Raw genomic sequence first — 72,089 nt, forward strand, 5'->3', positions numbered from 1 at the left:
TAAAAGTGAAGCATATTGGGAATTTGTGCCATACTTTGGGACCTAAATTTAGACAGCAAATGAACCTAACAAGATAGTGTTCAAGTTCAGAACACCCATATTTAAGTGTTTATATGTAGATTTCTGTACAAAAGCCAGTTATGTAAGTTGCCATGGAGATCTATGGAGATTTAATCTGTACAGAGAATGGATCCTAGAGAGCTATTAAGCCTAAAACCCTTAGGAATCCCACATAAGAGCAGCGCCATTTAAGAAACCCTAGAGCATCTGACACAAGATAGGGAGCAGAATCTATGTGGAATAAGCTAAGGCATTTCAAATATCATCAGGTTCCTAATGTGAGCATCAATGTTGAGCCTTTAGGCTAGGTAGTTCGTCAGAGACAGTCTTTTTCTGGAGGTGTCTGTCTCCCTCTGTCTCTATGGAGGGGAACATATGGTGGAAGGAGATAGGATGGGATGAGAAGAGGAGAGAAGAGATGGGACAGGATGGAAAAAGAAGGCAGAACAGGGCAAGGACACTTCCCAGAATATGGAGAGGAAATGTGACTAAGAATTAGGAAGGTTTTCTCAATTTTTTGAAGTGAAACACTATGATAGACTCACTGAATTTATCAAATCAGCAATGTTTAAAGCCAAAGTTTTCTTTGCACCACAGGTATAAGATATGTAATTTATTGTCACAGGAGGCAACAAGCAAAAGTAGACTGAAGAAATTCCATAAGAAATTCGCTTGAAAGTTAGTCAAATATAATGATGTAGGTAAAATGTCCAGTTGGATAAGCCACCTGTCCTACAGTGGCTAAGAGCACACTGAATTTTCATCAAAATAAAAGAGCTGTACATGGAAGGTTGTGATTTCTAGTGCTCTTCAATTGCTGCTCTTTAGAGGAACTATTTCTTGTGTGTTATACCAACCCTTAATCCAATAATGCATGTTATACTAGGCTCCCATCCCAAAGTCTGTTTTCCAGTGCCAAGGCAGGACTCCACCCTGACTTTCTGTTGAATTAATCTGGCCATGTGACATGATCATTTATTGGAGATACTCTGAAAAGACAACAAACTCCATCCCGTTATTTCTTTATCTCTTTTTTTTTTTTTTTAATTTTACTCATCACTTACACAGTTTATCTAACCTGGTTTCCTTCTCACTTTGTAGCTATTGTTAGGTTTAATTTCTACCCTGTGTTTCTGCTTTACCATATCCCTCAGCCTCTACACACACGCATACACGCATGCATGCACACACATACAGAGAGGTGCTAAGTCCTTACTTTTCCTTTCCATTTTATTTCCTCTCTGTTCTTATACCCATATCCTCCTTCCTATTCAAAAAAGCAGAAACAAATCAAGCAAACAGCAGTACCATCAAGTTGTGTGTAAAATGAACCTAAGTAACCATGTAATTATTCTCACTCTATTGCCGCTGTTCTTTATTGCTCTCACTTATTGTGTCATCTTTCATATTGTAAGACTGTAGGCTCCTTGGGGAAAGAACTGCATCATTTATTTTCTCTTTGAAGTACCTTCACCACCTCAGGCACTTTGCAAGTAACAAATAATAATAATAACCATTAATCAGGTAATGGGATCAGTAGAAAGCACCAGTCATTGGCAATTAAATCTTAGCAACAGTAGGCAGGTTTGTACTTCAGAATTTAGAGTCTTTTCTTTCTGCTTCTAATTAAGAAGCCAACTTGTTTGATCCAACATAAAAAAAAAAAAAAACCAAGACCTCTTGACCAACCTTATTTGCCTTTTATTTTTAAATTCAGACTGAAAGAATTACTGAAATCTACAATCCCCACATTTAAGTGGCCCATGAGTTAAAATATATGTTTTCTTGACCATTCCAAATAGCAAAGGTGATTAAAACTGAGGTTATTAGTTCAGCTGAGAAATTACTAAAACTGAAGGTCTACATCGTCAGAACAGGTGAAGAAATTTGATTTCATTGCTCTTGAAAGCCAAGGGGTTTTCAGTATCTAACTAGTATAATCAAGGATGACTGAGTGCAAGATGGCAGCACATTTCCATGCACCTTGTAGTAAAAGATATTTTTGTATTATGGCCTGTCTGTGCTATTGGAACCAGACAAAGGAAGGCACTTTGGTTCCTTTTTCTTCTTGAGTTCTTGCTCACAAAGGGAAAAAAAAAATTAAAAAAATGTTTTTAGTAGTATTTCTGACCGACCAGTTGCTCTAAAGATTTTTTCTTCCCTGAATGTTAATGACTAGGCATATATTATTATTTCTACTTACTATCCATTAACATCTTACACTATTTGTATCTATACCCAAAACTTTCATATAATTATTCTTTACAGCTTTAATTATAGCAAGATAACATATATGGTTGATAAAATGCCTTTAATTTCAGTTCTAAGATTTAGAAGAATTTCCAGAATAAATGGTAGGAAGATGTTTCCTTTATTGCAACAAATAAAGTGTCTTAATTGAAAGTATCGATAGAGACACATTTTAGGTACAGATCGTTATGTAATTCTAGTGAAAACATCACTTTAACCACCAAACACTTCCTGTTTTCCCCAACATATATTTTTTTCCCCTCCACAGTTCTATCATTCTTTCTTACATAATCTAAACGCTCGTTCTGCTTAATTGATTATTTTCTTTCCCCTGAACCTTCCATTAATATTTTAACCCTAAATATTTGTGCATATTGATATTTCTAACACTAAATAAATAAAATACTGAAATACTTACATGCCCCTACATTTTCTATATAATTTCATATCTACTTTTTAGCTCTAAATAAAGAACATCCTCCATCTTTACCTGGTTTTACATGTAAGCTTATAAAAGGCATATGCACTTAGCTTTGATATATATATATAAATATATATAAAATTTATATGTGTTTATATCTTTATGTATAATATAACAATATTATATATATAATAATTTATATAAACAATTTGGAGTTTACATATGTATACATATATATATATACACATGTGTGTGTATATATATATACATATGCATTATATACATATATATACATGTGCATATATATACATATATACACATATAAACTGCTTATATAAATTATTTCTGAAAACTACTTTGTCTAAAATGCCAAGGTTTACAGAAGATAAGTAAAAAGAATAAAACAAAAAAAAAAAAAAACAAATGAGAGAGGTGGGAAGGATGATGATAAATAAAATTGATTTTACATGTGTTAGATTGGGAACTGGCTGAATAACAGAGATCAGAGGATTGTCAGCAGCAGCACATAGTCGAGTTAGAGGCTTGTAGCAGTGTTCCCCAGACGTCAACACTGGGTCCTTTTTTTTTCTGACATATTCATCAATGACCTGGATGAAGGGACAGAGCACACCCTCCTTAAGTTTGCTGATGATTCAAAGTTAGGAGTGGCTGATATACTATAAAGCTGTGGTACCATTCAGCAAGACTTGCACAGGTTAGAAAGCTGGGCAGAAGGGAAACTAATGAAGTTCACCAAGGGCAAGTGTATGATCCTACACCTTGAGAAGAAAATCCCACGTGCCAGTATAGGTTAGAGGCTGACCTACTGCAAAGCAGGTCTGCAGAGAAGGACCTGAGAGTGCCAGCAGATAAGAAGTTCACCATGAGCCAGTAAAGTGTGCCCTTGTAGCCAAGAAGGACAATGCTATCTTGGGATGCATTAAGAAGATCATGACCAGCAGGTTGAGGGAGATTCTCCTCCCCCTTTACTCTGTCCTAGTGAAACCATATCTGGTACTGTGTCCAGATTTGGGGTCCCCAGTTCAAAAGAGGCAAGGAACTTACAAGAGAGAGTCAAATGGAAGCCTGGGGAGAGGATTAGGGAACAGATGTGTCTCTCTTATGAGGCCTGGGGCTGTTTAGCTTGCAGAAGAGAAGACTAAATGCTTATACATACTTAAAAAGCTGGGGAGAACAGTATGGGACCAGAGTCTTTTCAGTAGTACCCAGCAACAGGACAAGGACAGTGGGCACAAATTGGAACAATGGAAGTTCTGCCTAAACATATGCAGAAACTTCTTTCATTTCAAGCTGACAAAACACTGGAACAGGCTGCCCAAAGTGGTTGTGGAGTCTCATTGTCTGGAGATATGTGGTGGTAGGGCCAAACAGGCCCAGCACAAACACAGCCAGACCCTGATGTGTCTACATATGGTCCTCCTCTCCCCACTCCTTCCTGCAGAAATCAGAGTAATGCAGGAAGAGGAACAAAGGGGCAGGACCTAACATGTCTGGTAAACATGTTTCCTTTTGGGGTAAGAGCACATGTACTGGCCACTGCTTCTCCCTGACCAGGTCTGTGTTTCTGCCTTTTATGGCCACAGCCTGGCAGAACCCCTTTTCATTGAATAACTATTTTCTGGCCTCAGTTGCCCTATTGGCCCAACTGAATCTTGGGTAAAATGTACGTATAGGCCGATTTCTAGTTGCCTTTGCCTTGCCTTTGCTTGTCTTGTTGGACCTGCCTTGCTTGAAGCTGCCTTGCCTCAAGTTGCCTTCTCTTGAGTTGTGCAGCCCAGAGCCTGGGATAAAGCCACAAGCCTACTCACTGCAAGCTAGAGAAGCCATGAGCTTAGGAGCCAGAGCCAAGCCTTGCTTCTCCTTGCAACTAGAATTTTGTCATGCCTCAGTTTACCCAACAAGAGCCTGCCTAAAGAAGCGTCGTAAACAGCCAGCCATCCTGCTGGAGCCAGACCAGCCCCGAGACCGCTTGGCATTCCTGCTGGCAAACAGCCGTGCCTGGAGCACGAGAGTACCCCGAAAGCCTCAATAGTTAATACATAGCAGGGTGGAATCAGCTGCGAGTAATTAATTCATTGCCTCTTTGGCTTAACAGTTCTTGTCGAGTCTCCCTCCCTGCGGTCGAGCACCATTTTGCGATGGGGAATTCCCTGTTATTCCTACCGGTTTGCTTAAAATTGTTAAAATTGTTGTATTTGCCTAAATATTGTATATTCCCACTGTAAATATATATTCTAACTGTACATCGAACCTATTTTATATGTTTTGGCAATTTTTCATATTAATGAAAAGTTATTAATATTTTAATTAATATCCATATTTGCCATATCTTAATTATAAATTGAATAGATTCCTTAACAAGATACTCAAAACCCACCTGGATATGATCCTATACAACCTGCTTTAGGAAAATCTGTTTTAAAATGGACTAGATGATTTCCAGAGGCCCCTTCCAATTCCCTACCATTCTGTCATATGTAAGAATTTCCATAGAGATACAGATATCTCATATGCTCTACTTTTCCTATTTCTATTAATATTATTTTTTTACAGTGACTAACAACAGTATAAATAAGATAGTCCAATTAATACTAACCATATGGATTATGAACACTTTAGGACAGAAATTCTTTATTTATATGGTGGGACACATGACATAGCTCTGGTGATTTGACACTGAACTCTGATGTGGTTGGCTTAGTTTCTGTGCTTCATATTCCACATGCTTCCCCAGGTATTCTTTTCCACAGCATGTAACTTGGAGCAAGATGCTGTTTTCCATGTCTTTAAAAATTTACCAACAGAGCTGCCAGAAGCTGTGGTTAGAGTATGTGATACTTTAATTAATACAGGATGGGTAAGAGTCCTCTCAGAGTTTTTACAAGGCCTTAAAATCACAGTTTGTACATGGGGATCCTGGAGATATCTGCTTTGTCACCATATGACACATGCTTTTGTGCCATTCAATTTAGTTGATGCTATCTGTAAAGCTGGCTGGATTAACATGCTTCCATTCTGCCCCATTAGAATGCTTTGTACTGAGTGAAATGACTCTATATTCCCATGTTTGAATTCATAATCACTAGAAGAATTTCTCTCATCCATTCACCACAAAATATGTATTAAGTGTGGGAGTAGTAGTGGTGTGGGTTTTGGCTGATTTCCCCAAAGGCAGCATGCGGTTCATGAATAAGAAGTTACTCCTATACTACCTGATAACAGCAGGACTGGATATAGACTTATGGAAAGAAGCAAATGGGCAAGGGTTATACAGCAGCATAGCTTTTCCCCTATTATTTGAGAAGGATCACACTTTTACCAGTTGGTGCTTATGCAAAAAATGATGGAAAGTAAAAGCTCAGTTAAAGCTCAGTTAATCCATTTCTAGCACCATAACCATGAATTACATTGTATTTCATACTGTTGCAATTGATATTTGCTGGTTTTCTTTTCTACTCCTGGACTCTAAGTAAATTATATGATCCATCCAGTGGTGCTTTTGGCCCTCAGTTGCCAAATACCGCATCCATCACATTACCATTACGGTGTTGGGCATGTGCTGTAACTCTTCCATGATCAAGAGTGATAACTAATAGTGTTCACGCCTACTTGTTGTGGTATACAGTTGCCCCTTTCTCTGTTAACCCCCATCTCAGACTAAACCATGACATTATTTAAAGACAAGGAAGGCCTTCTCTGAGCTGCATAAATGTTAGTGTTTTATTTTGTTATGCTGCTTGATCTTGATATATTACAGGGCTTCAATAGCATTTGATTTACATTACAACAAGGTTAACATTAAGTGATGATGTCGCAGACACTAGTTTCACATGCAATGCACTGCAGCACTGCACCCTTTGGTTTTGACAGATTTTTGTGCTATGCTACTCAATGACTGGGCACATATTGAGCAAAATCACTGAGCCACATTTTATAAATACATAGCTGATGATTACATTTCCTTACACAGCCTGATCTGTAGTCTCATGCCCTGCAGTTCACTATCTTTAACCAGCATGTGTCTCTGATAATTGATTTTCTTCTGGCATCATCTCTGGAGCTACTGTTGAGTGAGACTGTGTTTCAGGCTGTTCTTGTCCTTTCATGTGGGAGGAGGTACTGTGATTTCAGCCACAACCCTAGCAGTTAGTTTCTGAGCTGCCCAAATTCTTGCTTCTTCCTATAGTCTTCAAACAAGAACTACGTTCCAAGTTTGTGACTGGCAATTAGTTCACTATGTGTTGTGTTGCATGGGACAGTGCTACCATAAATCTTATGCACAAACCTGTATGAGGAGGATAAGGTCACTTTTAGTGAGACTTTCTTTGATCATACTACTCTATCAAGGGAAGAAGCAGCGACTGTAGGGAGGAAAAGGGAGGTGAGGAAATGGACAATGGATCATAAGTTGTCAGAAAAGGGATTTAAGCACTTGTCTCTTCTTCTGGTTAGCAAACTCATGGTTAAAAGGAGTGTACTCTGGCCAATTCTTGAAGAAGATGATTTCCCCTGCCTGGCTCCATAATGGAGTGCTATCTTCAAAAATGTTTCCTGCCTCTTTATTTGAAAACATTGAAATTTATGGATTCTGGCACTGGACAGTATACATATTTGTTCACTGGAGTAACATTTGTCCTGCCAACCCTGTAACTACCATTATTCCTTCAAGATTTCATTTGAGTATTTTCTTCTCCATGACTGTCTCTGTTGGCCTAAGTGGTTATTCCCAGCATGCATTTATTAGATGATGTCTTCAACCAAATACCAGGGAGTGACACATATCTCACAGTATCTTTGGCACACTCATCAGTGCAAGACCATGACACATATCAGAGGAAATACATGGAGTAATTTTCCTTTCCTCTTACTTCTTGTGTCAAGCTGCTGCCCTTAGGCTGACAAAACTTCCATATGACCCTGTAGCTCATCTGATAGGTCTTAGAATATTAGCTAGTGTAAGGTAACCTTAAAAATAACTTTACACAGATACAGACATTAGCTTAGCAAGGCATAATAAAAATGCTAGAAAATATAAGAACAGACTGCCTTTAGTTACGGTCAAGTAACTGGGACAGGTTAGTAGAGTCACAAATGAGAAATAAGCCAGACAGAGATCAACAGACCAGTTGAGTTATACATGAGACAGATTATTTATTTTTTTTAATAGAATAACATGACTGAGCAATTGATGCTTGCTATACACAAATTAGAAAACCTTTGTATTAATAATATCAAATTATTTCACATAGACTAATAAGAATTTATATTAACAATAAAATCATAATTGAGAGTTTTGCAAGAAGATTTTGTTCCATGTTGCAGAACTTGTATTTATGCCAAAATTCCATGAGAACACTGATGGAATACAGCTTTTAAAGTCTGGGAAATTAGGCAAGATTTTATCCCTAGTATGCTGGTCACATTAAGGTGATCTTCACAATAAAATATAAAGATTTTTGTATAAACATCTGGACATGTTTTTTTCTTATAAGGTATTCTGCAATCACAGATTTAGTAAATTGTTATATATATATACATATATATATTTTCATATATATAATAATATATAATGAAACTCACTATGTCATCTCTAACAACTTTGGTATTTTTATATTAATTCTTCCTTCGGATTTTAAGGTAAAGACTTATGGGGGGGGGTGGTGGTTGTTAACATTTATTATTTTTCCAGTCCGTTTGTCATACATAGGCTCCTTAAATTCCCTAGACTCCCAGCTTGCATCTGAGTGTCAGTACTATCCAATATTTCTTGGTCATTTTGCTTGTTTTTCAGTGATAAACTCAGTGACTACTCATCAGTTACTGATAGATCTGGCATCAGAAGGTAGAGATTTACCTGAGTAATATCTTCACCTTGACATTTAATTTCTCCCTCAAAGAACCATTTTGAGCAAAATATTAATTTTCCAATTGCCCTGAGTGTTCAGTCACAGAGATGTGACATCTGGGTTTTGCTTGGGGTTCATTTTCAGTTTGCACTCACTTGTTCCTTTTTTGGTCCTACAGTATATTCTTTTCTGCTTTTACTATCATTTTAAAAAATCTACATCTGCTTCCTATGCTCACATGGTTGCCCCTATTCTGCAGATAACAAGGAATCTCTATATTTTTCCTCCTACAAAAGCATCTAATACAATTTTACTCTACACATAGTTAGGAACTCCTATAATTGATTTCCATATGCCTACAATCAAGCTTTTAGTAGGCTGTGCTATAGGATTTTTAGAGTCAGCTCAACATTTTTTCTTTCATCTGAGACATTGGCATGTATGGCTTGAGTGAGTGTCAGGCGCAATTCTTATCGCAGTGCATGAGACTGTGAATCCAGTCATACTGCTAACATTAAGTGCCTCTAACACTAAATAAGAGATCAAAATAAACTGATCCCAGGTCCTGGAGAAATATTGCATTGCCCGTTCTATGTCCTTGTTAAGACCAGCCCTTTTAATGCAGATTTGTCTAAGAGCATCTATGTGGAGCTCAAAGCACACAGAGGGAATAATCTATCCACTTGCTCCCTTGCTCTCATTCACTTAGCAGTGTTAACATGCTGTTTAAGGCTCCCTTTCCTACTGTAGCCAAGAGGGAAGCACACTACTGAGAACATCTTTCCTGCTCCGCTTGCTGGTCCTCTCCAAAGGCTGTCAGCCCATTCTGGGAAAACTTCCAACACCTGTGTTTGAGAAGAGATCTGTGGAAGTCAAGTGCTGAGTCAGTTTGGACTCTACACATGCTATGTAGATTTCTACTCCTAAAGGCACAATTTCCTCAGAAATACCAGATGATAAGTTCTGAAGGTTCATACCCTTAATTTTCTGTCTTTTGAGATCTGATGCTTCTTTGAAATTTTTTTCTTATAAATTTCTTTGTACTCAGAAAGATACAATACCGGCTTCTGTTTTATTTTGATCTGGTCTGTTTTAATTTCCAACCATGTTTCAGTTTAGTTTAAAGTGCCTCCTGTATGTTTTAAATTTGTTTACATCCTTGTATACACGTAAGAGAGGTATGAAAATTACTTATGCGATTTCTTTAATTTATTCATAGAAATAAAATTCTACAATGATCCATACATTTTCCTGAATATTTTACAGTATGTTTACATTCATTTTTCTGTGTATTTGTAAATTCTTTCCCCCTTTTGTGGCCTTATATTTTTATTTTTTAAGAAAAGGTTTACTTTTTTTTTTTTTTTTTTACTATACTCTGCATGTTGGAAAATTGTATTAAAAATAATTTATAATTCCTCTTAAATTTTATTGTTAGTGGTGAAACAACGCTTAACATTTGCTAAAAATTTTAACCTACCAGTGTTGCAGTTGAGGGGAGGCTTATCTATTAATTACCCTCACAGCAATAATTAATAAAATGATATGGCAACAGGTATTAATAATAATAATAACCCTTTATTATGAAATATGCCAAAACTCATTAAAGGATCATTTGTACGGTTGGAAGTTATATTTACAGAGGGAATTATGCAATCTCAGTCAGGGAAAATACAAAACTCTTCTATGCAAATTAGGAGGCAACAACTTGGAAACAGAAGGTCCCTGAGAGCAGTTAGCACTCAATTACAGCGGGGAGGAGACTTGATAAGAACCGTTAAACCCAAAGGGCAGTGAATTAGTTACTCACAGATATTTTCACCCATATAAGGGATGCTGTGACTGCATTGGTTTTAGGGTGCTCTCGTAGGCGCAGCACAGCTGATTGCCAGCAAGAAAGGTTTACTGCACGGTCCCAGGCTGGTCTGGCTTCAGCAGACAGCGGGCTGTAAATGACGCTCGGCAGCAGGCACTTGCGTAGTTCCTTTGTGGGTAAACTGAAGCACAGCACGATTCTGGTGGCAAGGGAAGCAGGTTCATCCACTCTGGCTGTCTAGGTACTGACTTCTCCAGCTTGCACGTGTGTGGCTCATGGCTTTATCCCAGGCTCTGGACCAGACACTCGAGGCAGGGCAGGACTTGGAGCAAGGCTTCAACAAGCATGAGCAAGGCAAGGCTAGGCTACCCAGCCACTTATATATATACAAAATGACAGAGGTCACTTGGTCCAATGAGGCACTGAAGCTAACGTGTAGCTGCCCAATGGAAAGCATTCTGCCAGGCTATGGCCATAAAGGCAGAAGCAAGGACCTTGTATCTGGGGGAGCTTACGTGCTCTGACCCCAGATAGGCATCTTGTTTAAAAGATGCATGAGTCTTGTCCCCTTTGTTCCTTTTCCCACCTTGCCCTGTTTTGTGGCAGGAAGGAGGGGAGAAAAAGGGACCTGTCTGGATTTGTACTGAGCCATCTGTCATGGCCTTACCACCACAACCTGAAAAAAATGACATCCAGTGATTAAAATATTCAGATGTCCATAACATGTCATCATTCTCAGTTGAAAAGCTCATACAAAAACCTCATGTTACCCTTAACTTAGTCTGTACTAGTGAAAATATATATATTTTGAATATCTTGTGAATAAAATTAAAATAGCTTAATATGTCTTGTGATAGATGTGAATTTTGTTGTACAAAGGAGTTGGCTGCTACCTTTTTTTGACAAAGCAAAGGCACAGCAAAGATGCAGGGTTTTGTTTGGTTGGTTTGTTTGTTTTGGTTTGTATTTGTGTGTGTGTGCTGGAAAAGAACTTTATAGATCATCAAGCCCTATGTCCAACCATTATCTAATTTTACCAAGTTTGGTGCTAAACCATGTCCCTTAGCAGCCACATTTATACTATCCATGCATCTTTTAAACACCTCCTGGGATGGGGATTCAACCATCTCCCTGGGAGGATTATTCCAGCATTTGACAACCCATTCAGTGAAGAAGCTTCTTCTAATATCCAATCTCATCCTTCCCTGGTTCAATTTGAGGCCATTTCCTCTCATCCTATCACTTGTTACTAGGGAGAAAAGACCAACCTCCACCTTGCTACAATCTCCTTTCAGTTAGTTGCAGAGTGATAAGATTTTTTCTTAGCCTCCTTTTCTGCAGACTAAACTACCTTCAGTCTTCAGAAGTTCCTTCAGTCACTCTTGTTCTCCATATCTTTCACTAGCTTTGTTGCCCTCCTCTGGATCCAGTTCAGCACCTCAACATCATTTTTTGTAGTGAGCCACCCAAAACTGAACACAGTACTGAAAATGTGGCTTCACTACTACCGAGTACAGGGGGATCAATCATTTCTCTGCTTCTGCTGGCCACACTATTTCTGATACAGGCCAGGTAGCTACTGGCCTTCTTAGCCACCTAGATATACTGCTGGCTCACAGTCAGCTGGCTGATGATCAACACCACCAGGTTTTTCTCTGCTGGGCAGTCAAAATCACTCTATTTAGCCAGGCTGGGCTTCTCCACTTGACTCACCTTTCAGAACATGGATATGGCCTGATCTTGCATCTTTAAGATCATCCTTTTAAAGACTTCCTTGGCCATTCAGGACAGCCTCCCAAGGGACTTTGTCAGTCAATCTCTGAAACAGGCCAAAGTCTACCCGTTGGAAGACCAAGTTCTGCTGACCTCCTTCTTTACTCTTCAAACAACCAAGAACACTATCATTTTATGATCACCATGCCCAAGACAGCCTCCTGGATGTACTCAGGTGCTTTTGTGGCTACTGACCCATAAATAAGCATTGACTCTTTGCTGCTGTGTGGGTGTCAATTCCATACCTGTCCTGGAAGAGGCATTAATGAAACAGGTAAACCTGTTTGTCCACTGCCCTTTCTTCTCCCTCCCTGTTGCAGGGTCCAGGTTGAGGTCGAGGAGCCAATAGGCAGACGCCGTTGAGGCTGCCTGGGCGGGGTGGAAGCTGGACCCCGTGCCTCACGTTTCACACAGACAACTGCACGTGTCAGGGGCTAGTCGAGAAGGTGTGTACAGTGTGCCCACCATACAGCACTTTGAACTGATTGGTGATATTTGAAAAGGTAATCTGCCATTGGGCCGTTCAGTTTTCAAATGGGGAATTTATGGGGGATGATTCGAAAGCTCACACCCTGTTCGATAACGGGATTTGAGACTGCGACAAGCACCCACTTCGTGCCTGCCCTCAGGACAATTACCTGCTATTGTCCCAGTGGCAGCGTGTTCAGTCCCAGGTCACAACACAGCAGCGTGCTCTCTCTCTCTCCCTCACTTCATCCAATTTGGCATTTGTTTTTGGATTATCCCTGCCCTTTGGACTACAAGTTGCAGCTCTGTGCATCTCTTCATTTGGCAAAGTTTGGGTGACTAGAAGCTCAGTGGTTTGTGAATAACTAAAGCTAGTTTACTTGGTTATTTCTAAAGTTCACAGACTGTTTATCTGTGGCTTAACTCCACAGTGAGGCCGGGAGGGTCTGTCCTGCCTCCCGAGGTGGTATAGCTCTTTATTTTCATGTTATAAGAGTTTCCAGTTTGTTCCTCTGTATTCCAAGATTCTGATTCTTCTAGACTGTTATTCCAATGTTCATTAACGTCCTATCGTGTGTAATCAACCTATCATCACCCGGGCAAATGAACCTGGATCAAATTAGCTTAGAAAAATATTTTTTTATATCTAATAAATCATATTCATATTTTATCAGATTTCTGGCTTATAAATTTGGTCATAAATCATATCAATACCTTCACTGATACACTGACCAAAAGAACGCTCTATTACCCCATCCTTCAAACATTGTGGTGCTGCCTCTGGGCTTATTTTTAACAAGCCTGGTTTTGTGCCCTTCATCACTCAAATATAGTTTAAAGTTCTTTCAATGAACTGTGCAAGTTCCTGTGTTAGAATCCTTTTCCTCCTTTGAAATAGGTGTACCCTGTATGTTGCCAGTAGGCCCGATTTTGTGTAAATCAACACATGATTAAAGAGCTCAAAAGTGACACTAGGCTTGGAGCCAGGCATTGATCTGCTGACTTTTCCTGTTTACTCCCTCATCACTCCCCAGAACTGGAGACATAGAGAAGAATACTGCTTGTGCTTCCAATCCCTTAACCAGTTGTCCCAAGGCCCTGAAGTCTCTCTTCATTGCCTTTGGATTTGTTGTCACTACTTCGTTGCTGCCTACCTGAAAAAGATCAGTTGTGGATAGTAATCCAAGGGCCATACTAGGGAAGAAAGTTTTTGTGGGGACAGAGGCTTAAGTTTTATTAAACCTTTATATAATTGGATGATGTAATAGAAACACTTTTAAATATCCTCTTGTTCTGGTTTGTTTTTGCACCACATGGTAGACAGAGGCCAATGGGATGAGATTTAACATGGCTAGGTGTAGGGTTCTATACTTTGACCACAACAACCCCAAGAAGTGCTACAGGCTGGGGACAGAGTGGCTGGAGAGCAGCCAGACAGAGAGGGACCTAGGGGTGCTGGTTGATAGTAGGCTGAACACCAGCTAACAGTGTGCCCAGGTGGCCAGGAGAGCCAATGGCATCCTGGCCTGGATCAGGATTAGTGTGGCCAGCAGGACAAGGGAGGTTATTCTTCCCCTGTACTCAGCACTGGTCAGGCCACACCTTGAGTACTGTGTCCAGTTCTGGGCTCTTCAATTCAAGAGAGATGTTGAGGTACTGGAACGTGTCCAGAGAAGGGCAACGAAGCTGATGAAGGGTCTGGAACACAAGCCCTATGAGGAGCAGCTGAGGGAGCTGGGGCTGTTTATCCTGGAGAAGAGGAGGCTCAGGGGTGACCTCATTGCTGTCTACAACTACCTGAAGGGAGGTTGTAGCCGGGTGGGTGTTGGTCTCTTCTCCCACGTAACCAGCAACAGAATGAGGGGGCATAGTCTCAAGTTGTTCCAGGGGAGGCATAGGCTGGATATTAGGAGGAAGTTCTTCACAGAGAGGGTGATTGCCCACAGGAATGGGCTGTCCAGGGAGGTGGTGGAGTTGCCGTCCCTGGAGATGTTCAAGAGCAGATTGGATGAGGCACTTTGTGCCATGGTCTAGTTGATTGGATAGGGCTGGGTGATGGGTTGGGCTGGATGATCTTGGAGGTCTCTTCCAACCTGGTTGATTCTATGAATCTATGATTACAATTTTAAATTTATCCCAAGGAGTAAATAACCACTCTGCACAGATTTTGGAAGTTAAATGAAATTATTATTTACAAAAGTAGTCTAAATACAAAAAGTAAGAAGCATATACATACATACACATACAACTCAACAATAGCCCAGCTACACCTCGGTACACAGTAGCCCAGACCCTACTGTACAAACCAGCCCTGTACAGCACAGCTAAAGGCCACATTGCCTTACCTCCCCCCACTGCAATAACCCTAACAATGGACGGTGTGAGAGAAGTAAAGGCAAAGTTCAGAAAGAACAAAGAGGGAAAACAGGAGAGAAAGGAACACATTGTAACTCCCAATATATTACATTTGCAGGTGAATGGGATGGGATAAACATGGTTTTTTGTAGTATCTTGTCCAACCCCTCTGGGGATTGTCCAGACTCCTATATTCTGGAATTCTCTGGAAAACTGATTACTTATATAATATTCAAACCACAACATCTCTTAAATTAACAGTTTCAGTAGTCATGGTTCCTTTAGGGAAATTTAAAAATCATGTGTACAGTATGTTTCTGAAATACGGTTTTATCCAGTGTAAATAGTAACAGTGATGATCAAAAAGACCTGAATTTTTTTTTCGCCAGCATCTAATAGATTTCCAGTTTAAGTATTATTTTATTTTCATATAAATTGCCCAATACTAAGGTTTTTTTATCATAAAATCAATATGATATTTTTTAGATTTGATTTTATTAGTCTACAATGTTACTTGAGTGTTTCAGCTCTATTTAACAATCAACCATTTAGCACTTTAATTTGAAATCAATCATTAAAGATTCATTTTGTCTCACTACAACTATTTGTAAACATTATCCTCACTTTTCTTATGTCTTCATTAGTACTCTGTCATCTTCACATTACTGTGTAACGTATTAGAGTCACTCTAAAAAATCAGCAGCAGACCTTTTATTAGACTCCCACTGATAAAGTGAACCATCGGGTAACAACTGAGGTAACTGATCACACTAAAATGAATCATTGATAAAAAATTACATGGAATGAGGAGACACAAACACTGTGAACTACTTCTTTTCCTTCCCTGCAACCAGGAGTAAATGGTCTGCACTCAATCATGTAAATGAAACAAATTATCATTTGATATAATCACTGGCAAATCAATAACATTTGCTAGTAAATAGATACAGGCAAATTTTGTAAAGAGTTTTTTGCTGATATCCTGTTTCAGAGTATTTGTTATGTAGTCTAGTTAAAGGAAAAGTATCTTTCTTGTTTCTCTTATACAGTATCTAGTTTAACAAAGCTCTGGCAGCTACCATTATTCAGATCAGTTGTCCCATGTGCAGTGGACCAAAGAAGTCTGGATCCTTTGAGGATCTGCATCTTGTCTTGCTAAAGATTTTTATTCCACTACTGACAGGTGTTTTGCTAGTTCCCCCAAAAGAGAAGTTATTCTTCTTACCTGCACCAAACCCACATATTTTCCTTTCCATTTCATGGCTCTGGCATCCCTTACAATAACTCCATCTCCTTTCATACAACTGCTTGTAAATTTGCAAACAATATCCTTAGTTTCTTTTTGTGTCTGTCATATCTACTTAAGAGCTAGAGCTGCTGCAGCTGGCTAGCAAATAGCACAGCTGGTCAATTCTTTGCTGTTCTTGGGGAAGACATTAATAGATTCTCTATACCTTATCCATCTCCCAGTTTTTCTCAAAATTCATCAAAACATAATCTCTACTCCTTTGTAAAATCCAGTTGGAAAATATAATCTCTCCTCCTTTGTAAAATTCAGTTGGAACTGCCCAATTGCATCACAGGTTTTTACAAGTGAGAGGGTATAGAAAAACTAATTATACTATTTTTCTTAGGAAAACAGTTTAAGAATAAATATTCCTAATCTATCTGTTTACCAGCATCATTGTTCACATAAACAGTTTATTTTTTGTGCAACAAAATGGAATTGACCATGTGCCTTGTTCCACAGGAGATTAAGTTTAAACCCTCAGTGAAACTGTTTGGGGTGTTATATGTTTAAAATAGAGCACACCTGAGCCATGAGATGAAAGCCTATGGTATAGACATTGGCACCACTTGAGCACAAACCAAGCATTTTTTGTAATGCTTTTATTTTATCCGGAAGAAAACCTGTATGTGTACTCTAATGTGACATGATCCTACATGCAGGAAAAGTAATGATATACACAAATTCCTCTCTGTTACATTCCAGAATAAAGAAACCTAAGATCATAGGCTGCAAATGAGGTACCACAGCCCCAGGGGCAGGTTTTCAGTCAGGACTATCTGGAGATTATGATATCTGATACAAAAATCCTTCTTTCCAAAGTATATAATACAGGATAGTACATGAATCTTCCCTGTTCTTCACCTCATATTAATATTCTCTTCTCTCATACTACAAGTCTCTAAACAAAACACATCACATTCTGTATTTTTCCTACTTACTTTACACCTTAATTAAAAAAAAAAATCAACAACAAAACAATTCTCTTAAATTCTGTAGATCCAACCATACAGAGTTATCATAGCTTGGAAAAGGATTATTTTGGAAATGATTACCTACATGGTATAATAAATGCAAAACATTTCGTAATAGTTAGACAGCTGGAGGGAAATCCTGATTCTGTAGAAGCTAATGAGTGCTTTTCCACAGGCTTCAACGAGGGCTAAATTTTACCCCCAGTGTGCTGTGCTTTTTGCTTATCACACTCTCTATAACCCTTCCGTTGTGACCTGGCTCCCTTTTCCTTTTTTGTCTTCTCCTGTTTCTTATATTTTGATCTGATTAAAGGGCTGCTATCAGAGAAGGGATGTTTTGACAGCATATTGCCTCAATCTGTTATTTCAGGGATTATATAAATCTGCAATACTCATATTTGTGAAGATTGATTTGATGATTGTCCAATATGATAATTTATTTAATATTTTTAAATTGTATTTAATCTAGGCAAAATGAAAGATGATATCCTGAACAAAACAATGCTGACTGTTATAGGATGACACTGGAGTTTATGTAAGTGAAAGAAGAAAAAGGTATAGTTGCTGATTGCTTTATGCCTTATGACCTTCTCATATATTCCTTACATTGTTCTCTTTCATGTGGAAACTCCCATGGATTTATAACTCACTGTAAGCATTTCATCATTTAAACGAACAGACAAGGACTGAACTGTAGCCTGTGATCCACAGCACATTGCATGGACAATGTAACAGCTAAGACTCCCCATGTGCAGCATGAGCTGATTTAGTCTTAATTCTGTCTTCTTTTTTTTTGGCATCAGAGGTGATAGTATCTGGTACAATGGAGAATGCTTTCAAGTAAGCAGCCCTCTCTAACAATGTCCTCTGATCACAGAATCATAGACTGTTTTGGGCTGGAAGGGACCTTTAAAGGTCATGTAGTCCAGCCCCAGATGCATGCAGAGTTCTGCCTCACACTGTGATAAAGGCTGCGTAGATGGAGACTGCAGTCTCTAGTTGCAGAATAGCACCAGGGCCCCCATTTCTCTGTAATCAAAATGCTGAGTGGAGCTGCATTGGTAAATTGCAAACTGGGCTAATTAAATTGTACTGTGTCACAGAGGTGCCCACAAAACAGACAGCAATGTCTACCTAAAATGGATATTTATTGTAACCAAAGTTACTTGGAACTCCTTCCAGCAAAATTCAATTAGAAGTTCAGATGCCAGTCAGGAATGTACTACTACACAACTAATTCTTAATCTTTAAGGAATCACTTTTCTAGAGAGATGAAGCAAACTGTGTTTACACTCACTCATAAAGGGGAAAACCTCCCGCTCAATGCTACCCAAAAAAGTCACTCATCCAAAGAAGGGAAGCGGATTACTCAAGGATATATCCAGAAGAAAATATACTCTCAAAAAAAGGAGGAGTGAGGACTCACTCAATCCATGGATGTATGCTTAGAGGGTGTCCTGGTGCAAGAAGAGGGTTCAGGATTGAAAAGCCCACTTACTCCAAAAGAGTCAGCTCAGAACTTTCCCTTTGCAGGGCTCCATTTATACCCTAGTCAAGTATGAACTGTGATCATCTTAATTAGTTGGGGACTAGCCCAGAGCAAAGGCAGACTAAGGTCCTGGACCTTGACACACTATTTAATAGCTGTGAGGCATCTGGCTGATCTTTAGCAGGTCTCTGGCAAGCCCTGGCCTTTGTCATGAGTCTGTCAGGTCAGGATTTTGTCTGTCAGGGCAGCTGCATCTGTCACATACTGGGACACAACTGCACAGCAATGAACTACTGACATTGGTAAGACCTATGATCTTGTTGTCAACTATTTGCTAGAACCTTTCTACTATCTAGTGGAGTTGGGAAGGTCAAAGGAGTAAAAACCTCATATATTTTCCATAGAATAATATTCTTGTCCTTTCCTGGCTACCTAAGTAATGGAGAAAAGTTTCTTGTTCTCCCTTATGTGTGGCCTACATACAGTACAATATTGGTTAAAAAGTGCATTGAGGTTTGCTCTTCAAAATAACTTAAAAGTATAATTTAGCATGGGTAATGCAAAAAATTCTACAACTTTTCCAACACCTGGAGGCATGAGGATAAATCATGTTGGGGACTAAAATCTTTCCTGCTGCCTTTGTATTCCTGTAAAACTAGCAACATCCTTCTCCTGCTTTCCACCACAAAAATAACGAAATCTCAAAAAAACCCAACCATATTCTGGTATTATCAGGATAACAAAGAACTGTGATTAACTGAGGCCATTTAACAATGAAGCAAAACAAACCCAAACATTTTTGATAGAAAGAAAGTGTTATCAAAGTTACCACCGCTATTGTATAGACTAAGCCAACAACACTGAATTGAAATGCCTACAACTGAGTCACCTGTACCATGAGATCCTCGCTTTTCAATTCTTCCATTCTCCAGACATAGGATATGCGGAAATGTTTGGGTTGATATTTCTTTTATGTGACACTTCCTTTGTAAGTAGGTGCTTTTTATTTGTTTATTTATTTTTCCCAGAACAACAAATTTTGAATTATGTTTCTCTGTCTCATCCAACTTTCAGCCAAAGTAAATTTGTTTATGGATAACCTGTGTCTACAACAGAGCCAGGGAACTTTAACTGCAACTGTGAACTGATCACCAAGTATAATGACAGCATTTATAGCCTGACCCATCTTACTTAAATTAAAAATAGAAGGTATATAATACTATTAGAATATTTTGATGAATAACTTCTGCATAATGTTTTATTCAGTGTATTTCAGATGGGCATAACATTCCTACACCTAAATGATACATTACTGTTAGCATATTCATTACTGTATTCAGCTCCCTTAATTTGCTCTGTGATAAAAGTTCTTTAATTGCTCTCTACACTGGAATAAGAGAAGTTTTAACACAATGATTCTATAAACCATCACATTTCCTGTGTCTGTGAAACTACATGACTTCTGTTCAGACTGTTGTTTCTTCTATATTCCAGCCTCAGTTATCTAGTATTGCTACTTGTTGAAGACCATTAGTGTATATATTTATCTTTCACTGCCCTAGACTTTCGTTTTGTCTTAATTAGCCAAATGTAAGTTAGTAATGGAGTATTTAACCAATATTTTGGTGTTTCTTCTTGTTTTACACTCATCAAGAATTTCAGAATGAGATTTTAGTGTTCTTATGTGCTCACAGTTTTTACATTGTACTAAAAGTAATAAAAGTCTTCCCACTCTATTTGTTCAATTGCAGTAGATAATATGCAATTTCTGAGCATAAACATTTCATGGATTCAAATACTTTACCAAATAAAATATATTTCTACTATCTATCACAATAAAGTTGTCAAAAGGAATACACACCCGAAATCCAAATTGCTATCCATTACCATAAATAATATATCATCATTTTCCTTTGTGGTTAATAATAGAAGCTAAGTATGTAATTGTAAGATTAATGCTAAATCATGGATAGTAAAATTGCCATTTACAGTAATAATTAGCTCCCATCATGACATTACAAGAAACTAAAAAGTAATTGAATGGGGTTATTAGAGCATATTAATATTAATTTTAATTTATTGATTAAGGAAAAGCAGTATAATCCTTGATGGTTTTGCTATTCAGTTGACTACTTCATATAATAAACTCAAACAAGGTGATCTTTTTTTATCTCATTCATGTGCAAGATCTACAGCATTTCTATAGACTGCTATGATTGTTTTTCCATGACAATTTACTTAATGCAAGAATATTGTATGATGTTCCATTCCTAAAGAAAGTACATTCACAAAATATTTCTTTTTATTCCTGTAGAGCTGCATAAATTGTAGACCTATCTTAACTAGAAATGGCAGGGATATATTCTTCACCAGACCGAAACATGAAATTTTAGAGTAGCCTTAAACAACATTCTTGTTAGCTTAACCTCACTATGGGAAAATAATGTAACAAATCAGTAAAGCAGACATGTTGCAGCACAAGAAACACTCAGAAATGCATCCATGATCAATAGCAAGAGGAATGTCCTAAATGATGATTCAAATTAATCAGCTTGCAGAAAAGGATTAAACAGGTGTCACACTTATCTCTCTGCTCCAGATATTAATTGCTTGACTAATTATAATGTCCTAAATTCTTGATCCATAAACAGTCTTTTGTATTTAGTGGAATGCCATCATATATGCTGATTTGTACCATGTTGTCTCTAATTTTAAAAATATTATCACTGCGTTTCAGACACACAAAGGATTCTGTGAATTCTTGGGACAAACAAATAAAGTAAGAAGATGGGAAGTAGAAACATTTTACATCAGAACATTTGAAATTATACTATAATCAGTAAACCTCTTTCTATTATTTATTTAGTATTGCTGGCCAGCACATTACTGAGAACAGAACAAGTGAGTTAACCTCTGAGGAGAGGAAGACAGCATTTGTCTAAGTTTGATTCACAGAAATGCTTCATTTGCTTACAGAAGATAGAGCGAGAAAGGATGCTAGTGAAGTAGGAAAACAGGTGAGAGTTTGTCTTTTAGCTAATGGCAATTATTCCAATTTCTTTATGAAGGTTGATTGAATGGGTTGGGTAGTAGTTGCCACACAGGACAGAACCTCTGTGACCAGCAGACTACAAGCTGAAAAAAAATGATGGGATTTTTTTTTTTGAGAAAGGGAAGAAAAATCTGGATGGTAATAAGAGGATGGAACAACAGAGAGTGAAAAAAGCAAAGGGAACACCAAGATGAAAGAAGAAGGAGGGAAAGGGATATTTCAAGCAATAGAACAGAGACCATGGAGACCGTGGAGACCATGGAATAGATTTCTCTTGATGGGAACTGCACAGAAAACACATACAAGAGCATGTTTTGTTCTGATTTGTTTTTTTGTTTTGCTTTGTTTTGCTTTGTTTTGCTTTGCTTTGCTTTGTTTTGCTTTGGTTTTGTTCTGTTTTTCCTGAAAGAAACTGCAGACTGTGGGAACAGATCATGCCAGAGAAGAAAAGTAGAAGGAAGAAGAAGCAACAGAGAAACTTCTATGCATAACCATAAACTCCTATCATCCACCTTGTGCCACATGGGGGGTGGCGAAGTAGAGAAGGTGGGAATGAGAAGGTGGGAGTTGTCAAGAGGAAACGGGTGACGAAAAGTATTGCTTTACAGGCTCACAGGATGTTAGGGGTTGGAAGGGACGTCCGAAGATCATCAAGTCCAACCCCCCTGCTAGAGCAGGACCATAGAATCCAGCACAGGTTGCACCTGATGGCTGACAGAGCCCTTTCCATACAGGATCTCAGACTGCCTCAGGCCCTTTGTGTAACCTGTGAAGGACCAAAAAGTGTCAGTGCTTCTAACCTACAAGCCTGGTGAGTTAATGCCAAACCAAAAGCACACAACACAGAAAAGCCAAGCATGGGACCATGACAGACAAATGTTTGTTCTTTCTTATGAGGCTCACAGGCAGGAGTCCTGTTGAGACACAAAGAACACTGCCTGCTGTGGCACTCCTTTCCAAGACTATCACCTAAAGACACTTAGGTATTACAGATGATCTGGTATCAGGGCTAGGGAGCATCAGTGCCAGTTTTGTATCACAAAACCTTAATTTAATTGAACTCAAAATAAATTAACATAATTTTCCCCAAGTTGAGTGTGTTTTGCCTGGAACAGTAACTGGTGAGTGATCTAACTTTTTTTTATCTTGAACCACAAGCTTTTCATTCTATTTTCCTTCCCTAGCATATTAAGGAGTGAGAAAGTAGCTGGGTGGGAGTACATTCTGTAGACAGAGCTAACATATCGCAAAGCTTCACCTACAATTATGGAACAGAGGTCTACAAAATAAATACAATTTGTTTCTCCTTTTGCAAAATATTAGTTATTTATAACATTGCAAACTAAAATATAATAGTTTTCTTCTCATTTTTTTAAGTCAGTGTGTGTGTGCACATGTGTCTGAGCCCAAACACACACCAAAAGCGTTAAGTAAAAACATAGTGAATTCATTTGCAATTTCAGAAACTGCTTATTCTTCCTACAGAATAATAGATGAAATACCAGGAAAAGTACAACTGGCAAAAATTAAACCGAATCATTACTATATTCTATTATTACTTTCATATTCCAGGGAATCTGAAATTTGTAACCGAAGGGTGAGCATGAGATTCATATTTAGTAAAGAGCTGTTGACTTTAACAGTAAAGAAATTAACTGAAGAACTGTGCCATTGTGTACAGTACGAACCTCAATTCAGTCTAACATAGGTAAATCCTCTCGGGAAAGGTTATGTTCTACCCCAGGTAATGTCAAATGAAAATAGCTTTCTATTTCTGCTTAAGAAGATTTGATAATGAAACCACTGAGGAGCCTATGTCCACAACAGAGAAGAGAACATGACTTGCAGTGTTACAGAGTGACATACTCTGGTGTAGTCCAGAATTTCTTTTGGGTGTTCTTGAACATGGAGTTCATATGTAAAAGTGACAATTCACATAACAGTAGTTCAGGTAAACATGCAAGGCTAAAAGGTTTAGTTTACAGTATATCTTTAATTCTCCTGTAACAATGCAGATGAGAAATGTTGAGCTCCATCTCAACAGAGCAAAAAATTTCTGTTGATCTGCATGACATATTTAATAATAGCAACAATGGTATAATTACTATTTTTGCCAGCAGGCTTCAACTTTATAGCACATCACATTATAACAAGATTTTGTGTCTTCTTTTGAGAATAAAATTTGTGTCTCAGGCTGTTTTTATAGAAAGATAAGTAGACATGAAAGAAATTAGAAGTCATATTACAACTATGTTTATGTTACTGCTTGCCATACAACTTCACTGTTGTACAGGTCAGGTCTGTTTCACCTCTCTTCATTTTCCATAGGAAGCCTAATATAAATAAATCTTGTTACAAACAATTTTGTGCTTTTAGCACCAAGTAAACATATCTGACTACTAAACACTTTTTGTTGAAGTGCTGGAGATTTTTTTCCACACTAATGCAATCGAGTAGGTGTTGAATTTCACCAGAGATTTCTTCTTTTACTGTAGCTGAACATGATGAGACAGTGATGCTAAGAGCATAATTGGTGTCCACGGCAAAACACGTACATTACATTGTATGCTTCATATGAACAAATGATCTAAGTACTAGCAAAGAACTATGAAGTTTAGTTTCTGATTTTGGAGGCTGTTGTACAAGAGTAACTTCAATGAGCATGTGTCCTTACAGAGCAGGCCTGTGTTAATAGCTAACACCCTGTCATGTATTTGAGTAATATCTTTTTACCACGAAAATTAAGTTCAGGTAATACTCTTCCATGAATTTGTACAATATAATGTCTTCTACTAATTAGTATCCTAAGTAGTTCATCTGTGTTATCACTAAATCCTGCACAAAGAAAAAAATGGGAAATCGTAATGTATTGGCCTGTAATTTCATCATTAATTCTTGCATGCTATAGAGTCAATGACATTCATAAAGTACATTAACCTTTGCAATAAAGTGAATTGTCAAGGCAGTAACAGCTGAAACATATGTATCACCTCTACCTGGAAAGGTATAGAAAATGTTTTCTCCTTCTGAGCTCAAATAATGTAGCAAAACATTTCAGTCATAAATAACAGAGTGTGTTTGTCCTGCCGTGTCAGTCATATGCAGATAAATCTTAAGCACTGACACCTACATTCAAAATTAAATTCGTGCACCCTTTGAACAAGGAAGAAAACTAATAAGTGCTGGAATAACCACAGAAAGAAACTGTCTCATCAGCAGCTAGTTCCATGTGTTAAAGTTATAAAGACAGATGGTAACAGATTTACTATAAAAATTACTACAGAGCCACTTCTACTGTCTTTTTGGCTGCTAAAGTTTTTTTTGAGTATAAGCAGAAACCATCATTTGGAAGAAAATAGGATTATTTATAGGCAGTAGTGAGTATTATTTTATCATGGAAAAAAATTTTTTTGGTCAATACTGGTTAAGGAGATAACTTTTAATTAAGAAACAAGCATGTTGATAATGGGGAAAAGTTAAATAAATTAATTACTGTCAACTTCTTGTGGCAGTTATCCTCTACAGAATCTGGAATCAAAGAGAAGAAAATATCTTCAAAACATTCTTAATAGAGTTAGGAGAAAACATTTAAAGAAAACAGAAAAAAAAAAATGATTGAATCTTCTAGGTCTGATACAGCAAGGTAGCAATCTTTTCTCCATAGCAATCCCCCTGTCTCAAAGAATAACAATTATCTGACCTAGCTATACGTTAGTCTGATATTTATCTTCTAGAAAGGTGAGGCAATCATGGAAAGAAAGAGAACTTAAATTTATTGTTGAGTAGCCTTCCTGGATGGGAGAAAAAGAGTTGACGCTTAAATAAGCTAGGTTGTTTTCTTCTGTTAGGGATGTGATAACTCTATCTTCCCTTGCAGAGGCAATGGTCATGGCATAATGTTGCCACTCCTACTCTTTTGCAAAGAGAAAAAAATAGGTAATATTTTGTTTTATATTTTTAGTGCAGCAAACCCCAACTCTTACAGAGTCTCCAGGATTTAAAATCTTACCTAAGACCACTGGATCTTGTTAAACAACCATAGCAAATGTTTTTTAAAATTGTCTTAAACACCAGTATTTGAATGGCTTAACACAGAAGAAAGACTTTGTCAAAGACTCTTGAAATTCAGTATTTAGAGAAGTGAAAGTGAATGAGTGTTCACTCTATTACAGAGCTCTAGATTTTCAAAATAATGTCTATGTCATGGGTTTGTCTGATACCAGTTATAACAAAACCAACCAACCAACCAAACAAAAAAAAAAAAAAAACACACAAAACCCCACACAAATTAAACAGTAGAAGTTAATTAAGCTTTATCTTCATTGTTTATTTTCCTCTATTTGAACTATCACCTGAACTTATACATAAAATAGTGAATTATTTATTGAATATTTTCATCAGGTTATGGGTTGAAGATACCAGAAATATTGTAAAATTCTTTAAATAGGTCACATCCTACAGTAGGAAATCTTCAGCCCTGAGTAATAAAAATTATGGAAAGGTACATTTACTATCTGACTGGAAAGCAATGATTCTCATCTAACTCTAAAATATGGATAAGGAAACCATTTACTCATCAAACAATTAAAATATTGCAAAGTCGTTCCAGTAGATTCTTCAATGACAAAATGAATAAGGTCTGTGCAATCACTCTCAGTTTCCTTGGATATTATTATTATGTTAGCTAAGATTGCCATTTGGTGGCCTTTTGCCTTGTTCAGAGATGCATATTTTACCCCAGTGAGCAAATAGCATAGCACGAACAGACAAAAGAGGAAGATGAGAGAGCACTTTCCCATCAATTCCAGCCCCTTCTTTCTTTTTAGTTTTCAGAATGTTAGTTGACCAAATCACCTTACCCTTTTGTTTGGACAAAAGTTTTGTGTTAGCTTTCATCTTCAGCAGTATTTATCTAATGATGGTGAACACAAAATAAAGTTTTTGTGGACTGTTAAACAAAAATAGAGTCATCATCACCTTTCATCTACATCCAAAAAATTTCACAGAGTAAAAACAGTTTTTGCCTTATAATTTTCTGTTCCGTTGCTTTACATCTCCTTTTTACTTATGGCTGATTCACCTTTCTGTGTCTAGAATATACTAAAGTGAGAAACAGTTGCTCATATGCAGTACTTTAATACTAGCAAGAATTGTATTTGTTTTTATTTTAAATGCACTATCATCTTAAGAGACTCCATTATTTACTTTTGAATAAATGACCTGAAATACAAAAGTTCACACTCTGGAAAATTTTGTGGAAGGCAAAATTATTTTTTTTTTTAAAGGCTGCATTAAAATCAACCAACCAACCAAACCAAAAAAAAAAACAACCCAAACAAACAAACAAAAAAATCTAAACAAGCAACTACAAACAACCAAAACCACAACCCAAACAAACAAACCAAAACAAAAACTCCAACAAATCTACCACAAACAACCAAATAAACCCCAAACCCAAAACCCAACCAACCAAAAACCCCAAAAAACCACCCACCAACCAACCAAAAGAAAACAAAACCAAAACCAAACAAGCACTCAAACAAACAACAACAAAACCCCCCAGTAACACTATATGAATCCTGGGCAGAAAAAGAAATGTATCTATTATATAAACAAAAGATACATCAGCAAAGTGAAAAGCAGTAACCACGAGGAATCCCAAGTTCCAAAAACCTAAGGAAGGAAAAAAAAACTTTTTTTTTTTTTTTTTTTTTTGCATTGCCTCTCCTTTATCTTTGTGGGTTTTTTTGTTTTGTTTTTTGTTTTTTTTTTTTTTTTTTTCCAGATATCCTCAGCAACTAGTGGCAGAAAATAAGACAAATAGGATGAAGAGAAGAAGGAAATCAGAAAGTGATTCAGCATCCTCTTTCTCATCACTTGTTTCCAGAATTGTTAAATATTCATGTCTTATACTTTGTACCACTACCACCTGTAGTGCTAACATAACAAACAAGTGACTCCCTTTTTGATACAGTACTTAGAATAGAAACAAGGAAATACTGATTTTTCAACTCTGAAACCACAACTGGTTTCAGAATTAAGTAGGGCTGAAAACACAGCACATGTTATGTGTGAAAGATGAAATATGTAGTGAGAGAAATAACTGAGAAGAACACATTACATTTTGTGCATAACTTGTAGGTAGTTTTTCCACATTTGAGATCAAAATTTGGCTGTACTAGTCTAAGAATCTCTTCTATCCTTTCTCTAAGAATTTTAGCCTTTGGATTTAGTGTCATTGGTTGCAGCAGTACATGAACCACTGTAGGTGTTTTTTATCTTTTCACCACAGCCAGTATCAAAGCTTTGAGTGGATGGAATATTCCACTAACTACAGAGTATTCCCCTCAGAAGATATTCTCCATGTTCATTCAAAGGTTACCCCTTAGTTTGTGACGTTATCAACTTCTAAAGAAATAAAATGTTTCAAATTTACTTCCAACAAACTGTGGGTGAAACCAGTATACATCTGTACATCAGTATTCATCATAAAGAGGTATGAAAATAAAAGTTTCCAAGTTCACTTCCTTAACAGTATCTTGTGACAGTAAATCCAATTATTTAATTGAGAAATGATCAAACAAAATAGTTAGATATAATTATTAAATGTGTTGTAGTTATATTTAATGGAACATTTTAGTACTGTTACACAGTATGTGTCTTTCAAATTAAGAAAATTTTTGAAAGACACCTAAAACTTCATCTAAAAATAATTTTTCTTGCTTGTATGCAACAGGCATCCTGAATTGATATGCGAATCCTGCTTGATATCAAAATTCTTCAACAGATCTTTTAGTCCCCCAAATGAAGTCTGTTACAGTTCAATGAAGTGAAGCCTAAAGTATACACAAAATACAGCTATCCAAACAGTATCAAAAACCGTGTAAAGTCATGTGACTTCTTATCACCAAACCACTACATAAAATTTATAAAATGAGTGAGAAGTATTATGAGTCTTCTTCACATCACTGATCTCATAAATATTTTTGAGGAGACTTTCCTTCATCCATGTTTTAATAAGTTTACCTTTCTTCACATCCTTATTTATATCTACTTAGCTGTACTTTCTGAATTGGGGAAAGCTGGGATATAGATTCAGTTAGGGAAGAATACACACATTTGGTTTCATTCTGAATATTCCATGAAATTAAAGATTAAAATCAAAGTAAGAACATTTCACTTCAGCTAAGGTATCTAATTCTTTCTCAGTGTAGACATTTTATTTTTGTTATGCTTTATGGAGAATAATCTATCTGACAAGCATTTTGAAAATAAAAACCAAGACATACTGCTCAAGATGCATCAAAACCCACTCACATGCAGTCAGTGATGGAGGTTTCCACCTTCCTTGTCTTGTATGGTTTTTTTTCTGAAAGGAAAACACAATCAACAGCATTTTACAAAGCTTTTCTGCTTGAATGCCTGAGTCCATTGAGGCTTGCTAATCAGTTCTCTCTGTTGTAATTTGTAAAGTCTGGTCTCCCTTTTATTTTTCGTATATTTTTTCAGGTATTTAAAAATAAAATTACAAGATACAGTAGGTGCAGTTTAATTCTCTGTACATAACTTTAAAGTGCAATAGTTTATCCTTTTTAGTATGCATCTGCTTCTCCAATGGAGCAACCATCCCTACGCAGGAGCATCAGACACCCTAAGAGGTCCTTCACTAACTCTTGTTTAAGCAAGTAAATCAAACTCTTGGTATTGGAATCTGAAACTGAACCCAGTTTTGTCTAAGATATATATACAAAGACCCAAATTTCAGGTTCCTAACCCTGAAGACATGGTGCTGAAATAAACACTAAAATTCCCTACCAAGACATCTTTAATTTCTTTGAAACAATAAACCTCCTAAAAATTCATTTGACCTAAGCACTTCTCTTCAGTGCTTTTCCTTGGCAAGGACACCAATATTTTCAGGGACTTTCTGTATTGTTTTTATTCACTTTGGCGATGTCCAACATATTATTGATTGCATACTGAGCTAATGTTTCCAGATAACTGTCCATGTTGACCCCAAGGTTTCTTTTCTAGGTCATGGTTCCAATTCAGAATTCAGATATGGTTTAGAATTTTTTTTCTCTGGATACACCATCTTACATTCATAAAGTTTAGATTGGATTTTAGGAAAAATTTCTTCACTGAAAAAGTGGTGAGGCATTGGAATATTTTGCCCAGGAAGGTGGCAGAGTTGCCCTCCCTGAAGGTGTTCAAGAAACATGTAGATGTGGCACTTCAGGATGTAATTTAGTGGTTGTTACATCTGGACTCGATGTTCTTAAAGGTCTTTTCCTATCTTAATGATTCTGTGATTTCATGAAAACTAGGAGATTTCATGGCAGATTTCTACTTCAAATCCTTGCTGAAAATACTGAAGCTAGTCTTCATACTGATCTATAGGGAGCCTACTGGTGTTTCTTTTCCACTCAGAAATGGAACTTGCTTTCCTTCCTTTACCCTCATTTCTAACCAGAATAAGTCTTCCAAGAACACCTTACTTTCTTTACTGAATTTGATCCAGAGACTTGTCAAGGACTTTTTCAAACTCCAAACATACTATGTTCATCCTCTCTCTCTTCTTCACTTCAAAACTTATTCAAACACCATCAGGGTTTTGTGGTTTTGTTTTTGTTGTTTTTTTTTTTTTTTTTAAGGAGGGAGATCTCCTCTAACAGAATCTATTCTAATCCTTTCCTAACAGACTACGATTGTCCAAGTTTTCATTATTTCAGTGGTTTTTTTCTTTTGTTACTAACTCTACTAGATAGATACTCAGGAAAGAAGCCAGGCTTACTTGTCTGTGGTTCTTAGGATTCCCCTGAGAGTCCTTCCCATACCTGAGAGTTACATTAGTGAATTGTCAGTCTTCTGGCACAGCTGGAGTTTGTTACGAAAGATTTCACACCTTGGCCTCTCCTTCTACAACTTCACATTTGGCTTCCTTTAGAAATTTGTGGTAAGTGCCAGGCAGTCCTAGTGACATATAAACATCACTTACAGAACTTACTTGAAAAGACCCCTCTAAAAATTTATTTAGTGCTTCTGATTTTTTTATTCCAAAGAAAGTATCAAGTGTCAAAATATCCCAACACCTAGCTGTTTGCCTGATTTTTATTTTAAATACTCCCTTATTACCTTTAGATTTTTAGTCCCAGAAACTTTGTTCTATTTTGATTAGGGTGCATCTTGATCTTCCTGTTGAGGTTCTTTTGTTCCCTTTCTTCTCTCCAGTACAATCTTATTCATGCATTGAGACATTGGATTCCTAACTGCTTTGTAAACCCAGCACATGGGACTAGAATTATTTCACAGAACCCTATGGTGAAGCTCCAGGAACTTAATCTTCTGGACTGCAGTCTAAATTTAGCTTCTAGAATGCTTTTTCCTACATTCTCCTATATTATTAAGGATATAGACCATAAACATTTTACCACCAGCTGTTTTTCTGAACATCTTGTGAATCACTTTTGTACTTAGCAGGCAACTTATCATCCAGTTTTCTCAGATGTCACAAATCTATCTGTCTATATCCTACAATCAAATCTCCCACTACCACCACCCACTTGAAATAATCTTCTGATGTGAGAACATTATTCCTGTGATCAAAAAAGCAAAAACAGTCCTAAGCGTGGAGACCAGAATATTTATGTAATCAGTCATAATAATCTAAGAGAATTTCTCAGCATTAGTTTTCTGATCAGGGACACTTTCATGCAAAATGGCACAACATCTAGCTTTAAGAATAGGTACATAAGGATAGGTAGTGCATTAAGAAACCACATTTTGAACATATACATTTATTAAGAAGAGAATGCAGATCAAAGTCTCATTGTGTCAGATTTAAAGAGATCTACATCTCAGGTATTGTCCTTGGTTTAAACTGTAATTAAGAATTTATGCAAAACATGAAGTTTGTTTTGCAGTTCTAGTGGAGAGGGGGGTGTATGCATCTATATCTAGAACATTAAATGTTAACAAATGTTTAAATTTAAAGAAGTGAAAAAATATTTTGATATATATGGGAACCCATACAGGTTTGTCTGGGCTGGAATATAGAATGGCTAATGTATAAAGCATGCCTCACAAGCATGGTCATTGGAAGTGAAAATTTCATGATAATATCTGTGCAAGAGTAAGCACATGTGACAATAAATTAAATTTATCTTCCTACTTCCATCTCCATGACCATTAAAGCTGTATTCATCAAGTCTAGAATATATACTAATTGTGTATATGTATATGGATAAAAGTAATTGGAACTGTTCAAGATTGCTCTTCTACTCAAATATATGCACATTACATTTTTATTTCTGTATAAGTTGTTCATATATTTCAGAATGTGAGCTATTCACAGGTAATTCTTTACTAAAATGAAAGACAAATTCATCAAATATGTTCCTGTCCCTGTGAACAATCCCCTGACTTTTAGACAGATGCAGCCACTTTTACTTTGTACCACATTTTTCTCTGTTGGTGTAGCTAACTAAAAGGAAAGTTGTAGTAATGTCCATGAACTTCTCTTAAAGTTGCTTAATATAAAAGTAGTGGTAGCTAAGTCTCACAGCTCAGTCTGCACCTTTTACAGATGTTAATGTATTTTCATCTAACACAAATTAGAAATGCACTAAGTAAAGGAGATTTATCTCTGCAATACTTAATGAAACTGAGCTGAAGAAGACAAAAAAAAAAAAAAAAAACAAACCAAGCCAAACCAAAACAAACAAAACAACAAAAACCCTGCTGCACATCCATTTTTTTGCTGCCCAGAGTGCTGTTCACCCTTGGCAGACCACCACATTTACCACATGTATGATTGATGTGGTATCATGAATCACCTTTATCTGGGAATAAAGGTTATGAAGATCAGGGTGCAATGAGACTTTCACAACACTTCAATATGCTTTTATTATTACTAACTGTAATGCAACCATCTACCTTTTATGAATATTAACATAGCAATTATATATACAAATTTTTACCTGTTCTTTTACTGTCACAGCAAATTGCATTTAGTCAAGCTTGGCTAATAACAGAGTTAAAACCAATTTTAGGAATCAAACTGCAATACATGGAAAAAGCAACAGCAAATAATATCACAAAGCAAGATCATATGTAATAATAATATATTATTCTGCAATAATGCAGACCTCTTGTACATGTTCCAGAGGCAGAGGCAGAAAACAAGCAAAGAACCAGTGATGTACTAGAGGGGAAAAATAATATCTCATGACAATTTATTTGACAATCAATAGAGAGTGTAGACCTTAACCTTCTTTAACAGCTAATGAAATATTAGTTTAAAGGCAGTAGTTCATTCAGTGGAGGTTCAGTGGACAAAAGAATTCATGAAAATTTACACAAGTTGGGTGTTTGTGAGATGAATTGCTGCCTTGGAAGTTATATGTCATAGATTAAAAAACAAACAAACAAAAAACTGCATACCACCAAACAAAAAGAAGTGATTAGTAGGGAAAATATTCTATTTATAACCCTGGATATTGTAAAAATTTCATATGGATATATATTGAGTAGTACTAGGAAAAACATTTCTTTTAACTGTGTGAAATTGTTCAATTGTACTTTGTTTGCCTTCTTTTTTTTTTAAGTTTGAAATTCATTATATTCTCTGTCTACGGATTTGATGAAATATTTCAGTTATGGATTTAATTTTCATGTATATTCTGCATCTCCTTGGAAGTACAGAAGGGCACACAAGTAGGGGTTAATTATATTAATTTCCCTTCAAGATTTTTTTAAAGTAGCAAGATTGCCGTAAGATGCCGTGGGTGTTAATGTGAATCTGACCTAATGCACTGACCTTTGAAACTGACTAAAAGCTGTCCACACTGAGATTGATAGATCCTGCTGGGAAGACTATGTGGACTATAAACAACAACATGCAGAAAGAATCTAATTTTCAGAAAAGGGTATGAAAACATATGAGATTTCAGAGATTTCAGAAATAATATATTTTTCTATTTGCTTTTAGCTGCTCTTCACCAGATTTTAGGCTTACAAGACTGATGTCATGTGCTTACATGAACATACATTCTGTGGGGTTGTCTCTGACTGTACCATGTAAATTTCATAGAATCATAGAATCAGTCAGGGTTGGTAGGGACCACAAGGATCTTCTAGTCCCAACCCCCCTCACATGGGCAGGGACACCTCACACTAGATCAGGCTGGCCAGAGCCTCATCCAGCCTGGCCTTAAACACCTCCAGGGATGGGGCCTCAACCACCTCCCTGGACAACCCATTCCAGGCTCTCACCACTCTCATGGGGAAGAACTTCTTCCTCACTTCCAGTGTGAATCTCCCCACTTCCAGCTTTATTCCATTCCCCCTAGTCCTATCACTGCCTGATATCCTAAAAAGTCCCTCCCCAGCTTTCTTGTAGGCCCCCTTCAGATATTGAAAGGCCACAAGAAGGTCACCTCGGAGCCTTCTCTTCTCCAGACTGAACAGCCCCAACTCTTTCAGTCTCATCTCTAATTGTAAACTAGATCTGAGAATTTCTGTGACCCTCTCCTTCTTGTGAGTGGTTTAGCACTGGAGAACCTGCACTTGGTCTTGTTGAACCTCAAGAGGTTGGCTTGTGCTCACCTCTCCAGCCTGTCAAGGTCCCTCTGGATGGCATCCCTTCCCTCCAGCGTGTCTGCTGCACCACACAGCTTGGTGTCATCAGCAAACTTGCTGAGGGTGCACTCAATGCCACTGTTCTTGTCACCAAAAAAGATGTCGAACAAGACTGGTCCCAGGACTGACCCCTGAAGGACTCTGCTTGTCACTGGCCTCCACTGGGACATGGAGCCATTGACAGCCACTTTTTGGGTGTGGCCATCAAGCCAGTTCTTTATCCATCTTGTGGTCCACCTATCAAACCCATGTGTCACCAGTTTGGAGACCAGGATGTGGTGTGGGACAGTGTCGAAGGCTTTGCTCAGGTCCTGGTAAATGACATCAGTTGCTCTCCCCTCATCTATTAATGTTGTGACCTTGTCATAGAAGGCCACCAGGTTTTTCAGGCAGGATTTGCCCTTGCTGAAGCCATGCTGACTGTACCCAATCACCTCTTCACTATTCTTCTGTCTCAGTAGTGCCTCCAGGAGGATCTGCTCCATGATCTTACAAGGCACAGAGGTGAGACTGACTGGCCTGTAGTTCCCTGGTTCTTCCTTCTTACCCTTTTTGAAAATGGGAGTAATGTTGCCCCTTTTCCAGTTTTGTCACTGAATTCCAAATTTGTCATTGAATGTTTGGTGAACGAGCTTGTGCATTCTCTGACACACAAGAGGATATCTGGGAATCAGATGAAAGCTCGGTCTGGAAGTGCTGTTGTCTCTGCTGGCCCTCATCCAGCAACACTGTCTTTCCTGGCAGTTTAACTTCAAGAACTACGCTACCATAACAAGTGACTGTGTTTATATTGTTTAGAACAGGGACTGCTGACAGAGTAATACAGTTTTTGAATCTTTTTTTATTACTTTAAAATTGAGTGCAAGGCAGATTGTGAATGAGGCATGTTTTATATTACAAACATCACTTTTCCTCTTTCAATGTTATATATGCAGTGCCAAGAAACAAATTAAATAATGTTAGAGGCCAGCATATATCCTTTTTAAAAAAATTCTTCCCTCACCTAAGATATATTCATATGGAAAAAAAATTATATCTTCATAAAGCAGGAGGATTATTTTGCAGGATATATGGAACATAATAGGAGAAGAAGTCCATATATGTTCTGAAAATAATATAAAATCATTCTTTTTCTTGTTTTATTTTTGATGGATAAAGTGGAGTCTTAAATGCACATTATCCAATTGGTTATTTGATCCCATTAATTTGATCCACACTATCTTTACATTGTAGGTATATATATATTTTTTTTTAATTAATCTGATTTTTAAATAGACAAAAAACTCTCAAAAATTAGTGCTGTTAGTGGAATTTGGGCTAAACAAGAAAGACATTTCATAATCAGGGATTTAATGTGATTTCTGTGAAAATCTGTTCATCACAGCAGGGTGTTTTTCTGTAATACCAAAAAGAGGAAAGAAGGAGCTAGGGGATGTTTTACAGTTTTCTCGTGTTGCGAGTGATGGGTTGAAACATACAGGCTATTTAGATCAAAGTAAATTTTCATTTCTGTGTGTGTGCTTTACAATGATGTCAGAAATCACCATAGTAACTTGGATAATCAATGTTTATATTTTAGTGTGATTAGGTACTTTCTATATTTATAAAAAAATAATTATTATGATGAACTGAACAGTGTCAGTGAACTGTTTATACCCATGCTCACAGAAATAAGATGCAAAGAAGCTTTTGTAGTAATAGCTAATAACATTAGTGAGAGGAGCTATGCTGTGTTCTAGAAAGCCAGTAATTTGTATCTAAATACCTGTATTCCACTGAGAAGTTCATTGAACACATCACAGAAACAAATGAAATTAGGGTTTCTATCCTGAAGAATTTTATAAAGTAAAGCCTGAATTTGTTTCATTTGAATTTGTATTTAGGACCTGTGAGGCTGTTGTTTGTCCTCACAATTAGTGGGAACCTCAGGTGTCAGTTCTTCTCTAGAAGGTCAGTATGACCTCATAGCTGAAGTGCATTTTGCTTCTAAATTTAATGCCTCAGATCTCTAAAGTTTGGTGGGATGATGGATCTGGACCTTGCATTTTGCAGTTGGGATTCTCAGTACTGTAATGACACTGTGCAGGATCAGACTGTCAGCTTTACCCTATTGTGAAGTCAGTGGAGCTCCATATGGTTATAACAGTTTGCCCACAGGCTGCCTATTTAAAACTGGGGTCTGAATGTTATCCTATCTCAAACCAGTGGGGCTCTGTGTTGGTTCATTAGCTCACTACTTGCTGCCAATTTGAAGATTGGGGCTTTAATTGGAACTTATTTACAAGCTAATTTGCTGCTGGAACTATTATTATTGTTATTTTTTATATTGGTTGGGGGATCTTAGGGAGAATTTTGATAAATAACACCAGAGATCTAAAGACAAGACTGTGATGAAAAAAGACAGCCAATCTTTTCTTGTAACAATCCTTCTCATATATACACCCTGTCTTCTTTATCTACCTTCTCATTTGTTTATAGATGAAGATGGAGCAAAAATTTACCAGGACAGCTACAAACAATAAAAGCAGATGTTGTAATTCAAGCTATAGTAGCTTATTTTCCTTATACTACTTCAGCCATTAACTGGGTTTTGTTTGTTTGTGTTTGTTTGTTTTTTGGTTTTTGTTTTGTTTTTTTTATTCATGAGGTTCAGTATCTCACCAGCATCAGACATATTGAAACCAGTCATTGAAGTAATTGCCATCAAGGAGCTTCTGTGTACTTGGCCAGTATCAAAGGCTGTCAGTCTGAGTCATTTTCAACTCTTGTTCTGACTCATGCTGCTACCAATACAAGACGGAGTGAAGAAGCCTCAAGCTTTTCAAGGGTACATCGAGGAAGAGATTTATGAAAGGGAAGTATTTCCACCCTGACACTGAAAAAGAAGCAAAGTGGAGTGATTTTGATAATCTGGTAAAGCCCTGTTGTTTGAAGAGGACTGTTCAGGGATCTGACTTAAGCAGAAACTGTAAGAGCTGTAAAGACTTAAAAGGACAACACCACTAAAGTTTGTTGTTCTTGCCACCTTTGTTATCTGTAAGCAACCAGGAATGCAACAGCTATGAAGCCAAAAGGTAAATGATATTTCTATCATACCTAGAAGGAAAACTAAACTGAATTTTTCCCTTCTTCATTTTATGTATGATTTTCATTGAATTAGTTAAATTAAATGAAGGCATGTTCCTGCTAGATTGCGGCAGAGCTCAAGAATCACTGAGAAAAAAACGCTGCAACTACAGTTAAAGTGTTATATATTCACATGCTTGTTTGACTTCTCATCAAATGACTTATTTTTTTTTAGTTTAGTGATATTGTTGCAAGACAGGTGGAGGACTTTTTATTCCCCTCCTCCTCAGGCCATAGATAACCTAAACAACAAAGTTCTTCCTAGAAAGAAAAGAGAAAGTCAGTTTGGGATTAGATGCTCTCAGAATGAGAATAATATTGAAGTTTGGCATTTACATTGTTTACAAGAGCTTCACAGCCTGTCTGGCTATAAGAAAGACAAGTTTCACAAAACGATCATATGCTTCAGATTTCTTGTGTTCCAGAGAAGGACTGTGCCTAGTTTCTTTGGCTGTAACCTTTCCAGAAACACATTTATTAGTGTTTATTTATTATTTTAATTAATTATTGTTCAAATAATTAATTATTGGTTATTTAATAATTATTATTTTTATTTAAATACATTTATTATTAATTAAATGCAAATTAAATATTTTCTAATTGACAACTATACTAAATTAATTTGAAAATATAATAATGCTATTTATATAATCTGCAACAACGAACAACAAGAACCAAATAAATATGTAACAGCATTGACACCAAGTATGAGGAAATTGTAGAGGGGCACCAAAAGGCATGCAAAATTGATGTTCTGTTTATTCCTTCATCTGTGCTGATTTTAGCTGCACACACTTTTTTACCTTGACCTGGATTGCCTCTCGTGTTCAGGTTTTGTTCTGGCTTTGTGATTTTCTAACCAGATTAGTGTAGCCTACAATGAGTTTTAATCAATACCAAACAGCTGCACTCCCTAATGAACTGTTTATCAGGTAGAGATAACAGGATCCAAAAAAAAAAGAAAAATATGGGAAAATCAATCCTATTGTTGTGCTTCCTATTATTATACCTTTCTGGACACATCATCATAAAAGAGGAAAAGGCTTATTGTAATCTCTTTTACATTTTCACAATAGTGCCTAGGAGAATCTGTCCCCATGCTTAGGTACTGCATTTATGATTTTGTAAAGCTAGTTAATAGGCTAGGCATCTTTCCCTCAAAAATCACAAATAGGACCAGATTAATTAAGTGTTCTGAGCCAACAAGCCAAGGCTGGTGAGTTCTAGCTGAACTTAATAAGATGAATTGGATTAGAAGCACTGACAAATCTGATAACATCATTCTCTCATATCTACCTACACAAATATAAACCACTTGCAGACCTATTTTCAAGTCCAGTGACTGAGGCTGGATCTGCAGGTACATTTTGGGGAACTTCATCCAACATGCGTACCCTTCTATATGGATTTCTGAATATTCATCATGGGATCCTCTGTTTTGAAATTGATCTCTGTGTGGTGTTTGGCAGTGTTTGACAGATGTATCACAGTCTGCTAACTCAATTGATTACTTTGATTATTTTATTAGACCCACTATATTGCTGTTATTTTTCAACTGTCACAATTCTTTCCAAGATGGTGACTTACAAACTTTCCTTTTGAAGTATGAAGCTGAAATTCTAATTGTTATTTAGAGGATTTTTTCTTAACACTTTTCCTATTTGAATTATTAATATTTTACATGTTAAATGTTTTTTGCAAGTAACAACAAAGCAGCAATATTAGTTTCCACAGTTAACATCTTTGCAGTTATTTTTGACAGCAGTGATACTGCATACATGCAGGAGACAACAAACAAGACGCTTAAAATACTTGCCAAATCAAGATATTTTGCAGCAGATAATTCAGGTTAACATGCATACATGAAATATGTCTCCTGATTATGTAGCAGCTGAGAAATAAACAACAGGGAATTGATAAGGGGTGGGGGATTCTACTGGAATTTGTATACAGGCTGCTGTGTTACACCACGGTCCCTTTCTATCAGGTGGCATAGACCTTTGACTAGGCTATGGGGTGACAAAAATTTACTGTCTGATATATAGCAGAGATATAAAAATTTTATTTTTCCATGTAGGCTAACTTGATTCCTATATATTTGCTCTCAGTTGATCATTCCAGCTCCCCTTTCAGTGGGGGGGGAACTTCTTTTTTCCATGTGATAAGTATGTCAATGCGGATGAAAGAATTTTAGAAAAACATCTAATCCAAATGTAGAACTTCTCTTCTAGGGTTGTGTTGTTGTAGACCTTCACTGAAATCACTGGTCCCAATTCCCTTTTCACTGAGAATTAATGAGTGACACACAATCATGACCTTAGTCTGTAAATTTAACCAAAATGTGCCCCTGTGACTGTATAAACTGTTTGGTCTGTCTCTTAACTTCTAATGTGACGTCCTGGTACCCATCTCTCTTCCAATAATCTGCTGTCTGTTGGCTATTTTTCACATGCCTCTCCAGAAAAAAATGACAGTGAAACAAAACTATTAAAAGCTATAGGAAAACAAGAACACTTCAGATTGTTTTTCTGTCCTTCTCAACTAGTTAACAGTTCCTCCATTACTACCATGTGAGTTTATGTCAAAAAAGAAAAAAAAAAAATGGTCAGCCAAAGCTAAATATTGTTCCTCATCTGGTCAGCAAGTATAAAATTTATGTACATCATTTCTTAACCAGCATCACAATATATGTGAAGTGTTTTTATATTACAGAGATAAGTATCCTACCTCAGATAGTTCAGAGAATAAACTGAAAGGCAATTAAAAAACCCCATGACAGTACAAAGGGTTGGCAAAGAACAATACAGTCTTGCTAGTGTATGATGAAAGCTTTCTACATGTCTGCTTATATATGAACAAATCACTGTATGTAAATTAAATGTATAGATAATGTAAAATGTTCATCAGACCATGAAAACTCATTCTTACACAGTAACAGTCACCAGCAATGCTACCACAAAAGCTCTGCCTATTCTGCTTTTAAAACACAGAGGGAATAAAAGTAAGTAATGATTTGTTGAAAAATGGTTTTGCCTTTTCTCAGCTTCTAAAGCTAATCAGAAGTATATAAACCTCAAAAACTTAATTTTAAAGCTTGTTTCTCTGAACTTTTCTGGCAAGTCTTGACTGAAGTACCGTGGATGCACATGCATATATTGTTCTATGTACCTGACTAAATAAAACATAACATATGCATAATGATTCAGGGTGCAAGATGGTCACCAGAAGCTTCCTAAATATTGCATATTGTGAAATGCAAGTAGTAATACTAGTAGCAATACATGTACCATGACTATTGGCAACACATTTTAATTTTATTAAAACATGTTATGTAGTGCAAATCACATGAAGTATAGTAAAAATTATAGATGTTATAGATGTCTGTTGGTCACTAGTCAATATTCTAGTCAATGTAGGTGTCAATATTCTCTGAGTCAATACTTGCTTCACTTTTGAGCATTTGACTCCATGGGATAAGAAAGGAAGGGAGGGGAAACAAAGCTTCCCAAAAATTTAGCATAGAATGGTTTGATTTTGAAGGGACCTTTAAAGACATCTCATCCACAGATGGGGACATCTTCCAGAAGATCAAGTTGTGCAAAGTCCCATTCAGTCTGACTTTGAACACTTCCAGGGATGGAAGTGGATATCTACAACTTCTCTGGGCAACCTGTTAGACCTCCTCATCAGCTGTAGTGTAAAAACTTTCTTCCTTATACCCAATCTAAATCTACCCTATTTAAGTGTAAAACCACTGCCCCTTGTCCTGCCACTACAGACCCCCTTAAAAAGTCTTTCTCTACCTGTCTTACAAGCCTCCTTTATATATTGAAAAGCTGCAATAAGATCTCTTTGGAGCCTTCTGTTTTCCAGGCTGAAAAAACCCATCTTAGAATTTTTCTTCACAGGAAAGTTGTTCCAGCCCTCTGACCTATTCATGGAGCTCCTATGGACTTGCTCTAAAGGGTCCAAGTTTTTCTTGTGCTGGGACACCCAGAAATGCATGCAATTCTCCAGGTAGGTTCTCATGAGAGCAGAGTAAAGGGGGAGAATCATCTTCGTTGACCTGCTGGAGGTGCTTCTTTTGATGCAGCAGCCCAGGACACAGCAACCACACACGGCCAATTCACAACCAGTCTTTAAGGAACCAGTATCCCTGAGTCCTTCTCTATAGGACTGTTCTTAATCAGTCTCTTGCTTTTTACTAATATTGGTGATTGCCCTGACCCAGGTACATGACTTTGCACTTGGCTCTGTTAAACTTCACTTTGTTCACACAGGCTCACTCCTCCAGCATGTCTGAATGGCATTCCTTCCCTCTAAAATGTCAGATGTACCACTCAGCTTGGTGTCACCTGCAAACTTGCTGAATCACACAAATATCATTAACGAATATATTAATATCATTAATGAATATATTAAAGACTATTGGTCCCAATATGAACCCTGGAAGGACACCACTCATTACTTGTTTCCACTTGAATATTCAGCCATTGAGTGGTACATTAAACTGAAATTTAGTTACAACATACATTCAGTCATTTTCAGTTGCTATCAATTTTTGGTTTTCTTGGCATTATCAGTTAAAGCAAAGAGTTGTTACTACTTCAAGAGTTTTCAAAGATACAGAGGAAATGTCACAGAATTGCAAAGAATGACTATTATTTGTACAGTCATCCAGACCAGTGTTTAGAAACACCTGGGAACATTTGCATAGAAAAAGAACCAACCAAACAGGAAAACCCCTCAGAATCCGCATTTTTTATCTACATCACTAGTGATATACAAGGATATTTTTCAAACAAAATTGCCTTTCAAAAAAAATTGTCATAAATATACTGAACTAGACCTAGAATGTGTTCTGAAGGAAGGTGCAATAATATTCTGCTTTGGAAAACATTCAACTATTTGATATTGCACCAAAAAATCTCATAGAGATCCAAAAAACGTAACCATATGAACTATAAAAAAAAAAAAAAAAATCTTCCTTAAACAGTTCCATCATGCAAAAACATCACTGAGATTTTCATCAAACTGAGTAGGATTCTTGATTTTACATTCTCAGGAAGAAAAGACTTGTCTGATTAATGTCTAGAAGGGAACTTAAGCCATTACATCTGTGACCCAGGTCATGATTATTCTTAATAATCACAATTAATTTCTACAGAGCAGCTTGTCTACTGGAACAACAGCTGTTTCTCTAACTAACTATCTACATTTTGGCAAGCAAGTGCAAACAGAACTGACTAATTTTTACGTTGCATTTCATTTGAGTTACAGCAAGAAAATTAGGAGCAAAGTCAACCCTAATAAGCAGATTTGTGTTGTTTTCCTCTGTAGACAGATCTTTTACTTGGATTTATGGCTTTGTCTTCTCATTGAAGACCTTTCCATTTATGAATAATAACTTGGGCCAAATAATCCTCCCAAAGTCAAGAGAGTTTTCTCCTCATCTTCAGTGGGAATACTTTCAAACTATTAATGGCAGTGAAGATTTTGTGGCAGGTGTTGTTTTGTTTATTGTTGTGGGTTTGTTTTTGGTTTTGTTTTTTTTTTTTAAATAAGAACAGTTTCTTCCTGTTTGGCTAGATCTTGCTAAATGAGTTCAGTAATTAATTAGCAAACAAAATCCTGTTGGAATTCTTAAAACAAATTTAAATGCCTGAAGATTACACATCTCTGAGTCGATTACTATGAGCTCTCTTCCTTAACCAATAGAGAGTAATAGAAATTTTCAGGTAGAGTGCACATCAGCAGCAGTGAATATATATACATTGATATTAACTCTGCCATGCTATTTCTATCCACTGACTACAGTGGGTACTGTACAGGGGCCTAATATGACTAGCACAAATATAATTAGTAAGTTAAGTGAGATGAATCCCATCCTCAATGTTATAGACATCCTTCATTAGAAAATTAAGTCAAACAACATCATTGAATATGAAATGGACAAGGAAATTAATTGATGTTCATTTTACCTTCTTTCCAATTCTGTATAAAATGGGCACTATTTTATTTTCTTGACTTACACTATGTTCACTAAATGCCATTGTGTCATTCTTGTTTCCAGTATGTGGGTGGAATGGACTGGAGATACCTCAAAATGCAATGTCTGATTCTCCTAGGACTTATTTACAGCTAAGAAACACAGATAGTTGCCATCAAAGAATAATTCAACGGAATTATTTCAATTCTACAAAGGAAATGCAGAGGGCCTATCTCTTTGAAACCCCATTTAGAAAAATAAACCTCAGGGCAGTCATTCTAGTAGGATAAGGAGTGCATTATCAAATATTATTGAGGGGTATTATAACTCTATTATAACTGAAGAATGGATTTTTTTCCACCTTGAATATACATTTTCTGTCTATTGCTGAAAATTTGTGGTGAGAATTTTCTACCTTATTATCCAATCTCACCAAGGCTGGATCCTTTGTTATAGACTCCAGCACCACTGCAATCACTAATCTTCAATACAAACAGTCCAAAGAGTCAAAGCTCTTTTTTGGGCTTTGTGTAGTGTAATTGTATATATAACTGGGTAGGGAAAAAAGCAAAACCAAAACACTAATAAAATAAATACACAGATTAATAGATAAACCAATTAATTGGCAAATACACTAAAAAGAGACTTCATTCAGTCAACTTGACATTTTAAAGTCTTAAATTAGAATTAAAAAATAGAAGTTAACAGAAAAATATATGTTGCTAGATGTTCTTTTCCTCTGCTTTCATTCAGCCAAGTATGAGTGATTCCTGCGTCTAAGTATCCCAGATCCTTATTTCAGATCTGAATGTATTTCCGGTTTCCCTTTGTTGCTTTCTTTAGTACACGTAGATTATTACAGTTGGATTGCTAATTTTCCAATGTATTTTTCATGACACATCTGATAATTGGTTAGATGTGCAGTCAACAATCAAGATAAAGACAACCCTCTAACAAAGCTAAGCAGAGATATCTGTTCTACTGACCAAACATCCTGGGAGTGCTGTGAGCTTGGAAACAGTACCCTGCAGCGCTCCTTGTAGTTTCAACATCTTTGAGTACAAAGCACACATTGTTTACACATCCAAAGTTTTTGTTCATTCCCTGTTCTTGTCAGATTTTGTCAGTTTTCCAAATATTTCTTCAGTGTTTCTACCTGTTGCTTTTGAACTGCTGGCAATAAGAAAGATTTTGGTTTTATATCGAAACACACCTTTCTCAGATTTCTTCACCTTCCTCCATTATACATAGGGTTTTCCAAATACAAGAATGGCTGGTTTTCCTCCTGTTTTGTAGGGTTCAATCAAAAATAATTTGTTGGTGGTTGTTCATACTAAATATAGACTAACCGCCCTATAATACACCTGAGACATTTCATCCTCTACATAATTCATTTATGAAACATAGAAAGCTCTAACTACTTTTCTCCTTGTCTTAGTAGTGAATTCCATATCCTAAAAACACTGTTTCAGTCTTGCTTTATGAAACGACCAATACCAACCTTTCTACCCAAAAATAAATTCTCCCCACACCATGACTGAGTGCTACTTGCTCCTGGACCTTCTCTTTCCACGTTATTTCCACCTAGTTTGCATAGAATCATTGTATTTTGCCTAAAGACTGTACATTCCTATTGTAAATATATATTCCAAGCTTACAACAATCCTATTTAATGAGTTTTGGCATTTTTTTCATATTAATAAAGGGTTGCTAGTATTTTCATTAATATCAGTTTGCCATATTGTTTGTTGGTTAAGTGCAACCATGTCTACTACTGACAGATCAGACGATATTTTTGCAGCAATCATAGATGCATGTGTATGATTGCTAACTATCTTTATCCTCAAGTTTATTTACAAGGAACATGCACAATTTCCAATGCTGAAGTCATCAAGAGTCATGTCTTATTCTTAGGCTTTTGATGTGTGAATAATTTTTTCTTCTTACTGAAATAATTTCTATACCTTTATATTACTGTTACTATAAACTGTAAGCTTGGCTCCCTTTAAAGACAAAAACTGGTCTGCTTTATTTTTCTCCCATGAGTATTAATGTGAAGCACAATTTAAATCTCTTGAATGTAACCCTGTTGGCCGATAGAGGATTGCCATTGCTAGTAACAGGCCATAGATCTTTTGCTAAACTACAACAGACTTTAAGTCAAGTACTGTCCTGTTTTTCCTATGTTTGTCTTGACTGTACTGGAGTTTTATTTTACCTTGTTTAGTTTTAACAAGAATTGTTTAACGAGCAGATGACATTTAAGTTTGTAAAAGGATTGACCAAACCTGAAGGCCAAATCCTTCAAAATGATATCTTTAGTTCTAAATTAATTATCCTATGATTTAAACTTGTGAGCATTAATGATCACAACCTATGTGATCTGCAGATTTCTGCTGAGAGTCCTTCCAGAACACATGCCTTTCTCCCTTGTCCCATAAAGAATTTAATTTACCAGTAGAGTATGCCAAGGTTCAGGAAATGTGAGTGTAACTTACTTCTCTGACTTGAACAGATTGAACTCTACTCTTAAATAATTTTGTACTTACATATAATTAATACAGCTATCCTAGAAGTTCATTAATGAAAGAAAAAAAATTAGATATTTTTTGTGGGAATTATGACTTACTTATGTTTTAATTATTAATTTCCAAATGTATCTGTGCACATTCTACAATAAATTTAACAAATCAATTTCAAACACTATAGAGGGTGAAAGGAGAGAGGGAAAAAAAGACAAATTCATTTTGTAGACATAAAAATTCAAGTATGTGTAACGAGTAAGCAATTGACATAATCCTGACTTTTTAGGTTTACAGCTTCTGAGGCCTCTAGCCAAAGGACTGAAAAAATCACAATTCCAAATGATATCATTAGGAAATGAAGGGATATCACCATATAATAGCCCATTCTAAGGGATTAGGACTCTTTCATTCCTTGAGATGAACAAGCAATCATTTCCTGTGGTGTAGAGCTGTCTTTAATGTTCATAATGTAGGGAGGGATTCTAGTCTTCACTAAAATATCAAAATTTGCCAGCAGATTACTTGCTGTTCTGAAGCTATATCTGCTTCAGAAAATCAATCAATCAAACAAACAAACAAGCAATCTCCACATTTGTCTTTTATGAAGTGTAATACAGCAATCATGCAAACTGACAACTCAACAAGGGCCACTGTACTAATGCTTGATAGGCAGATGGCAAAACATTGTATTTTTGAAGGAAGGTGACACCAGCTGAGAGTCAAAGTGAAAAGTGAAAAGTATTGACAGCTGAAAGCAGGTGCTATGACAACCACGTATGTGTTGTTTCATTTGCTAAAGCAAACAATAACAGTAAAAACAAAAGAAGTGGAAAGAAAAAAAAAGAGATAAAAGTATCCTGTGGGAAGAAATATGGACATGTACTGCTTTTGTATAATAACAGTAGTGACCTGCAAACTAGGTCAGGGTCTAACAAATGTTAAAACAGTGGAGAACAATAGGAAGAAAATAACATTTGGATGTTCCAGAACAAACAACAAACAGCTGATAAAGCAATTCAAGCAACCTCATCACCAGCACTCTTTAGACTTGACCTTAGAAACAGATCCATTGGCCCCTTATGCCCTCATCTTCTTGTTTATCTCCTGTGACAGTTTGGAAATCAAAAATGAGCCTTTACCTTGAATCCCTTTACTAAACGCTCTTTTATCCTGCTTGTGTCAAAACACTTTATTGCATTTTATTTTTTTATTTCCTTGTCATAGGTTCTTCTCTGTCCAGTCAGTGGTGATCAAATGGAAATTTTGTACAAAGATTAGTTCTCAACATGGAGCCAAAGATCTGAAGGAGGCAATGCTGCATGTAGCTGTATTTCTTCAGAAGATAAGATAACGCACAAAATATTCTGGAACAGCACATTCTGGTTGGGTGTTACAGAGTCTGTTGATGCTAGAACAGCTCTATGAAAGGAATGAGTAGTGAATATACATCTTAAAAAATGAAATAATGTAGACATCTCCATACAAGCAAATTGTCTAGATAGGATTTATAGGGAAATAAGTACATCTAGAGCATAATCCATCTGTCATACATTGTGCTTTCCTCTCGCAACAGCACTTCATTCGTACATTAAAGGAGTCAACCTACATAGCTGGGCTGTACCTCTGTGCACAATACTGCGTTCACAACTGCATATCATTCTGCCATCTAAGTGACAAAACCAAAGAATAACCTTTGCTTAAGCTTTCCTGCAAATAGAATTAACTGATCCAGCTTTATTTAATACCATGAATAATGCCTGCCTCCTTTTGTTCCACTCTAAATCAGCAGCACTTTGTTGAAATGCAAAAGCTTTCAGGCTTTTAAAGCAAAAGCAAAGAAGCAAACAAACAAACAAAAAAAAAAAAAAACCAGAAAAAAAACCCCAAACCCACAGAAAATTCACCCTTATGTTCTGAAGCTCAGTGATACCTCTTGGACTTGGTAACAGAAAAAATATCACTGTGGGGAAACATTTCTTTTCCATACATTACAAATGTTTTGAAAGAGTTAAGAGTTATCTTCGAAATCCATCAAGGAGATATCAGCTCTTCTGTTCTATACAGCAGCTTTTCATATCACTTTCTCCTTTGATAAACTTCTCTTGTTAACTTTGGCAGTTCACAGTGCTTTACAAAGAACAATATACTTTCTATAAAGCACCCAGTGGCCTTAATATAGATGTTGTGCTATCAGATTCACTGATAAAGATGAGAAGATAAACATTGATGTATGTTCTTTAAAGTAAGTAAAATATCTCAATGTATTACATAACTGTGGTTCAGTCTTGCCAAGTTGGTTTTCTGTAACTAGCACTGCTTAAGCACTTTAAGTTGTATTTCCATGGTAAGAGTCCCAAGTTGAGAGTGGAATCAGCTTGCACCAATCAGATACATGTATCAGTCAATTATCTGAAAGTCATTGATTATGTTGATGGATTTAGTTTATCACAAACAGAATTTTAAAAAAAGTTAAGGAAGAGATGAAGAAAAGAACAAGAGCACTTTTTTTTTTTTTTTTACTTGCATACTCCTGTTCATTGCTGTGGTTTGGGTTTGTTTGTTGGGGTTTTGTTTGTGTTTCTTTTTCTTTTGATTTTCCTTTCTCTGTTGTTCCCTTGTTATATCTTTACAGACAGTGGATCCATAGTCATTCTGCTTTTATTTATGAAGTTACTGATCACCAGCTGTTGTGTAGGAAATCCCTGTGTATATACTGCAAACCTGTAACACATGAAATCTAATTCGGGTTGTTGTGGCGTGTAACCAAAGGAGTCTAAGTGACATGAAACTATGTTACAATTTTTAAGGACTAAAAATATTCACAGAAAAAAGAACTTGGCTTATGCCATCTTTGGTAACTTGTTTACCTGTGGTAGCTTGACAATGTGCCTGACCTCCACCACTGCCTTATTCTGAATTTTTTGAGTTAACTTCCTTAATATTTACCTCTTTGCAAAAGTTACACTTAGACTATTAGTAAACTGTAATCATTAGTACTTGATTTAGCAGCTTTCCCTCCCAAAGCTGTAGGTTATTTCTGTATGCCCTTGCTGGAACCGAAACTGTGCATTTCTTCCCACTTTTTTGTTTCCTTTGGTGTTCTTTGAAATTGCTGATGTGTGTCCATTGTTCGTTAATGCAGAATGTGCATTTTATTTCCTATCTCCCACTTTTCATCCGTCCTTGCCAACTACATTACTTTCCTTTCTTTCCACACTTGAACTATAATTTCAAGTAATTCACTAGCATTCTTTTCATTATGGAGCAGAATAATCATCAGGCATCTAATTATTTTCGGGGGCAAACACAAAACTTTTGACTTTGGTAACATTATGACATGCAGTATATATCTTATATGTAGTGACATCTGTGCTATATGCTTTTATTTATTTTTAATTTTCCTGGTCCAAATTTGCTGTTCTTCCTCCTCCTAAACACACTATAAGCCCTTATGTTGAACACATGAGTAAAGAGATAATTAAATGAGAGTTTTGAATGGTTTGTGATATTAATACCTCATTCACAAGTCACTACTTTCCCAGTGGAGCCTAAGTGCTTCTACAGTTCTCTAGTGTAAAGCATGTTAGATCAGATAAATTATTTTAATTTGTACTAAAATGGCTCATAGAACTCATTTATTCAGATATCACAATTATCTGGGAGAGTGGTGACTTTCAGTCAGCATAAGTGGGATTCAGCTTTATAAGTCACTCAAAGTGAATGGGAAGATCATTTCTTGCCACATCTAACTAGTCAAAAAGAAATGGTGATGTTGATACTGCTAGATGTCATTGCATGAAATTTTGTGACAGACACACAACAAGAAAACATCAAGTTTGTGTTAAAGTCACAAAGTAAACTAGAACAGGCCTCCATTTTATCACGATTCATGAGTATTCTCACCTAAGGAGGAATTATCAGCTCCATTGATAATACTCCTCAGTCTGGCTTCTTCCTAGAGATTACCACAAAAGTATTTCAGAAAGAAACATAGAGTGGCAGCTGAATGACAAGGGACTGAGTCCTGATTGAAAGACACTGAAAAGGATTTTTTATATTGCTTTTGTTTCAGGAGTTGACGAAAACATGATATCTGTCTATTATCTTGAGGTCGGGAAGGATAGCAAGAGAAAAGCTGCTTCATTGAAACATCTTGTTCTAGGACAAACAATAGATTGTTTTCTCTTTAGCTTCCTGGCTCCAATACTAAGAAAAAGAACTATGATTTTCCACTGTGGAGATCCCAAATTAAAACCATACTGGACCAAAAATCTTTTCCAGCATTCTCACCCATCACCCGAGTTCAGGCTGTTCAAGTGCCAATTTTTCATGCTTGTAAGATGCTACGTACTGTGAGAAACTGGTATTTTGTTGAATACCTAGAAAGTCATAATAGCATCACTGTAGTATAAATCATGCTGATGACACAAAGCAGGACAAAGCAGCTCAGCATTATCAATCATTGTAAAAGAAAATCTGACAAACATAGCCATTTATTTATTTATTTATACTCCATCAGACACATGATCAGGCTTTGTGCTTTGGTGGAGCTTTCAAAAAAGCCTGTCACTGATTTTTAGCTCCAGATTGCCACTGAAAATAAAATTGTGGATGTTTGACTTCCTCTGTGCCACTGAAATTTTCCTCTAAGAAGTTCTAATACTTCTTTGTTATCCTTCTTAATCCAGTGAAAAACGTAAAACTCACCCTCAGATACTCCTTTTTGTTTGTACTACTGTAGAAGTGGGAGAATGTTACAAAGCATTTGCATAAATATTGATTCCTGTTCTTAAATAGTTCACTTCAACTACTTGCATGCCCTCTTTGTGCTTGATTCCTGTCAATATTGGAGTGATCAAGCTTTACTAGTAATGAAACTCATGAATGGTACCTTCAGCTTGAATGATCATTTGCCAAAGGAAAAAAACTGAGATGCATAACCAATCAACAGTGTGAATTTCAAGTATCTTAGTAAATATTATTCTTCATAAATATATCCCATCATGCAATTTAATTCAAAATCAAATTTAGGTCTGTATTGAGGAGTAAGGCAAAACTGTATGTTGACTGTAAACAAAAGTTAAGTGGAGATCAAGCAAAGACAGCACTCTAAAAGATATAATGTAGATGTTAAAAGGTATTTGATTATTTAAAGACGCAGATCAAGTTTAGGATTTACATTAGCAGAAGTGATTATTTGTGTTGCTTTTACAGGAGGTTTAGACAACAGATCAGTTTACAAATTTTTAAAATTCTGCTTAGCATGTTTCTTCATCTTTATACACCCAATATCAATCTCAGAATAATTTCTCATCAAAGGAGGGATGGCCAACATCAAAGGGAAATTTACTCTGTCTCTTTAAGGCATCAAGGTCAGATTTGATGAATCTTCCTCTTGCTGCACTGACTACATGTCATGACTGGAGTAGACATGTCAAGGCAAAAATTACATTTTACAAATACTCTCTTATTTATTTTGGTAAAATCATAAGATAAGTAGGCTTAAATAATACAAAACTTCACGGCTCTACTAGTTATAGATGAAAATGCAAATATAAGTTTTCATAGTAAAAATTCTGGATTTTTTCTTGAGCTAAACCCAAACAGTAACTTAAGCAGAGGAAACTGTAAAGCATATTTTCTCATTTATATATGAAGACCAAGATAATGCAAATACTGATATTTGGGCATATCCTTATGCTATTGCAGATTTTCCAGAAAGATCCTTATTCAAAATCTTCACATTGGCAAAAGTCCCCAAAACAATACCGTAACCTATAATGCTCAGGATGAAAACCTGGATGCATTGAAATCAATGGTAAAGGTTTTATTGATTTCCAAGGAGCTCAATGCAATTATAAGCATAAATCAATGAAGAATATATTCTTAAAAGTTTTTTTAATATGTAAAATGAGTAAGGGATACACACGTATTTTCTTTCTATTTATACATTAATTATTATATGTCCTCCTCTGACCTCAAATTTGATCTCCTGAGCAGTTCTAATTATTCAGAGCAGACTTACTGTAGAAATGGCTTACATATATGTCATACTGCCCTAAAATGCAGATTTAAAGCCTATACTGTATTTATTATTCTAATTCACTTTGAAATCTGTGGTGAAGGTGCCCCATGCCTTTCAAACTGAGTTTGCATAGATAGTTTAGCATGGATTACAGTGGCCCACAAACATTATCTCTGAAGCACCTTTAACAAGAATCAAGAATCAAGAATCAAGAAGGTTGGAAGAGACCTCAAGGATCATCGAGTCCAACCTGTCACCCTACACCTCATGCCTATCTAAACCATGGCACCAAGTGCCACGTCCAATCCCCTCTTGAACACCTCCAGGGATGGTGACTCCACCACCTCCCTGGGCAGCACATTCCAATGGCCAACCACTCTCTCTGTGAAGAACTATCTCCTCACCTCCAGCCTAAACCTCCCCTGGCGCAGCTTGAGACTGTGTCCTCTTGTTCTGGTGCTGGTTGTCTGGGAGAAGAGACCAAACCCCTCCTGGCTACAACCTCCCTTCAGGTAGTTGTAGACAGCAATGAGGTCTCCCCTGAGCCTTCTCTTCTCCAGGCTAAACAGTCCCAGCTCCCTCAGCCTCTCCTCATAGGGCTTGTGCTCAAGGCCTCTCACCAGCCTCTTTGCCCTTCTCTGGACATGCTCCAGCAATTCAACATCTTTCCTAAACTGAGGGGCCCAGAACTGGACACAGTACTCAAGGTGTGGCCTAACCAGTGCTGTGTACAGGGGTACAATGACCTCCTTGCTCCTGCTGGCCAAACTATGCCTGATGCAGGCCAGGATGCCATTGGCTCTCTTGGCCACCTGGGCACACTGCTGGCTCATGTTCAGGTGGCTGTCAACCAGTACCCCCAGGTCCCTTTCCACCTGGCTGCTCTCCAGCCACTCTGACCCCAGCCTGTAGCTCTGCATGGGGTTGTTGTGGCCAAAGTGCAGCACCCGGCACTTGGACTTGTTGAATGCCATCCTGTTGGACTCTGCCCATCTGTCCAGCCTGTCAAGGTCCCTCTGCAGAGCCCTTCTACCTTCTAACAGATCAACACCTGCTCCCAGCTTGGTGTCATCTGCAAATTTACTGATGATGGACTCAATCCCCTCATCCAGATCATCAATAAAGATATTGAACAGGATGGGGCCCAGCACTGATCCCTGGGGGACACCACTAGTGACAAATAGTACCCTAAGAAAGTGTGTAGTACACACACTATGAAATACATGTGTCATGGGTTCAGTTGGACCTGCTGCTGTTATTCATACCATACTGCAGTCATTAAAAAAATGAAGGTGCTAGCTGGAGCAAAGTATTACGGGGTTTGAAGTTTTGGTTGTAACAAGGGAGGTACTCTGTTCCGGTTGCTGCTTTTGGGTTCCAGGTTTGTTTCTTTTTTGGGTGTTTTCTCTTCTGCTGGGATGGTGGTGGGACAAGAAGGGGTGGGGCAGTAATTTTCTGGTTTGGGCTTTTGGCTTGCTTGCTGCTGCTTGCTGCTGCTTTCCACCATGCTTTTTTTTTTTTTTTTTTTTTTTTTTTCCCTGCAAATAGGGCTAAGGCAATTATGCATTTTGTACTGTGATTATCTGATTTTGCTCAGTAAATTCTATTCCTATCTCCTTTTTTTTTTTTTTTTTGTCTCAATCCCAAATTTTTGTGTGTTACTTTTCCCTCCCTTCTGTGTTGGGAAAATAGACAGGTTATTCCACTGGCTCAGTTTAACCCATTTTGTTCTGATTTAAACCACTGCAACATGAAGAAAAAATGATAAGATTGTGACTGCTTCTTTTTTGAACTCTGAGCTTTAGTATTTCTGGGCTTGAGTTTTTTTAATGTCTTTGGTTGTTGTAACCATGCTTTCAGAAACAAAAATTACATAACAATTGTCCTGGCAATGTCTTTCCATGAAATGGATAGCTTTTACCAGAATTAACCTTTTCTAGATTGAGTGTTTTAATTTTTTTGTTGTTGTTGCCAAACAGGCTATTTTCTTCTGAAAAAAGAAAAGAAAAGAAAACAACAAAACAACAAACTACCCACCACTCTCCACCATCAGTGACACAATAAAGCAAAACAGATGTTTCATTCAGTATTCTTGTATGTTTAACACCACTATCGATAGCAAGACAGAGTTGGATGGAACATGTTCTAAAAATGCAGAGTTTTTTTGATACCTGTTAGAGTAAACTACTGTAGTCATCTTGAAAAATGAATATGCTTCTCCAATGTATGCAAAGTACTATTACATCTATGTTTCTGGCTAAAATAATGCAATATAATGAAGTTCAGGTTTTCTGTACATTCAATACTTAAGAGTGAAAAGAGTAGAATTCAGTAATTATTCCTCCCCAGCAATCATTTTAAACCACATAATTTTAAAATTAAATTTAAGAGAAATATAAATGTGTTTAAATATGCAACTGAATAATTAGATAAGACAAAAAAACACTAATGCTGCTCCATAGTGGCAGTTCTGGCTATATTATAGTAATTTGTTGTCCCAGGTTACTGCAAATTGATTTTTAAAAAATTAATTTATTAGACTTTTTTCCTAAGTGAGTCATTAAATGGTGGTTTTGAAGTTGTTTTGTTTCCTTAAATACATTTCAATATCAATATCATAGACATTTTTCATATATAAGAACTCACAAAACCTTATCTGCTGGTTTGATATATGATCTTCGTGGAGCCATTTATGTACTTCACTCCAGATGTCTTCTTTGGACTTCTAGGGGATTCACTTTGTTAATGAACATTAATACAGTTTATGTAATCATAGAATTGTTTCATTTGGAAAAGGTCACTAAAATTATCAAGTCCAACTTTTGACTTAATACTGCCATGACTATTAAACTGTGTCCCAAAGTACCATGCCTACATGTTTTTTGGACACCTTCAGGGATGGTGACTCCACTGCCTCCCTGGGTAAGCTATTCCAATGCCTGACCACTCTTTCTGCAAAGAAATTTTTACTAGTATCCAGTCTAAACCTCAACTGGGTGTAACTTGATGCCATTTGCCCTCTTTCTATAAATAAATACTAGCAAAAGGAGACCAACACCTCCCTCACTACAACCTCCTTTCAGGTAGTTGTAGAGAACAATGAGGTTTGCCCTCAACCTCCTTTTCTCCAAACAATTACAGTTCCCACAGCCTCTCCTCATAAGACTTGTTCTACAGATCCTTCACTAGCTCCTTTACTCTTCTCTGGACACACTCCAGCAACTCAATATCCTTGTCATATTCATTGGCCTAAAACTCAACACAGTATTCAAGGTGCAGTCTCACCAGTGCTGAATGCAGGGGCACGATCACTTCCCTGGTTTTATGTCCACACTATTCCTGATACAGGCCAGGATGCTGTTGGCTTTCTTGGCCACCTGAGCACACTGCTGGCTCATGTTCAGCCAGGTGTCAACCAGTGCACCCACTTCCTTTACTGCTGGGCAGCATTCCAACCATAGACCCTGGATTCCACTGTTTGCAGATTGTCTCTTAAGTAGCAAGAAGAACATCAGATATTATGAGAGAATTAACAAGTAGTTAAAAAAGAAAGCATTGTTTAGAAGTTCTTTTACTCATGCATATGTTACATAGCTATTAAAAATCCATATCCTTTATATGTACATATATGTGAAAGCATTTGAAAATAAGAAAAATATCTTTAAATTAAAATGGTAAATATCAGAAAAGTCAGACAGGAACTGCAAACAAAATATGTTCAGAAAAATAAGAAGGCAAATGTAAGAAGAGTTCTTTATAGAACACATATACATTTGAGCTAGGGTCCTGCAAAATACTTTGCATACATGTATTTTCAAGTCAATTTATCTTTCAGTCTCTATCTTCTAAGCTGAAAGTGAAGTAAAACTATAACCTTTATCTTGGATTCCTAATGTCTTGTCATACATTACAATATGGGACAGGTATTTCTTTTTAATTTCTGTATATGTATATGAGTGTGTTTTTGGGCTCATGTAGATGAATAAATTAATAGAATTCCTCACTTTAAAATGAACCAAATGTATTATTTTCATTATTAAATGTACCTTTCCTTAAATTACAATCAGCCCTGCAAAAATTCATTAGTTTGCCATAAATATTATTTATATCAATTTGTAACTGAAAACATACATGTAATGAATACAATTAAAATACAATAAAAGGAGTTATAAAGAATCTTAATGATGTACCTAACACAGCTTTCTGTTGCCTATTACAACTACTGTCAAACATTTACCTCCTCAGAAAATAGAATGATTTTACTAAAAGAAAAAAATTATAACAGAAAAATGGACCACTTACTCATCAGGAATACAGAGATTAAGGATTCTGGAGTGAAAAATTACAGAAGAAATGCAGGCAAGGTTGATGGGCTTCAGGAGTTGTCAAAGGCAGGAAAACCACTTAAGGGCATGGCTTCTGCAAGGCTGCACTGAAGATCACATTGTCATTGTCATCTCATCAGTGAGGTGATTACAGAGTGTGTTTCTGAAGAAGGAATCTGGAAGCCAAATTTCCACCATGGTTTACTATTCCTGTACATAAGCTTTTTAGTTGTATTGGATTTGTGTGGTAAGATTTTGGGATCTGGGAGGGAGATAAAGGGCTGACTTCTGTGAGAAGATGCTAGAAGCTTCCCTTATGTTCGATAGAGCAAATAAACAGCTGGCTGCAAGGTGAACTTGCCGCTAGCCAAGGTCAAGCCCATCAGCAACAGTGGTAATGCCTCTGGCATAGCATACTTGAGAAAAGATTCATAAGATATGACTCTTCCAGTTCTACATCCAACTTTGAAGTATTGCTGAGACACAAGATTTCTCTGTTCTTTACATGAACTCTGTCCTGTTTTGGGAAATAATGTTGGGATACTTTATGTCTCAGATACACATTAAGTTTGTTTCTGTATATAGCAGAGTGACATGATGGTCAGAGACCTGCCACTGGGACCATCTGAGAGAAAATCATTCTGCTTATGGTTTTGGATATTTCTATATATATATATATATATATATTTAATCTGGTTATACAAAGTGTCCTCCATAAGAGAATAAACACATATCCTGAGTATTTTGTTGTAAGCCTCCAAATATGAATTGTTAATAAGATGATGATAGGCTGAATGTGTTGAAAATATGAACCTGAGGGAGCTGAGATTGTTCAAACTGGAGAAGATAAAGTTCTGGGGAAACCTGATAGATAGATAGATAGATAGATAGATAGATAGATAGATAGATAGATAGATAGATAGATAGATAGATAGAAAGATAGAAAGATAGATAGATAGATAGATAGATAGATAGATAGATAGATAGATAGATAGATAGATAGAGATATACTGAGGATACATTATTTATATTCTGGTTTTCTGACATAGTAAGAAGTTCCTCTAGAATCTCCCACTTTCAAAGTGCTTCCTAATTCTCCTTCTATCTATCCATATCTTATACGTTTCTCATGATGTATCTGTAGATTGTCTTGTACTATATAATTTCTGTATGCTCTAGAAAAAACATCATTGCAACTTTTAAAAATGTCTACATTAGATTCTCAAGTGGAACTGACCAAATTGTATTTGTTACTTTTGACAATTGTGGATTTTCAGTGGCAAACAAGTAGCATTAAAGGTATGTGAGCTTTGATCTCCTTTTCAAAACTATTGCATTGCTTTAAAGATACAGAAGTTATTTTGTTTTCTCACAGCCTAGTCAGTAAGTGTTGTGATGTCCAGACCTAACTTTTCAATAAGAAATGCTTCCTTTTCTCATGCAAATTTTATATCATCAGCATTATTCCTACCTTCTAGATACCTCACCATTCTGAACAATGCAAATAGCAGCACAGATACCTGAAACTGGCTGTCACCTTTCATTGATGAAATAACAGTTTAGTCTTATAATTTATATTCTCTCTCTTAACCATTATTTGACGCATGAGAGGATTTTTCCTTCTATTTTGAGACAGCTTAATTTCTTTAAAAGCCTGTTATAAAAGATCTCTTGAAAGCTTTTGAAAATCTAAGTACACTAAATCCACATGAACAACCTCCTCATGATTCTTGAGTACATTAAAATAATTCCAATAAATTTGTGAACCATAATTGCCTTCTGAAAGACAGCTTTGTTGTTCACTCCTCCTCATGCTCATACTTCCTTTTATTTTGTATTTCTGTATTAATTTTATTACTAACTGTAACTTCTACATACTTGACATGTATTGAAATTAAATGGACTGACCTGAAATTTACTAGACTTTCTTTGTTGGTTTTTTTTTTAGATTTTTTTTTAATTTTTATTTTTTTTAACCAGTTATGGAACAGGCATTTAGGGGTTATATATTTCAGTTTCTTTAGAATTCAGGGACAAGCAACTGCTTTCCTAATGTCATTAAAACTGCAGTACAGATAATGACTGTGTAAGAGTCAATGACAGGTGTTGCTTTCAGAGAGGTGATTCTCTGATCTCCCCAAACTGCAGAAACCTTTTTCCTCATTACAATGTTTTTTATCTATCTGTTTGAGAATTCTCACAATGGAGCTGGCTTTATTCATTAACTCATTAGTCTCATTCATTCAAAGTGAAAGGCATCTGGAATAAATCCAGTTGTAACAGGCTCCACCCTCAAGAAACAGAAAGACTTTGATAATGCAGATGATACCAAGTTATGTGGGAGTGTTGAGAGTAGGAAAGCTCTACAGAGATTTAAATTGGATCAATGGGCAGAGGTCAATAGTATGTGCTTCAACAAGGCCAAGTGCCAGGTCCTGCACTTGGGCCACAAAAGCTCCACAAAACACTACGTGATTTGGGAAGTGTGGCTGGAAAGTTGTCAGGCAGAAAGGAACATTTGGGTTATAAGAAACAAGTAGCTGAATATGAGCCAGAAGAGTGGCAAGGAAAGCCAATGGCATCCTGGCTTGTATCAGAAATAATGTGACCAGCAGGAGTTGGGAAGTGATTGTTCCACTGTACTCAGCATTTGTGAGGCCACACCTCAAGTACTGTGTTCGGTTTGGGGCACCTCAATACAAGAAAGGCATTGAGGCACTGAAGTGGGTACGAAGAAGAGCAATTAAGTTGGTGAAGCTTCCTACAGAGTAAGTTTTATGAAGAGTGGTCAAGGGAACTGGGATTGTTTAGTTTGCCCTCTTCAACTACCTTAAAGGACAATATAGAGAGGTGGGTGCCTGGTCTCTTCTCACAAGTAATTAGTGATAGAACAAGAGGGAATGGCCTCAGGATGCACCAGGGTAGGTTTAGGATAGACATTAAAAAAAAAAAAGAAATCACTGAAAGAGTAGTCAAGCATTGGAGCAGGCTGCAGAGGGTAGTGGTTGAGTCACCATCCCTGGATATGTTTAAAGGTCATTCAGATGTGGTGCTCAGCAATATGGTGTAGTGGTGAACTTGGTAGAGTAGAGTTAATGCTGGGACCAGACAATTTCAGGGGTCTTTTCCAAACTGAATCATTCTATGACTCTGTGATTAAATAAGCATGAAATATTGAGTTAATTGTAAAGGAGAAATTATGGTTTTGCACAAATTCATTATCTTGAGAAAATCAGAACATTAGACAACGATCAAACAATCAGTGTACACTTACAAATAGTTCTTGCCAATAAAATTTTCCAGTGTTTCTCACTAGCTTGCCAACACCAGTAAAACTGACTTCTAAGTCAGGCAGTCAGATAGGCTAAGCTTGAGAAGCCCATAGAAATAGTTACAAATATTATTCCATTGCTGATGTTCCCAGAACTTGTACTCCTAAAACACAGGAACAGTTAGGTCCCAGCTGTTAGGATTGTAAGGACTGCCATGTCTATGTTTACAAGGCTAAAACCAAATAGCCTGACAGAGAAATGTGGATTTAACATTTTTTTTTTCTTTCAGTTCCTAATGAGAGAAAAAGTACTTATCAAACTATTGAATTTTTCTACCAACCTTTTCTTTGTTTTGTTTTGTTTTTCATTGTAGGAGCCTTTTAAATAAAGTTACGTCAGAATGACATTTCTAGTCATACACTTGCATCTTTTTTTCTTGTAGAAACAAATTTCTATATCTCTGTGACAGACAATGAGGGACAATGTAAATTTGAAGAAATGATAAAAAATAATTGTAAGAGGCATATATTACCAGAATAATGCCTAAATCTGGAAGATTTTTAATATATCTGCTTGTTTTCACTGTAATCTCCACAGACTCCATAGATCTCCACAGGCATGTCTCAGTTCTTTTCCTCCCAGGTGTCCTTAGAGAGTTCATGTGAGCCTTTAAAATAAATGTTCATAAGGGGAATTGTGTAATACGGTACTTACTTTTTTTTTTCAATCTTTCAATATCTCAAAGGAAAACTAAATTAATCTCTTTTGCCTATCTGCAGCAATGTTTTGAGAATATCTTGGCAGTAGTCTACAAATGTGCAGTTGTAAAAATGAATTACCATAATATCAGCAGGTAGGAAAGAAACTGAGAAGTACTAAGCCACATTAAAATACTGTAGAGATTCATATTTTCCTCAACCTTTTTACTTTTTGTTTAGTTTACAGATTTCTCTACTGCAGCAGAACATCTACATATCTACAATCAAACATTTAAATAAAAAAGCAAACAGTCTATATTTTACAGCCTTTATGATATGCTGACAGTAATGTGGCCTGTGATGCTGAATATCCTCCAAATTGTTTCATTTAGTTTTTGCTTGGGAGTTTTGCTGCCTTCATTCCTGAAGGAATCCCTCTATGTCAGTTGGACCTTCCTACTCTCTTAACTTTTTGCTAACTGGTACTTGAGATGGAAGATAACAGAAGCTAAAGAGCCCTTGAGAAAAAATCGTGGCATTGGACTTCTCAAACATTTTACTATCTGTTACATGCATTATGACTGTTTTCAGGTTGAAGAATCAAACACTTATTTTTCTGTGTTCCACTACAGTCATCTCTCTCTTCCTTTACATTGAAGAAAATTAGAAAGCCTATTTGGAAGACAGGTACTACATAAGATTAATGACTATCCTACACTTCTTGCACAAGACGGACTTTAAGTCTCTCCAACTATTTATTGGTGATATTCTGCATTAAAATGGCTATTTCAGGATAGGTTTAACTTTTACAATATTACCCTGTCAAACTCTTTTGAGGCCTTCACTTAACTGCCACTTAAAAGCAGTGTAGTGAATTTTTTTCATTTTCTTTTCCACCTTTCTGCATCAACTAAAAATATGACATTTTAAAATCCTTTTGTTATGTTATAGTGAATGATCAGAGCAGATAAACAGTCACTGAGTGTCCAGTTCTCAAGTAAATCAGAAAGAGGGATAGGTTGAGTGACTGTATTTTCTAAGTAAGACTAAGTAAATGTCTAGAAAAGTAAATATGAGTCATCAGCCCTAAGGGCTTGATAAAACAAGTAAAAGCATCACATAACCTTTTTTGTAGACTGATCAAGCTCTGCCTTAAAAAAAATAGGTATTGCCTTCTCCTGTTTTTGTTTCTTTTTCAAAAACTTGCATCAGTGATCTGTAAAGCCCTTTAAATTTACATCCTGCATTGTGGACTCTTTATGGTCAGTTGTTGTGCCAGAGTGCCTATAACTTTTACCTGTAATAGGTCATACATAAATATTGCATAGGATCAGATCCAGGACTACCCTGAAGTGTTCTGTATATAGCTTCAATGGAGCTTTGAATACAGATATTTTCAACAGAATCCTCTTTTACTTCTCACTTTCCTCATTTTTAGCAATTTCATAGTCCCAGCACCAATTCTTTCTTCCCTAAACTCACATAAAATTTCATGTGTGAAATCACAATGTTTTTTCCCATAATTCTGAGTAGGTAAGACCCACTGCATTCTTATTCCTCAGAAAATGTTATCAGTAAAATCTACAAGTTTGGTAAACTTAGATTGGATTCTTGCTTTTGAATTAATTCAAAAAATATACATCACTTGTGGATAGTGTGGAGTTCAGGTTAATGGCCATTGCAAATGACAAAATCACATTAAAATGTATAATATGATTTTTAAATTATGATGATTCCAATGGTCGAGTCAGATTTGGCTTTTTGATGTTGGGATCTGAAAAGGAACAAGATACTCCTCAGATTTTCAGTGCTGCATCAATGTTGCATGCTTCAGTGATGATGCAGCAAAATATGTCTTTCACTATATCACAGCAGTCCAATATTTTTTCAGACACTAATATTTTCCATGTTACGAAAAAAAGACCAACCAACTAACCAATCAACCAAAAAATCCACTTTAATTTAGGTACTACACATAATTACTGGACCCTTTTGAACTCATAACGAGACCTATTAAAGCAGAACAACTTATTATGCTTTCATCTTTTTGTTTAAAATAATTTTCCCAAAACAATATTTATTAGCATTTTATATTGTTGGTCCCAGTAGATATCCTTTATTTTTGTCTTAGATAAAAACAATGATATAAGATGATGCATGACCAGGAATATGATGCTGTCAATAAGAAGCATTAATTAACAAATCAATTAGACACAATTTGTTTCTTTCCCTCATGAGAGAAGAGTTTTTGTGCCTTGCTGGAAAGCATATTAAATAAGTAGAAACCTGCATATATCGAGTCCCCAAAATACTACAGCCTTAATAAGCTTCCTCAAGGGTTTCCTTCTCCAGGGCAGATACAAATTGTTTTCTTAAACTGGCTCACCCGTAACTAATCCACAATTTGCCTACATAATTTTATTCTGCTTTTTCTGTCTTAGCAATGGTGCAATAACACAGCCCCTCATAGTCTTCACTCACATCTAAACCAAAATCACTTTGATGCAACAGAATAAATTATATTTAGTTACATTTCCTCAGGCCAGATGTATGGTAGATTATGTTAGGTGCCCTCAAAATGCCTAGTTCTTTCCTATTTTGACCTCGGTTTCTTCTTGAGAGTATGGATGTTTCATAAGGGGAAAAAAAAAAAGAGTGTGTGTGTGTATATATATATATATATATATATATATATATATGCACACACACACATATATATACATATATATATGCATATATATACACACACATATATACACACACATATATATACAAACACATGCACATATATATATATCATAGAATGATAGATGATTTTTTTTTCATATATGAAAAACAAAACCACAACAGAGTCAATAATATAGCTCATTGTGGAGGGTTAGGCTGGGTGCTTCCTGGGCTGCCACATAAGTTACTCCACCCAGTAAGGTGGACACAGGAAGCAGCATATTGCTACCCATAAATCCTGCACCCTATAAATCCATCTCCAAAGTCATTCTCTTTCTCTTTCTTCCCTCTCTGCTCCCATGGGAGATTCTCCCTATCGGGTAACAGTGGTGGAGTATCTCAATGCCTCTTAGTCCTGTCTAGGCCTAATGTCAGGAGGAGAAGTGTGTGTAGGGGAGGCAGTCTCAGACCTGGCCAGCCTGAGACTAGCCTAGCAGTCGGGGGGTGAAGAAAGAGCCCTGGGGGTTTGGGTAGACCCTCAAGTGGGGAGAAAGGAAGTGTTGGAGGTCCTTTGGGCATGGTGTGTGGGACTTTGCATGCTTCAGGATATCTTTGCCACTATGCTTTGCAGTTTCTGTAAAATACCAGTTGCTTTTCCATTTAAGCTTTCCACCACTCTCCAATCCATTTGCATGAGTGTGTAACAGTGTGAGAGCTGAAATCCCCCCACACCGACAATGACCAGGCTAGCTCAGTCTGGAAGCAAATGAAAGCTGTATTTACAAGCAAATCTACAATCTATGGTGAAATGCAATGTATATGTACAAATATACACTATTCACAACATTTACAAATATGTACAATCAACAGAAAAGCACAACCAAGCCCCCTTTGCTTCCCCTGAGGGTCTGCCCCCTCAACCAGAAGGAATCCCCCCAGACCTCCCTCTGCAGAAGGCAGTCAAGAAGCAGAGAGGCTGTTAGACTTAGCTCATCAAGGTCAGTGTGTTATCTTTAGCCAGAAAAGAAGAACAAACTGCCAGACAGACAGAAGGCCAGCAAGCAAGCTGAATCAGACTCAGACTGCCCCCAAACTCCCCAGCCTTGTTTTGAGTAGAGATTCTTAAACATTTCTATCTCTCCAATGTTTAGAATAATCATTATTTTGCTTTCTTACACCCAGTAGTGACTTATTTACATTTCTTCACCTTCTCTGCTTGAACTTCGTGAAGAAAAATCAAGAAGACAGTTTTAAAACCATCACAGAGTGTCATTCTTTTGTCCCTCTCGGGGCCATAGAGCATCTGTCTGTCTCTAAACAAGGACACTCATTTTCCCATATGCTTTGTGTTTCATATTTTCAGGAAGCATTTCTTTTTCAGAAACAGGAATGGTGTAAAAAAATCTTATAAATACACTGAAAGTATTACTTAAGTACCATTATTCTTTGACCTTTTTTTCCCCACAATAATAATCAGTAGATTTTTCCTTTCAGGTCATAGGGTACTTTGTGTCTAAAACAGCAACTTGATTCAGTAAAACTTGACCATAGAAGTAAAAGAGTATCCACTTATGTAACTCTGATGGTTGCTAGGTAATAAACTAGAATGCAAAGTTCATTCTGTGATATCTTTCTTATGTATCACAGTCTTGCCCACCTTGTAAGCAGCATGTCCCTGCTGTATTTACTGTAATCAAATTTCTCTAGAACAGCAAGTTGTTGGGGCTATTAAATGTTTCAACTGGAAACCTCCCATATGGCTAAATTGAAAGGTGGCAGCTAAACAGGCTGAATGAACATTCACTTGTTTAAGAACAGCACCCCAAATGCTTCCACCATCAAATATACAGTTTTCAAGATCACTTGTTTGCTAAGAGTAATTTTGAGTGATCACCAGATTTCTCTTAAGGTTTCTGTCATCAGCTGTTTTCTCCTAATGGTGAATGCTGCAAAAACTGTCACTGCACCAGCAGTCAAAATGTTCAGTTCAAGTGATTTTCAACTGAGTCACAGACATAACTATACCCTGAGGTCCAGCCTTTTTTTTTTTACCACAAGCAACATGGTTTCATTAAATAACTCTATACTGAACCTGCTCTTATCTGATACAACAACCTAATCATTCCTTAGAAATTAAATAGAAGCAGTATTTTATTTGTTTAAATATAATCTCTTAAAAAAAAAGATATGCATGTTTTCTGTGGTTTCTTTGGTTTTGAACTCTCCATTGGCAAGTTCTTATAACCTGGTCTTTAACCTCACAGGGGTAATTTTATACAGGAAATTATGCAATTTTATGAATTTATATGTATCTTCATAAAGAATATAACTGGTTGCAGCTGGATTTTGGTGGTGATAGTTTGGGGGTTTTTTGTTTGGGGGTTTTTGGGTTTTGTTTGTTTGGGGTTTTGTTTGCAATCTTTTTAAAAACTAAAAAGAGCTACAAATTTTAAGAATCTTTCCAGGATTATTAAAAATAGTCTAATTACAAATATGCTTCACCATAAGAGAGGTTCTTCCTTTTATGTTATTACACTGTGATGGTTCAGAACCTGTACTTTTACTGCACCATCAACCACAAAACCCTCAAAATTTTGGGATGTTATGTAGAGAATAAATCGGTAAAATAAAATTGTTGCTGATACATAATGTCCTAAGAAAACTGGTTATTAGAGATAGTTCTTTTTATAATTGAAGTACACATCTACTGAAAATTTCATTGTCTACTTATAGGCAGGTAAAATTAATTTTGTGTGTGTGTGGTTTTTTGGGGTTGTTTTGGTTTTGGTTGGTTGGGGTTTTTTTTTATTAGTAGGAGTATAGTGTCCTACATGACAGCTGTTTTGAACAGATTCTAAACCACTTCTACTTGGTCTTCACAAATTCATGATGTAACTAAGAAAGATGACTACTGCCCTTCTCTGACACCCTGAGATGACCTTGTCCTGGGATGTGAGGTCAAAAACTAAGTCTTATGCATAGGCTAGCTTGCATCAAGTTCTCCAGTGTGTTGGTAATCCCCTCTGGTTTTGGCCATGATGCTCCTTGCTTTCTAATGGTTGTGTATTTTCAGGTGATTTTTTTTTTTTCCATTCTAGATAATGGTGCATTCAAATCATTAGCACTTGTTTGCTGCTAATGATGGCATTCCTTTTACTGGTGATCTTTGCTTTTAAATTTGACCTTTTCTTGCCATCTACTAAAATGCAGAGAATTGTGACAAATTCGCAGTGGTTATTTAAGCAACAGTTTTAGACTGTAGAAATTAATTTTAACCTGCACTAAGATTTTAGCTTTTTTTTTGTTTATTTTACCATTGTTAGTTTGTGGGGTTTTGTATGTTTTGTTTTGTGTTTTTTTTTTTTTTTATTTTGCTTTGTTTTGTTCTGTTTTCCTCTAGTATTTTATCTGCTTCTGCATAAATACATTTTTTCTGATGGTGGACTGAAGACTTGCTAGGTTTAATCATTCACTAATTTTTACCATTACTTAAAAGTAATTAACATAGTTTACAGGGTTTTGTAAAAAAATAAAAAGCACATTGAAAACCCTAAATAAGTGAAAGACTGAAGCTCTGCACCTTCTCAAAGTCTCATATACATCAACAAGATATTTTAATTTGATCAGATTGTAGATATAAAAGGTGAAGATTCACTTTTTTTGAAGTAAATAGCAAACTTTCCATTGATTTCACTGAAGCCGAGATTCTATTTCCAGATCAGTTTGCAGAAGTTTGTGAATAAAAAAGTCTAAATTGACAACTAATATTACTCAGAATGAATAACTCAACCAAGCCTGTTTAAGAGGATTGTCCAGGAAAGATTTACACCATTCATTTTAAAAGAAAGAAATATAAAATAGTAATAAATGAGGCACTGACTTTTCTGAGCTATAGCTGTATAAAAATATTACCCTCTGGATAGAGGTGTTACTTTTATTGTGCAATAATAGCCTTCAATCTTGGGCTTCAGGCATTTTATCAGGATCTCAGAAAATGGTCTACCTTTAGGATGATACTTTATCATGATTGCCCTTAAAACTAGTTACTATTTATATGACAGAGCATTTATAGTTTTGATGGTTTAGCTCATTGGACATCATCATGCTATTGAACAGCCAGTAATGACAGAGTCAGTTTCTTGTATCAAACTACTAAAAGAAAAAACTGTTTTGTATGTAAGAAATTGATTTTTTGCCAAGAATGATACACCAGTTCAGCATGCTGTTCCCTGAAACCCTGGAATATCCCACATTCCTGACTAAAATTCAGAGAATAGACCACAGAATAAGGAGGCAGTGGAGAAAATTCTCCAGTTACATTTTTTTGATTCCTCAAAGTGGATAGGATGTGGATAGGAAATATGAGTGCTAAACAAACAAAACAAACAAAAAATCCCAACACCCAACCAAACAAAAAAGCCAACAAACTGTGATATTCACTTCTCCGCAGAACAGCTTGACACTCTTAACACATCTTTTCAGAAACAAGAGATCAGCCACTATAAAAAAATTACAAAGTGTTCTGAAGAGTTAGTATTACAGTCAAATATTTATATAGAAAAGGAACTTGATGTTGTGGCAAGATTAAGTGAATTCTACTTACCTGTCAGTGTCCCCTTAATATGTAGAGAAAAAAAAAACAGCAACAAATGTGTACCTGTGCCCTTGTACTACTACTTCTCTGATACTACTAAAAATATTTTAGAACTGTGGCGAATCAATAATGTTCACTGAATCATGTAGGTTTTTTATCATGAACATCTTGACTACAGACTTCTGGTAGTGACAGAGAGTGTGCTGATTAAGAAGCAATGGAAGTTCTTTCTTTGGCTCATTAGAAGCAACATCACTAGTTTTCAAACAAAATACTTCTGTTGTGTAGAACCTTTCTTCTCTACTGTTTATTGTTGTGAATTATTGATATTATTTGTTACACAATTTAAAGGCTAACATCACACAGCTGCACCTTTGCTAGTTGAACACTGTGCTTGCAGAGCGAGCAACAATGCGTAATGTACGTTTAGGGAACAGACAAGCTTGCCTTTTTATAGAAAATTTTTACTCTTGAAGCTTTCTTTTGTTTTGTTAGGTATGTATGTGGAAGCTCAAGGAACACACTGTATAGTATATCATGCTACTTTTTTGTTGTTGTTGGCAATATATACATGAATCCTCTATTGAAGGAAAAAAATAAATTTAAGAGTCAAAAGACAGTTTAAAATGTACCTTAAAGGAAAATACAGATTTATTCTCTAAGGTACAAAATCTCACCTCTACTGTCCACAACTAGTGTGTGTGATGCCTTGATTTATCTGTAGATTAGTTTCACCAATACTTCTGATTTAATTTGTTTATTTGTTTTTTTCTAGTCTTAAATCAGAGTTACTCATATTTCTATGTCCCATTGATTTACCAAGCTGACATTTTTTTTAAATGCATAAACATGTATATCATCTGCTGAAGAAGAAAGTTTCCCTGTTGAACTATGACATCTATCACCGTGTTTGTAATTTCTTGTCATCAGTGACACTCATCTCCATACTTACTCAAACATTTCAAACAATCACTGATGTGGTAGTTACTCTCCACTTCGGTATTTAGCAGCCTTTGAAAGAGCATTTGCCGCTGACACATCCAATACAGGACATTAAATAAGGCTAATTTTAAAGAAGAGACATTTTAAAAAAGCTTAAGGGTAAAATAGCGTATCTGGAACCGTTTGTGAACTACACAGCTAAAAACAGCTGCTAGCTTCACTGTAACTCTATTTTTCGATTGGCAAATTAAAGGTGATGCTAGAGAAGAAATATACTTTCATGGTGTTATTGTAACAGATCTGTATTTTGTTAATTGACATTTCCAGTATACATCTCTGTGTCAGTACTTATGGTGACCATGCACAGGTGAATGAAATAATAGAGGTACAGGAAAATTTGAATGTCAAGGTGATCGAGATCTCAGCGCTGTTTACATTAATTTCATTCCCAGTAGTACAGGGGTACCCAAGGAAGAACAAAAATGCAAGGAGACATTTTTGCTAAGCTGTGTTGCTACTTTGCCTTTCCACCTCCATTCAGTTCATATTTTTTCTTGTCAGCTTTTGGCATACAACATAAAATTTTCAAAAGTGCCTCAGGGCCATATTAAAAAAAAAAAAAAGGACTGAGGTATCTGAAGTGGGACTTACTCCGCAGATACCTACAAGGAAGAGTGTGATCCTGAAAAGCCCTGTACAATCTCTGTAGGTGTCTTATGATTCAGTTGTAAAGATTTCTGGGCACTAGGAATATATACCCAGAAGTTTCTAAATCCTCACATAGTTAAATTCAGCATCTGAGATTTTGGGACATACAAAAAATTAGGTATTCCTCTGCACAAATCCCTCTGGAGCTGGCTCTGGGATGTTGGTCTCAGAGTATGCATAATACAAGAGACACAGAACTGATGTCTTTCAAACTGCCTTAGTATTTACCACTTTACTTTGAAACACTGGTGAAAGAGAAAGAACATATACTGATTAGAAATTTCACAGGCTGCTTTGTTCCTTGATGTCCCTGAAAGATTCTGTATTTCCATTTCTTATCTTACACCACTAGATAACACATTAGACTTATACCAGTAGATAACACATTAGATGGGGAGATCACATTTTCTTCTTTGTAGAAGTCATGCCACAATTCAGACTTCATTTGGCTAGAGAGGGAATAAAAGCATCTATAGGCTAGCAGTTACTGAAAATGTGAATGCTTGCTTCCAAGTACTATTTAGCATTTCAGATTAGGCTTTCCTGGCATCCCTGTTGATTTCTCTGAAGAAACAGCTTCTTTTTGCTCTCTCTTAAGCACTGAAGTGACATCTCTTTTTAGGTTTTAATGACTTATGGGGGAATTAGTTTCAAAAATCACTTAGGAACTGCTGAGTGTTTATTCCTGCACTGAGAACTAGTCCTTATCAAAGAAGATGCTGTTATAATGAGTGCAATTATATTGATCCTTATTTATAAACTATTTAAGAAATGTATATTGATGTATTAGATCTGTTTTAAATCTTAATAACCGTTTGCTATAGATAATTTAGGCTATCTTTCCTCTCTCATTTCACAACATTATCCTGCTAATGGCACAAAAGCATTACAGAGTGAAACTGCTTGATCCTTCAGAGACAGAAGAAGATCCTAACAATTCCTTTTCAAAAATAAGAAAACAAAATTTGGAATTTCTCATTTTGATTACAGAATTGACAACATCTGCTGCCTGAGTGATGTCAATGGAAATCTTTTCTAAACAGAGCTTTGACTTAAAAAAAAATCTCTGTTCTTTAATATTATTCATGAAAGTACAGCAAGAAGTTTCTATCCTGCAGGCAATCATTGTAAATAGTAACAATAAACCCCAACTACTCTGAGATGAAAGATGTTGCATTTGTACTTTTTGATGGCAAATTTTAGCATGAGCCCCTCGTGATCATGACCAATATAAGTTTATTGCTGAGATTTGACTGATCACTGGCTTCAAGACACCAGGAAACCAATTTGAGGGAAAAAATATTTTAAGAAAAATAGAAATAATAATTAAAAAAACAAACAACCCCCCCAAACAAACAAAAAATGTGAAGCAAACAAACAAAAACCCAATTCCACCAAATATTCCAAAAAATCCTTGCAATCCCCACAAGAAACCCAAAAAAACAATGAAGTCAGAGAGTTTGAGATTGAAATTCACAAAACTATTTCTCTTACAGTTCACCAATGTCACTTCCTTCTTTGAGTGTTGAGCAATGTTATAAAAGGGGGTGCTATAATCACACTAATTAATTGTGAACGTATTTCATGTGTGGCAGCAAAAAGCTAAGACACAGTAGTTCTATTTTATGTCATAGACAGTGGCGGAAGACCAGAGGTAGATGATACTGAGATTAAAAACAGTGCAGAAATTACCCAGAAAGGCCAGCCTGTCTTAAGGCAATGCATACATATCTACCTTTCTGATTTGGGTGCATGAATGACTCTCAAAAATACTGATACTTTCCACATATATTGTATATTTTAAAGGAAATCAAAGCAGTGTGAAAATTTTGTAAAATAGTAAAAATGTTGCAGAGCTACCTTACTTTAAAAATCATATTTATAAAAGATGTTGAAGAATTGAAGTCAAAGTTTTAGGGGCATTACGAATTATGAGGTTTCTCTAAAATATTCCTTGAAATCTCTATAATCTTGGAATAACAAATACAAATCATTAAGTATCAGTGAGAAAGCATCTGAGAAGAGCATTGGTAAGGGCTTTCATGAGACTGGGCTATGATTAAATTACTACTGTAACTACGAAGAGAAATAATTCTTCAGGGGAAAGTTGTGATTGTTAAAAATTTATGTTTGGGTTTGTTATTGTTTTGGGGGCTTCCTGTTTGTTTGTTTGGAGTTTTTTGCTTGTTTGCCTGTTTTCTTTTTCTTGTAATAGAAGAACTTGTAATAGAAGAGCTTCCATTTAAACATATATTGTCCGTTACAAGGACTAATGTGTGTTGAAGAAATGGTGAATTTTAAAGTTACTTAAAAAGAGTCAGCATTTTTAGGAGAGATGACTGACATCAATGTTTCCAGTTTAAAATGTCCAGTACTGTCCAGAAAACACTTAATGTGCTGTGACCTGACAGATGAAAGCTGGAGAAGAAGTATTACTCGAAAACTTCTATGACGAGTTGATTAAAATATTTTCAGTAATGTGTAAAAACATGCCTCTTAGGGATACTTTAAAGACATTATGTATTGGATTTTTTTTTTATTTTTTATTTAGGATTAACGTCTAGGCTGATCTCCCCAAATATAGGAAGCTACATTTTTATTTGCTCAAAGTAAGAAAAGACTTTGAGAAAGAAAACCAAACTTTGAGTAAGAAACCCAAACTATTCTAACTTTGGGTTTGGGGTTTTTTGCTTGTTGGTTTGATTTTTTTTCATGATAGCATGAGTCATGGTTGCCCTGGAACATAAATAAAAAAGGCACCCATAT

This window comes from Indicator indicator, chromosome 1 (genome assembly GCF_027791375.1).
Source record: "Indicator indicator isolate 239-I01 chromosome 1, UM_Iind_1.1, whole genome shotgun sequence".
Taxonomy (NCBI): Eukaryota; Metazoa; Chordata; class Aves; order Piciformes; family Indicatoridae; genus Indicator; species Indicator indicator.